This window comes from Martes martes, assembly GCF_963455335.1.
Source record: "Martes martes genome assembly, chromosome: 4".
Taxonomy (NCBI): Eukaryota; Metazoa; Chordata; class Mammalia; order Carnivora; family Mustelidae; genus Martes; species Martes martes.
The window spans coordinates 97,580,772-97,652,860 of NC_137891.1; the positions used below are offsets into that span (position 1 = coordinate 97,580,772).

A 72,089-nucleotide genomic window follows, 5' to 3' on the forward strand; every position below is an offset into this window, starting at 1 on the left:
CTCTTTCTTTTTCTTCTGGAATCCCAATTATTCTAATATTGTTTTGTCTTATGGTATCACTTAGCTCTCAAATTCTCCCCTCATGGTCCAGTAGTTAGCTGTTTATCTCTCTTTTTCTCAGCTTCTTTATTCTCCATCATTTGGTCTTCTATGCCACTAAATCTCTCTTTTGCTTCATTTATCCTAGCAGTAAGAACCTCTATTTTTTTATTGTGCCTCATTAATTGCTCTTATGACTTCAACTTGGTTATATTTTAGTTCTTTTATTTCTCCAGAAAGGGATTTTATTTCTCCAGAAAGGGATTTTCTACTATCTTCCATGCCTTTTTTGGGCCCAGCTAGCACCTTGATAATCATCATTCTGAACTCTAGTTCTGACATTTTATGAATGTCTGTATTGATTAGGTCCCTAGCTGTCAGTACTACCTTTTATTCTTTTTTTTTTTTAATCTTGAGTTTTTCCACCTTGTCATTTTATCCAGATAAGAAATGATGAATGAGAGAACAAGATACTAAAAGTGTAGCAACAATCACAGAAAAATAAACACTAACCAAATTGGAAGAGACATGAAACTGGGGGAGAAGAAAGGAGGAAAGAAAATATTTATTAGACTGGTGAATAGAACAGAGCCAGACCCTTGATTTTGGGTGTATTTGGTCTGTTAGAAGAAAGTACCTCCCAAAATTTTAAAGAAAGAATAACTTTGGAACCCACACACACACACAAATAAAATTAAATTAAATTTTAAAAAAGAAAGAATAACTTATCTATATATAAAAATAAGGGTAGGGATGCCTTGGTGGCTCAGTCAGTTAAGCCACTGCCTTTGGCTCAGGTCATGATCCCAGGTTCCTGGGATCAAGTCCCACATTGGGCTCCTTGCTCAGTGGGGAGCCTTCTTCTCTCTCTGCTTCTGCCTGCCACTCTGCCCATTTGTGTGCTCTCTCTCTTCCTCTCTTTCTCTCTCTCTCTCTGACAAATAAATAAATAAATAAATAAAATCTTTTAAAAAATGGTAAACACGATGAAGAGATGGAATATGGCTGTAAAGATGAAAATTTAAAAAGATTCTAAAAAAGGAATTGATAAGATAAGAAGTTGTTTGAAAAAAAGAGAAAAAAAAAAAGGAGGAAAGAATGTGATCAGGCTGGAGACTAGAACAAAGCCATGCACCAGATTTAGGGTATATTTTGATCTGTTAGAAGAACCTGTATCCCAAAGTTTCAAAGAAAGAAAAACCTATATGTATACAAAAAATTAAGTTAAATACAATGAAGGGATGGAATATGACTATAACAATGAAAAATTTAAAAGACTTTTAAAAAAGATATTGATAAGATAAAATAGTTTAAAAAGGTTAAAATAGGAAAGAGGAAAAATTGAAAAAATAGATTAAGAAAAAAATAAACTTAAAAAATTTAACTTTGAATGACTAAGAATCATGGGGAAAAAGGCAGGAATTCTGTGTTACTTTCCTCTAGCTCTGGAATTCTGCAGTTCTCATTGACCTGTGAACTTGGTCTTGGCTGGATATTCTTGCTAATATTCGGGAAGAGGGTCCTGCTGCAGTGATTCTCGAATGCCTTTTCCAGAGGTGGAATTGCACCACCCTTGCTAGGGCAGGCTAAGTAATCTTCGCAGTTTTGGTCTCAGGAGATTTTGTTCCCTGAATGCTTTCCATAGAGCTTCAGAGGAGGGGAATGAAAATGGCGGCCTCCCAATCTCCTGCCTGAAGGAGCTGAGAGGTCAGGGCCCCACTCCTCAGTGTACCCTCAGAAAAAAGCGGTCAATCCCTCCCGACTCCCTGGTCTCCAACCAAGCCCAGAGCTCACCCAGCCTGTGACTGAGCATTTCTATCTCTGGTGCACAGCCCCGTTTGGAGTCTCCAAAACCAGCAGATTCCTGCCTTGCTGCTCCTCCCAGAGGAGGAAGGTGAGTCTCCCCAGATCTGCCACTTGTGGGGTTCCTGCTGGAAGAGCAGTGGCCCAAGCACACTGTCCCTGTGAGGGCTCCACCCTCTGCTTGGCCTCTAGAGCGACAACCCTCTACGGAACTGACTTCTAAAAGATCTGATTCTGTGCTCTGCTGCTCTATCGCTTGCCAAGAACCAACCCGTCCCCCTGCGGTCTCTCTTCCCATATATTGCCTCGGATTCACTTCTCTGCATGTCCTACCTTCTGGAAAGTGGTCAATTTTCTGTTCCTAGAATTGCTGCCCTTCTTCTCTTTGATCTCCTATTCAGTTTGTAGCTGTTCAGAATGGTTTGATATCGATCTAGCTGAACTCCTGGGATCTGTTGAAATTTAAGCCTCCTACTCCTCTGCCATCTTGCTCCTCCTCTTGTTTTTGTTTTTTCAGGTGTGACTGTTCTGCTACAGGGACACCTGGGTCATGAATAATATCAATCTTCCTGAAACTTACTCCTTTTTCCTTCCCTTTCTTCCAACTCAGCTGCACTCACTTCTCCTTCCATCATGAAGTCAGGACTAGAACCACAAGCCACCAGTCATTTTGCTGGATTCCAGAATATCAGAGCTGGCAGAGAACAAAGCCCATCAAATCCAAAATGCCTAACTGATAGATGAAAAAACTAAGACACAGAGAGGGGAAGTGACTTTTCTTTCATTACTCAGTATCAGGACTTATCCATATGTTCTGATGTCAACACTGGTGCAATTTCTATCACTAGCAGTCTATACTTGTTTTGGTGTTGTCTTTTCTCCCCTCAAACCTCACCTTCTTCATGATTCCTAGGTGTTGGTCTATGGGTATGGGACAAAACTAAGGTCCAGACTGGGGGACTCAGGAGAGGAGAGTGAGGAGTGCATGAGCTTTGGAGTAAGACTGCCTGGGAATAGTACATGCACAGTAAATATTTGGGTAAATATTTGGGGATGAGTAAATGGTATTAAATTTTAATTTTTCAGTTTTGATAAGTTTTTCCAAGCCTCATATAAAAATGAGATAATATTTCCCTCATAGAACCATTGTAGGAATTAAATTTTAAGCAAAAGAATGTGTAAAGCCTTTACACAAAACACCAATGCCATCATATGCCATCTACAAAAGGTTTTATTGATAATGAACTTGAACAGTCTGTGAAGTTATTTATACAAGAAACATAATTATCCTGGCTACTTACTTCTGTGACAGCAAATTGATTTTATTCTATGTGTTGTTTCTCGTTGATTTTTAAAGCTCTTTGAGTCATAAAAGGTGCTTAGGCCTTGCTCAGATTCTGTTGGAAAAAAAAAGTGTCATGACTGTTTAACAAGTTGTCCCATTGGCATGGGATAGGAACATAGTAGTAACTCCTGGGATCATGCCAAGCTAGCTCTGACATAGCCCTTCCCCTTGCAGAGGTCATTAGCAAGTGATGCTGACAATGGAGACTTACACTACAGTGGCAGCTGCTTTCTTCTTGCAGGCCCAGCCTATAAGCCAGTGTGCTACTTTGTCGACTGGCCCCAGTATCCACTGGAACCAGCCAAGTTCTTCCCTACAGATGCAGATTCACATCTGTGCACACCCCCGAGATATGCCCTCACTGGCATAAATGACTTAAATGACAAGACTTCTCCCTATGAATGTAATGATGGTTATGTCCTGTGTCCTCAGTTCTGAGACCTGAAAGAATGGCCTGGGAAACTGAATCCATAGTGAGTGGGAGACAGAAGTAGAATGGAGATCCCAAGTTCGGTCCCCTAATTCATTCTCAAGTATCATAAGATTCTGGCAGACAAAGCCCTTTGCAGATAGTTTCTTCCTGAAAAGGAGTCATAGATGTCTGACACACATGGTAAGCTATGGTGTAAACGTTAATGTGGGCAGACGGGGAAGAGAACTTGTCATGTGGGACTTTAGAGATCTTACCTGGGAGCTGCCCATTTCCAGTGGAGAATGAGGGAAGAATGGTCACTTTCCACAATGTCTGTATCCTGCAGACTCACAGAGATGTCACTTAAATGTGGCCCTTTGTTTCTTTCTGCAGCCATGGACATCTGGTTGACTTGAATAAGACAACTTGAACAAGACAAGTAAGAGTCCTTTCATGGCTAGGGGATGAGGATGAAGACAAGAGAAAAAGTTCATAGGGCTGGGGTGGGAAACAATGGTGCCAGAGGGGAGCTGGAAATGGATATTGCAGAGGGGAAAGAGGCTGGTGTCTGGGAGAAACTGACGTCTGCTGGTGGGAAGTACTGGTGGCAGCAGGTGTGGAGAAAGGGCATTGGTAAATGGAGAGTGGGCCTTCAAACACTCAAAGGATTATGGAAAACAACCAATGGGAGAGAAGGGGCTTGCTCATGGAGAGGCACCCTGGCTAATGAGAATGCAGATCCCTGGGCTTGTCTTCTTGGAAGCAATCAGAAAGGATTAGGAGTCTCACGGGCATTTAGGCTTGGAGTTGGACAAGGGAGATTGTGAGATTAGATCTGACTTGCATGTACAGAGTTGCCCAAGTCTGTGGTAAATCACTGTTTAATTATGAAAATGGTGCATTCCCACAATTATTTTAAAAATTAGGCAGCACAAAATTATTTGACATAAGTGGTTACTTGCCCCTGTCTCTTCTTCTCTTCCTGGGTTCTCCAGAGACAGCCATTCTGAAACTGCAGTGTTGGAATGAATTGCAGTGACTGCTTTCCTTCTCGATCTAACACCTAAGTAAACTTTCTGGCAGTTTTCCTTATTTTGCCCACAAATCACTCAAATTCTGGTAGGTTAATCCCCCCAAACTTCAACATCTCTCCCCACCACCTTCTCTTAAGTTACCCAATTTGTACTAGTTTACTTTCATTAAAAGAAAACAAACAAACAACTTTCTAGCTATTATATACCTGAACTAGAAAAAAATAGATAAATTAGGGAGGTTGTGATTAGGTTTACAATGGGTTCATCACAGGCTTAGTATAATCAGGAACAAACCTGGTGTTTAAACACATGTTAATAGGCTATAAACTTGCTGACTATGGCAGAGGAATGAAATATCCTAAGATATTACATGCACTTTCAAATAGAGGACTCAGAATATATTTAATAGTACATTCTTTGGGCATTAGAAGGGCATCATTAGGGGCACCTGGGTGGCTCAGTGGGTTAAGCCTCTGCCTTCGGCTCGGGTCATGATCCCAGGGTCCTGGGATCGAGTCCCGTATCGGGCTCTCTGCTCAGCAGAGAGCCTGTTCCTCCTCTCTCTCTCTCTCTGTCTGCCTCTCTGCCTACTTGTGATCTCTCTCTGTCAAATAAATAAGTAAAATCTTTAAAAAAAAAAAAAGAAGGGCATCATTAAATGTATTCACAGGTTGTAAATTACACCTTAATTTTGGAAACAGTTAATATAAAACAATGAACATCTTAGAATCAAAGATATACAGTATCTGCACCACTGTCCCTAATAAAGAAAATGTATGTGTATCTTTGATTATACAAATACAAAAACACTCTTCAAAGGGTATACTGAAGAAAAAAAGTTTATGTTAAAAACACTTATCCATTGAGTAAATTACTATTTTTTAGGTCATCTTAACTGTAAAAATCCAATAGGGGTTATTACGAAGTGCATAATAAAAGCTGGTATCAGAGATGGTGTGGGAGGATTGCTAGGGTCTGCTGTTGTTAATATAGACCAGCTCTCTGCCTAGATTCACCACCATCCACAACCATGAACCACAAAATATTCATCTGTTCTGTCACTGACTTCCTTTGTCACAATGAATTTGATGGCATTGACTGAATATTCAATGCAATCTACCCTCTTTATTAAGGTGAGAATGGAGCACTCCTTCTGTGTCTTCTTGTAGAGGGGATGGCGACTTCATGGATTTTCTATAAGGGTTGATTTCCTGGGGATAGCAAAGGGTGCTGTCCTCAGTACACTGGTTAAGGTATTTGGGATTGCAAGCAACAGAAACACTCTTTGGTTAGCATAAGCCAAAAAAAGAATTTATTGGAAGGATATAAGTTGCTGCAAGAACCCAAAGAATAAACTCTTGGGTTGAGAGAGTAGAACAATTTCTTATATCTTTCATCAGTAAGTATTTTATCGAACACCTATAATCCATGAACTATGCATCTCTTTGGAGATAGAGCAGTGAACAAGACAAACATGATCCAGCTCTTGTGGGGCTTACAGTGTAGTGGAGGAATTAGAGCAAAAGAAAGAAAAGAAAAGAAATAGAAAAGAAAAAAGAAAAAGAAATAGGGTAGTCAAGGGAGTCTTCTCAGAGGAAGTCACCTGCCTTTGAGTTGTGAAGAATGAAAAGGAATCAGGAATACAAAGGAGAAGAAGAAGAATTTTCTCAGGAAATGGCAACCTGGCAACAGCATCAGCAAAGACCTTGAGGTGGTAAAGAGCTTAGCAGGCCACACAAAACAAGGAGATGAGAACTTTAAAAGAAAGGGTCAAGTTACAGCAGGCATGAGAGTTCCTGGACCCTCTGGACCCTCGAGGACCCAGGAGTTCCTGGGCCTTCTCCCTAGAATTGTCATTAAATGTAACTCAGATTCAAGGATTTTAGAGTCTGTTTCTCCTTGTTTCAAGTTATACCTCACTAAAATCTACTTCTGTATTTTAGGAGTTATTTCCAGAAATGGGGAGTTGCTATGAACTGGAAAGTAGTCCATGAGGCACTTAGTATAGAAAATAGAGGGACGCCTGGGTGGCTCAGTTGGTTAAGCAGCTGCCTTCGGCTCAGGTCATGATCCCAGCGTCCTGGGATCGAGTCCCACATCGGGCTCCTTGCTCCGCAGGGAGCCTGCTTCTCCCTCTGCCTCTGCCTACCACTCTGTCTGCCTGTGCTCGCTCGCTCTCTCTCTAACAAATAAATAAATTAAAAAAAAAAAAATTTAAGAAAATAGACAATGAAAGTAGCCACCAAAATCCCCTTCTCTTCTGTCCCCTGGAAATCCCAGAGGCTTTTGAAGATGAGGCTAAAGAAACAGGATATCTAGGGGTGCCTGAGTGGCTCAGTGGGTTAAGGCCTCTGCCTTCAGCTCAGGTCATGATCTCAGGGTTCTGGGATGGAGCCCTGCATAGGGCTCTCTGCTCAGCACAGAGCCTGCTTCTCTCTCTCTCTGCCTACTTGTGATCTCTGTCTGTCAAATGAATAAATAAAATCTTAAAAAAAAAAAAAGAAAAAAAGAAACAGGATATCCAGACTGCTTATCACAGCAGCTGTGATAGTAAAGGGACCATTGATGCAGGATATGAAATTACAGAGATTGGGAAGTGAGTGCACTGGGTCTCTCAGGGCCCCCCAATCCTGGAGAAGAGATTCCTAAGCTTCTTGACGGATAGTATCCCAAGTGATCATGTAAACGTTGTAAAAGAAGATTTCAAAATGGAGCAAGCAAGCCTAGCTAAGAGAGTCTCTTTGAAAATTGGGCTGGGAGGCCATAAGGGAGGAGGAATTTATGCAAACCCTCATTAGAGGAACCATGAACTTCTGGCCAGCTACAAGCCCTCGGCTTGGACTCAACTTCCTCTTCACCATGACACCTGAATGGGTCACATTCTTCCCTTGGACAGGAGCCAATGCAGTTTAAGAATTTCAATCCCTCATTTACACACTAACACAACCAATCCCAGTTAACCTAGATTCAATCCCTGTTTTGCATGGAGGACTTAAATGAGATCTGCTCTCATAAACTTTCACCTTTACAGCTCTGCCTCCTCTTTGTCTTCCTCAGAAGTCAAGTTTCTACTTGAATCTGTGTCTCCCAAATTACAATTCTAATTGCCCAAATAAATGCCTGTTTGCTTAAATTGTCAGTGAATTTTTTCTTGGTCAACAACATGATCTGAAGAAGATTTGTACCTTTAGTTGCCAAAGAGATTTGGGAACTTAGTGACTCTGAAATACGGCAGTGGCCCCTTTAAATTGTCAATGTGGTGGACTTCAGGGAGAAGAGGAACAAGACTCAAGACCATGGCAAATCCTCATACTAGCAATCCTCATTAGTAATTTCTTTCGGAAAAAGCTGTATAATCAAGAAAGCTATGATCAACAAAGCAATAAGAGAGTGACTCAGCTGTGATTCCCATGGCCCTAGAGACATGTTTCTGAGACACATGTTCTAACACCCACATTTCCTAACCTTGTGCTTTGAGTTTGCCCTGTTTCTTTCAAGCAGGTAGAGGAAACATCCTGTTTAGCTCTATGGGGGTCACAGAAGATATGTTCCCTGGAGGCTGTCAGGAAACCACAATGGTGGGACCATTTGGATATCTGCTTGACATCATGAGCTTCCCACTGCTACCATTTCCTGCTCCTGAATTGTCTATAAGAAAATGCTGCTAGATCCTGATGGCTCAAAACATCTTGTTCCAGACTCCTTGATTTAATCAGTGTGATGACCTATGACTTCCGCGATAGCTGGAACAGATGTCCAAGACATAACATTCCTCTTGTAGGATCCAAGGATCAAAGTGGCATGCATTATTTGAACTGTGTAACAAAGAAAAGTCTCAAATTGTATGCAGAGGGATATAGGGAGGGGATTGGGGAGAGCTATTGTGGGGAAAGAGGCTTTCTCTTGGGGATTTTGTTAATTGAAAGGGACAATGACTGGCAAGGAAATAATGCCTGTGTTGCCTCCTTCAGGAATATGTCTAAAGTACAGAAGAAACTATGGGTTCCCTGCAGAGAAGCTCATCATAGTGTTCTCTATGGGTGGAATTTCTGGCACAGCACTTCTAATCCTCACTCTGCGTCCCAGTTTCTGGTCCTTACATGTGGGAAACTAGCTTCTAGGCTTACTCTGACATAACTGGCATGGCTAATGGAGGCTTAAAATACATTGAGGAAAATTCTGTCATTCTCTTAAGTCATCTTGCTACCCTTCTCTTGAGATCCCATATCTTGGCTCCTTGTGGCTCTGAACATAAGCAGCCTGGGAAAAATAGTTGTGGAACACTTTTCACTAAAAAAATAAAAATAAAAAACAAAAATCAATCTGAATTTCTTTTTTGGATTTTGATGTGTATGACCATCATCTTTCCCACAACCCCAAAGCAAATACTGAATTCTTATTGCATCCATGTAAATAGCTAGAGAAGGATTTCAGTATTCTACCCCAGGAATGGCAAATGATTTGATTTTCCTTCCAACCTAAATTGATTACATTCACTCAAATTCTGGGCCATCAATCCAGAGAATATTGTAATACTAATATTAACGCTTTTCTGTAGTCACTGGCAGCTTCTCAGTCTTTGGTATTGAGACATATACAGACTTGCCACCTTTCTGCTAATGACTAAGTGGGCACAAAAGACCTTCCAATTAAAAGATAGATAGACCACACTTAGTGACCATTCTGAAGGAATTATACTGAATTATTTCAGTTAGTGTTGGAAGGAAAGGGTCTACCTCTCAGGCCAGGGTGTCTGATAAGTACTTTGAAGGTGGCTTCTGTGCATTCTGACCTTTGTACCTTTGGAAGGCTTCTGGGGACCATTCAGATTGGAGATCAGATCCAGTCCATTAGACTTCTGGGGAGAAATCTGCATACTTCAGGCCAGTCTAAGGAGCAAGTTGAAGGAGCTAGATTTGATTCTGGCTATATCCCCAGCCCTTGCCACTCTTCCTGACAAATGATAGGATCTCAGTTTATATGATGATTGACAAATGAAACAGATTGTATAATGAGAAATTGGGAATTTTGGGTTCTGTGAATTTTATATTAATCTGGGAAAGGCAAAGAAATCAGGACCCTCCTTCCCACTGCACACCAGGACCTCAGACACTTAGAAGAACTTTTTTTTTCAAGATTTTATTTATTTATTTCAGAGAGAGAGAAAGCAAGAGCATGTGAGACAGAGAGCATGAGTCAGACAGTATGAGAGAGACAGAATGAGCAGGGCGGAGGAAGACAGAGAGACAGAAGCAGACTGCCTGGAAAGCCCTGGCCCAGATCTTCACAGGCTGGCTCAGTCTCGTCATTCAGACTTCAAGTCTCATTTCCCCTAAAGACCTTTCTGGACATTCTTGCCAAAGTAGTGCCATCCATCCCATCACTACCACCTTGTTCACTGTCTTCACAGTGCATCACCAGGTCACCACACTGTGACAGTCCTAGCTCATGGCTACTGTCTCGCCATAATTAGTAAGCTCACTCTCAGAAGGGTCACTGACTACTAAATTATATGGTAACTGTCCTTATTATCACCAATTTTTTTTTTAGTGTATTTTCTTCTCATCTGTCCAGATTTGCCAGTGTAATTTGCAAGGAAAGAGGAAACTTGTGCAGTGGGTTTAATACAAAACCTCTGGATCCCTTGGAAGTGCCTGGCACATTGATAACTATTGATTGACTGAACCACTAGGATTTAGAATTCTATAATGCCAGAGATCTGGAAGGTCAGAGGTTGGCTCTTAAAAGATGGATAGGTTGTTTCTTATTCAGCTGGCATGGTTTGGATGGAACCCCTCCTTTGTGCATCCTTTCCTATTGCTGTTTGATGAAATGTTCCAGAAGAGAGGAGACATACCCAGGGTAAGAATTGTCCTTTGAGTATGTCTTAAATCAGAGGCAACAAGGCATTGAATGGAGCAAAATTTTGTTTGTGTATTTGCTCCTGAGGATGTGCAGCCTGGTACATGCCTGGGTAAAGCATTTCCTATTTCCTATTTCCTATTTCCATGAAATAAGTCAACAAATAAGTTAGAGGGTGATTTTATATATATGATATATATATACACACACACACACACACACACATATATATATGTATATATGTATATATTCTAAGTAGAGGGGTGCCTGGGTGGCTCAGTGGGTTAAGCATCTGCCTTCGGCTCAGGTCATGATCTCAGGGTCCTGGGATCGAGCCCCGAATCTCTGTTCAGCAGGGAGCCTGCTTCCCCCCGGCCCCCCTCCACTTGACTCTCTGACTACTTGTGATCTCTGTCAAATAAATAAATAAAATCTTAATAAAAAAGTTCTAAGTAGATAAAACAGAATCGTCCTCTTTGGGCTGTTGGGAAGGGACAATTTTTTCTCTAGCATTCAAAGTCTCCCATCTGCTAAGAATTAAATTTACATGAAACAAATTAACAGGAATAAAATACTCAACGTTTTATTAAGACGCAGGGAGGCCCCAAAATGAGATTAAGACCTAAAGAAATGATCAAAGCAGGCACTGTTCAGACAATGAGAAAATAAATTTGTGAGGAATTGATTGGGTAAAGAAAAAAGGTGTTCAGAAGCCTGAATTAGGGAGTTCTAAGTAGAATTTAGGCTGAGGTAGTAGATTAGAAAACATAACAAGGTTTGTTTTTACAGCTTTCAAGTCTTTATCTCTGGTGATAAGGATTTTTTTTTTTTAACTTCCTAGTACAGAGAGAGCATTTTCATATGGGAGATTGGTTTCTTGCATTTAGGGGGATGGAGGAGGGTCTGAGTGTCCTTGTACCAGCCATTTCTTAATTAACTTTTATTTAAAATAATCAGCATGTCAAAGTGGCACATTTGGGGACAACCTGCCCTTTGCCCCCACACTGTTCCTGTATCAACTATGAGTTCACTACGCCAGCTATAGAAATAAGCCTACCGTAAGGAGAAAACCAGGACGAGAGTGGAATTCAGCAATCTCAAGACACATTTGCTAAGGGTGTAGAAAGAGACCTACAGGAGATAAAGAACCAAGGGGACTTGTTGCACCTGCTGCCCCCATAATTCCACCCAGAGATATTTTATAGCCAGTATCCCTGTCTTTGAGCTCAAGTGTCAGAAAATGTCCAACAAGAGATTAGGATCCTATACTGAAGACTTTGAGACCCAAATCCAATCACACAAAATGGGGAAAAGGCAGGAATGTGTGTGTGTGTGTGTGTGTGTGTGTGTGTGTGTGTTTTAAGATTTTATTTATTTATTTGACAGAGAGAGATCACAAGTAGGCAGAGCAGCAGGCAGAGAGAAAGGGGGAAGCAGGCTCCCTACTGAGCAGGGAGCCTAATGCGGGGCTCGTTCCCAGGACCCTGAGACCGTGACCTGAGCCAAAGACAGAGGCTTAACCCACTGAGCCACCCAGGTGCCCCAGGAATTTGTTTTTAAGTGACAAGATAATAGGATGCATATAAATAAAGCTTCAGTACTTAACGTTAGTTTTATCAGTCCTGAATCCTGCCTTGGTACCATTTCTTTTGAGAATTATTTCCCACTCTCGGTAGATAATTCCGAGTGATGATTCTTGGTGGAAGGCACTGTGCTCGGCACAGTGGGTGATATTTCAGAACCCAGGCTTCTACAAGACTTTAAACCCAGTGGGAGAGAGAAGACAAGTAGTCCATGATTTGTTTCTGAAGAAACGAGTGGTTGCTCTATGCTTCACAGGCATGGCATCTCATGCTGAGGAAGCAGACTCAGAGAGCTCATGTACTAATGTCTTGCTGCAGAGAAGACTTGGTAAGTGCAGTAAGAGAGCCTGCAGTGTTAAGGGATTGACAAGAGATCAGAGGTACAGATGTGTGCTGGACAAGTCCCAGGAATGGTTGGCAGATTGTAGGTGGGTGGACAAGGGGGCAGGACACAGGCTCAGTGGGCGTGGCTAATGAGCAGGCACCAGTCGCCTCCACACAGGAAAGTCAGCTGTGGACCTGATGTTAGGAGCTTTCGTCACTTTCTCATTAGACTTTTGAAGAGTACCTTGAAAGGTTTGTTTCTGTTTCTGTGAAGTTAGGAATGTTGCCACCAGGAGGCAGCAGCATGCAAGGTTACATTTTCTAGGCAGACAGTGGACAACTAGGAGTGGAAGAACATCAGTTAGAATCCCTTTCTACAGAAAACGAAGTCACATATAAATCTCTGTCATTATCGTTAAAGCTGATATTTTTGTGCACATTGAGGCAGAGAGAGCGTGAGCACCCCAGGCTTACAGGAGGAGGCTGTGCTGAGATACGGGTTGAGTTGAGGCAAACGGGACTTGAAGTCCCAGCTCTGCCTTTGGTTAACTATGGGATCACGGGGAAGTTAAATCAGCTTCTTGGGTTGTTACAATGGTTAAATGAAATATGTGTCTGGTCCAAGGTCGATAAATGGGAGTTGTGGATATCAGCATATCTTCTGTAGATCTTCTAGTTTCCCTCTAATAATTTCTTTCTATAAAGAAATATTAGATCATGCATGTGAAATTGGAAACTCTTTGGGTTTGTGTATAGCTCAAAGGCTTCAAGGTAGATTCGTGACAAAGTTCCAGTAACTTCTCTCATGCCCACTACAACTTTATGTAGGGAGTCATTTTGTATACTGGCTTCTTTCACCACATGCTTCTAGAAGGCTACAATCTAGAAATTAGTAAAGGATATATAAAAAGCATTAAGTGTTTCATTTCCTTGATTAAAACAAATTAATGGCTCTTTACTGCTTAAGGAATAAAGTCAATGTTACTTAACATGGCATACGAGGTGCACCTCGCCATCGAATCATGCCAGTGTAGACACCTACCACTGTGCTCCAAGAGTTTGATCCAGATGCTCCATGGTGTGCTTCATCAGTATGAGGCTTAACAATAAATAGTTTGATGGAACAGAAGTTAAATACTGTGGATACTGAGCACATGCTGCTTTAATATAGTTTTGTAGACTCAAGAGTATTCCTATTTTAGCATTTAGCATTTTAGCATTATAGTCCTTTCCTTTGCAATGGAAGCCTGAGTAGAAAATAATTTCCAGAGCTGAGTGGCATGATGAGGACTGTGCAGACCCAGCGCAGGTCTTTTGGATAGGTCTTGGCTTGTGAAGAGCCATGTTGAGAAGTGCTCTTGTGGCCACATTGGTCACAGTGTTCCATGACACCAACTGCACTTCTGGGTGCCATTGCTCAGGCTTTTCTTCTGCCTCCAGTGGCTTTTCCACTTTCCTTACTTTCTCATCTACCAACCAGAAAGATCCTAACTCAAGTTACCTCTTCTCTGAAGACTTTTCCATGCCCCCACAGGAGCTATCACTTCCTGTCTCCGCTTGCTTTATGAATACTGTTCTTATCATTATCATTCATTCAACACACGTTTGGATGCTAGAATGATCACATCATCTCATAATTAGACTCTATGTCAGTCATTAGTCAGGATGCTGACTTTGCATAGGAGGAACATTTCTGAATTTCCTTTGTACTCCCAGAGCTTAGTGCAGAGGTAAGCGCAGAGTTGACAATCCATATATGTTGGCTAATTGTGAACTAAGAAATTGAAAATAAAGATCAGAGTGTCATGGACCATGAGAATCACATCAGAAGACTACAGAGGAGTCTGATGAGAGGAACAGGAAGGAAAAGGAGAAGAAGTGGAGAATCTACTGCAAATCTCCAAAAGCACATGGACTTTGGAGCCAAAGAACAAATTATTCCATTGTTCTGGCAGAAGGTGCCAGCACCCATTTTCCAGTAGATGTGGGACCAGGATCCTTTGTCTCCAGTGCATTTCCCTTTTGCTATCACATCCTAATCTTTGGATTCCATCAGCAAAGTCACTAATCACTTCTTAAGTTAACTACAGAGTGGATATTAAAGGCCATAATTCTTTCCAGGAGGAAAAACAAACAGAATCCATAGATGTGTAGGGGCACAGGTTGGTACAAGGCTAAGAAGACCATGTGCCTACAGGTGAAAAGTGCAGGGAGATCAGAGTATAAAAGAGAGACCCGGTCTCACTCTGTGTATCCTACACATTGAGTGTGCCACTGTGTCTTATTGTGTGTGTGGGCCACCAAAATCAGCACCATGAAGATCCTGGTCTTGGTCTTGATTTGTCTACACCTCTCAGAGGGTATGGAAAGGTATGTATGAGGATTCAGCTGCAGATCTTTTGGAAAGGCAATCATATTGGATCTTGGTACCATTAACTGAAAACCCAGGGAACCACGACTTAAAATGGATGTATGGATGGATAGATGGATGGATGGATGGATGGATGGATGGATGGATGGATGGATGAATGTGGTGAGTGAGTGAGTGTGTGTGTGTGTGTGTGTGTGTGTAAAAGTGGATTGATGTTGTGTTGGCTAAGAAAGAGGGAAACAGGATTCATGTCCCAAGTTTATTGGCAGGACTTCAGATAAACAGAAATTTATTCTGTGGAAACAATATGTAAGTAGAAAAACCCAAATATATGTTGCAGTGGATTTTCAGAGTACTAAGGAGATTTGAAAACTCCAGACCAGATCATTGAAGGAATTGCTTTAATGGAGAACGTGAAGCTCACTCCTTTTGTTTGCCCTAATATCTGCAGAATCATTCTGAAGAAAGGCAAGTCCATCCGCCAGATGATGAAAGAGCGGGGTGTACTAGACACATTCCTGAAGAACCACCCAAAGGTCGACCCAGGTGCCAAGTATCTTTACAATAATGATGCTGTTGCTTATGAGCCCTTCACCAATTACCTGGATGTAAGTGAAGGGGGAGGTGGTGTCCATAACCCTTGGCAAAGAACAATTTTTGGATACTTATTTAGACTTCTCATTAGCTCTGATTTTGGACTTCTTACTAAACCTAAGTCTCACCTTCCTATGGAAAGTATCTGGATAAGTAATGAGTTGGAACCACTTAACACTACAGTATTCCCTTTCCTTCCTTTTTTCTTCCCATTACTGGCTCACTCTCTAAAGCTCCATTTATATGGTTATGAGATTCACAGTGACCATACTGAAGTCAACTGAGAGAGCCAAAGGACATCCCAGTGATGGGCTGCAGGGGAAAAAAGAAAGCACATGCAAAGCTGCCAGGCAAATCTCCAGTGGCTCCAGATGCCATATATCTCCCCATTTGGACACATACACTGGTAGTACTCAGAGCAAGTATTTGAGTGTTCTTCAAGGCTGCAGTGTCTTCTCAGGGTGTCTCAACACACTGGTGTCCTATGGACCACCCTTAGTGATGTCACATGAGTGTCAGATCTGAAGCCACCCTAGGGATCTCCTATTTCGACTTTCACTTCCTATACATGGTGTAAGAAGAGGCAGGTAAGTGACATGACTGGCCTGCATTTACTTAGAACTTAAACCATGTCTCAGTGAAGTTCTCTTCTTTCTTTCCATGCTACCTCTCATTCTAGACTTTCTGGTGCCTTAGCTACTGTGTGACCAGAGTGAGGAGAATGGTGGAGAAATATTTAACACTGGAAGAGAAAGAAGTGTGTTTGTGTGTGTGTGTGTGTGTGATGTAGGGAGAGGGGATGGACACTGGAAATGGAAAAAAAGTGATTAGCTCTCCAACTTTGCATGTTCTGGCATAGAATGGTAAATCCATAGAGATATCACCTGATAAAAAGTCAAAATGCTCTGGAAGATGAGATTGTCTTGCTACTCAGCTAGTCACAGGCTTGTAATTAGGGACAAAAATAGGGAATATTGAGAGGATACTGGCTGCAGATGGGAAGAAGAACTTTTTGAGGGAGAAGGTACTTAACTCCCCGGGGAAATGATTTCAGCAAAATGTGGTTTCTAGTGAGTCAACTTCTTCCCCATCCTTACGACAAAACTTGGCTGCTTAATGAGAGTGAAAAACTTTTCTTTGCAGAACTACTACTTTGGAGAGATCAGCATTGGGACACCACCACAAAATTTCCTGATCCTCTTTGACACAGGCTCCTCCAACCTGTGGGTGCCCTCCACCTACTGCCAGAGCCGGGCCTGCTGTGAGTATACTACCATTATCACCCACCCATGGAGAGGAGCAGAGGGCAGGGCAGAGTCAGGATTGAGCACAATCTCAGATCTCAGCATCCAAGTCCAGAGTTCTTGGTGCATACCCATGATCTCATCCTCCTTAAATTCAGACCATCTGGAAATCTTGACCTTGGTCTACATTTCACTGGTGCTACAGTTCTGGAGAGAGACAGCAGAAATAGACTGAGGCTTCCATTCTTCTCTACATTGTTTCCCTTCCTCAGCTCTCTCCTGTGGGCCCCAATTCCTGGCACTTTGAGTTGAGCCGTCCCTCAGGAAAAGGAAGGAAGGGGCAACATCTTTTTCCTAAGGGGACAGACTTTTCTGTGGCTACAGATTGTCTTTAGCACAAAGGATCTGAGACTGAGACCCAGTCCCAGGCTTGGTCTGATGGTCTCAGGCCATCAAGGATAAGTATCCTCCAAGTATGTTGGAGAGCCATGAATGCTGCTAATATTTCCTTCTGTCTATCTGCAGCCAATCACAACAGGTTCAATCCCAGCAGTTCCTCCACCTACAGAAGCAGTGAGCAAACCTATACACTGGCCTATGGTTTTGGCAGCCTGACTGTGCTCCTGGGATATGACACTGTGGCTGTAAGTGCTGTTCTGTCTTTCTATGGGTCTGCTCTTTGGATCCCTTTCTTTGGAGCTTAAAGCTCTCAGAGAGACCCATGATTACTAAATAGGTACAAATTCCTGGAAACTGATGTTTGGAAAGGACGCTAAAGGCCATTTAATCAAAACATTTCTCCCAAGACAGGAATTGCTTCCCCAGCAGTCCTGACTGCAGGGAGCTCTTTACATCGTGCCTCCCCTTACTTTGCTCCCTGGTCTTAAGCTGCCCTCTGCAGCCACATGGAGCACATCTGCTTCCTTGTCCACATGATTTTACTGTAGGCATTTGAAGATCTTCCTTTCACTATTTTCTTTTCTTTACATCAAGCACCCACAGTTCCTATGTCACTTGTGCACATGGATTGTTCAAAATAAAATCAGCCACTGTCCTTTCACTGTCCATGGAAGTGGAAACTCTAACTCCAGAACACAATGGCCTCTGCTTCCCCAACTCCCACACTCTTCTTTCCAAGACATATATGGTTGGGTGATGCTGAGTCCCTTCATCTTCCAGACCCCACCCATGGTTGAACTAAGCATGAAATAAACTAACTTCCTCTCCCCACAAAAGGGTCTAGATTCAATTCCCTGGGCACCTAAGTCTGGGAAGACTTTGTCCACCTGAGTTATTAATCTTTTCTTTCTGGTTGTCCCAGGTTCAGAACATCGTCATCAACAACCAACTCTTTGGCATGAGTGAGAATGAGCCCAACTACCCCTTCTACTATTCATACTTTGATGGTATCCTGGGAATGGCCTACTCTGACCTGGCTGTGGACAATGGCCCAACAGTTCTTCAGAACATGATGCAGCAGGGCCAGCTCACCCAGCCTATCTTCAGCTTCTACTTCTCTCGGTGAGCACCCCTGCCATGGGTAGGTCTCAGGAAATGAGGCTATGGGGGCTTTCAGCAAGTCAACATAAGACAGGGCCAAGGTCTTAAAATTTCCTGATACAATGAGTATAACTAGCTAAATGCAATTCATGCATCTCTGAAAATTTATTATTTCATTTTGGAGGGAATTTTATTTTAAATGCACTGGAAGTATTTTTTTAAAGATTTTATTTATTTATTTGAGACAGACAGAGAGACAGAGACAGAGCATGAGCAATGGGGAGGAGGGAGAAGGGGAGGAAGAAGCAGGCTCCCTGGTTGAGTCTGAAGAGCAGACCAGAGCACAAGACCCCTTGTCTTCTGGTTCCTCTGTGTCTGAAAAGAGAGGGATGGTGAGAGAGGAGGAAGGAGATGTCTGATCATGTGTATTGTGAGAATTCATGCTCTTCACCTTTTTTCCATAGCCAACCAACCTATGAGTATGGTGGGGAGCTCATCCTGGGAGGTTCAAACTCCCAATTTTATTCTGGTGAGATCGTCTGGGCTCCTGTCACCCGGGAAATGTACTGGCAGATTGCTATAGATGAGTAAGTACTAGAGGAAAATTCCTATGGATCATGGACACCCCTAGGATGTTCCTCCAATGTGACAATATTTCCTGTTCTTGCATTGGCACACACTTCTGGAAGAATCAGCAAACCCTCAGGCTGATTGTTCCTGGAGCTCAGTAGACTCTGGCATCTTGCTCTTGAATGAACTTTCTGACTTGGTCACTGAACCTTGTCATGTCAGCACGTTGGTCATTCCTAGGATTCTGTGAATGGATGTCTTTGTTCCTGGAAGCTTCATTATCCCATGTAGCACAATCTTTACCAAGTCCTTCATCAGTGGAAGTAACAGCTGTCATTGATGTTTTCTATGTGCCAGATACTGTGCTAAATATTTCATATGTATTATTGCATGTATATTCCGCTAAACACTGTAAAGTGCTCAGTAGTGTATTTCATTGCGTAGATAAAGGAATCAAGGCTCAGAGGTTCAGTAACTTATCCAAAGTCACACATTTCACAAATTTCAAAATTTGAGCCCAAGCATATCTGCTCCTAGAGCTCAGGATCGTGAATCAGTTACTTCTATACTCCAAGCCTTCAGGAAATTTCCATCACTACCAATTCAAGATGCATTTCTTTGGCCTTTACTCAAGACCATACAACAGCTGGGCACTACCTGTCGGTATGGCCTTCCCACTGCTTCCTGATATGCAGCGCGGACTTCAACACGTCCTTGCACCTTGCCATGATTTTCTTGCTTCTTCTCTTTTGACTATATCACCTGAAGCCCCTCATGTCCTGTGTGCATCCTTTGGAGCCCAGATGAGCTCCTACGCCCCCTCCCCAAAGGCCTCTCCAGGACCCAGTCTCTCTTCCAGTCCCCTAGTATTACTGGCTTGTGTCCCAACATCTAGCTCCTCATCTGCAGGTAGACACAGGGTAATAAGCCCAACATGCATGAGTAGAGAGAGAGGTAAGCAGTTGAATGTCTGACAAGTAGATTTTTGTGCCTGCAAAAGAGGGGTCTTTTCATTTGGACCGATTGCACTCACCCCTTAAGCATCTCTTCTCAGAATAATCCTTGTCTGACTGACTTACTTTCACCACCAGAGTAGATCAAGTCCCCTCCTCTATGGCCTATTGCATTTCTTTCATGGCACTCCCCAGAGATGCAATTAAACACCATTTACGTGTTTCTGTTATGTATGTGGTGTCTGTCTTGTTCACCATTACGTCCAAGTGCCTTGATTCACCAACTGTACCCAAAATACAAATGGACTCCAGAGGAAGAGTAGAGCTGCAGAAAAAGCTGGATGAGTGATCGGGGACTGAATCACATAGGACTACATTATGGAGATCAGCAGCCATTGGCTTATGGTGTTGTCTCATGTCCATTAGAATGGACTATTTAAAAATAGCAAATACAATTTAGTCCTCTTTATATCACTATAATTCTTGTAAGAGTGTAGGAGTGTCTTCTACATGGAAGGTGTCCAATGTGTATTTACGATGTGACTACCAGCTCTAGCTGTTTGACACTATGTTCTGGGCCTCATGTAGGCAGATTAAAGAGGATAAGACATAGTCCCTATGCCCCAGAGCGCTCAGTCAGAGCTGGGGTAGTCACCAGATCAAGACTGAGGATATTACTCCAATGGTAATTATTATTATCATTATTAATTTTTATTACATTATTACATGGATTGTAGTGTCAAGGTATGGCCTGGCTTTTTGGAGGAGGCATATTTTCAGAGCTGCGGGGTTGGGAGATTAGGGTGGATGTGGCACTTATTTATGGCAGATATGTCTGACTCTCTCTCTCTCTCTCTCTTTTTAAAGATTTATTTATTTATTTGAAAGAAAGAAAGAGAGGGAAAGAGAGAATGGGGAGGAGGGAGAGTCAGAGGGAGAGAGAATCCCAAACAGATTCCAAGCTGAGCATGGAGCCCGATGCTGGGTTTGGTCTCACAACCTTGAGATCATGAATCCAACTAAAAGCAAGAGTCAGACGCTCAACTGACTGGGCCACCCAGCTACCCCGAGAAATGCCTGACTCTTTGTATTGGTGTTCCCCTCAGGTTTCTCATCGGTAACAAGGCCACTGGCTTGTGCTCCCAGGGCTGCCAGGGGATTGTGGATACGGGAACCTTCCCCCTGACTGTTCCCCAGCAGTACTTGGAATCCTTTGTGAAGGCAACAGGAGCCCAGCAAGATCAGAATGGTGATGTGAGTAACCAGAAGCCAGGGCTCCTCTGCACATCCAGGCAGTCTCAGCACAGGAATCTGAGTGCAATGCGTTCATGAGAGATAGGAGAAGGGATTGGAGGAGAACTGAGCTCCTGGTGGGACAGAACAGGTGGGGACACATCATGGCCTTTAGGCATGAACCCTGAATTCAAGGAGGCATAAGGGGAGGGAATAGCACCAACTCCAACAGTGAGTATGGGCTGAATGGTTGTCAGGAGGGGTGGCTGTTCCATTTCAGGCTCTAGGAACACATCTCACCTTGGCGTGGCCACTGTCATTTGACTGTACGCAACAGAGTCAGGCATATTGTACTTCTCCAGTCCTCTTGGGTTTCCTTCTTCCCTAGGAATACTCCTTTGGCTTTTACTCTGAGCAGCCTCCTGTGCCCAAACCTGTTCCCCTTAAATGTGCTTCTGTAGTTTGCTCCTCCTGCATGCAAGAGTCTAGTTAATCAGACGAAATCTTGGTCCTCAGGGTGTGTGTGTGTGTGTGTGTGTGTGTGTGTGTCTATGTGTGTGTGTGTGTGAGATTTGAGTACATGGATAGGTGCACACTTGTGTGGATATAAATTGTGTGGGAGCATGTTTCACATCGAATGTCTCCATGCTTCTTCTCTGTACGTGGGACTTTCTGGCAATAGAAATCTGTGTTCTGGAATGAGCCTGACTCCTATGGCCATATCAGTACAACCAAAATCTCAGAGCTGAGATGTGTCCAAGGAGGCCCAGGAAAGCAAAGGTTTCTGGTCAGTGTTGTGCCTGGGAATCAGGCTGTGCCTTCCATGCTCTCAACCAGCCTCTGCTGGAAGGTCAGGAAGAGAGTCTCACAGGGAATGGGAGACTCGGGCCCTTTGTCTGGGCCCCCAGCCCCCTGGCACTCTACAGCTCTGCTTCTCCTCTCTCTCAGTTTGTGGTCAACTGCAACTCCATACAGAGCTTGCCCACCATCACTTTCGTCATCAGTGGGACCCCATTACCTCTGCCTCCTTCTACTTATGTCCTCAACGTACGTATGCACCCCAGGCTCCAGGGAAATGGGATTGGATGGGTCCAAACATCTGTTCCATGTCCCAGCTCACATCTGAGCACCTATGAGGAGTCACCATTGGCAGGGCTGAGGGTGAACAAGAAGCCAGGGACCCCACAGGTGTCATGGAATATAGGGTGGGACATACCTGTGGGGAAAGGCCCCTCATGCACCTGGTTATATCTTCATGTCCTTTGTCTCTGCAGAACAATGGCTACTGCACCCTTGGGATTGAAGTCACTTACCTGCCCTCCCCCAATGGACAGCCCCTGTGGATTCTGGGAGATGTCTTCCTCAGGGAATATTATACTGTCTATGACTTGGCTGTCAACAGGGTGGGTTTCGCTCTTTCTAAGTAGACTAGCAAGAGGCAGCTGTCTCCTCCCTCCCAGCAAGACTCTGGGATTGCCCTATTGTTTCTCTGGGCTGACAGCAGCATTTTAGACTAATCTGATCCCTCTTTGCACTAGAATCTTACTCCCTCAAGTAATAAACTAAGAATCTCTAAACATCCTTACTGATCCTTCTAGATGTCTTCTTTGTATTCTGCTTGTATTAAATAATCCAGTCAAAAAATGGGCAGAAGACATGAGCTGACACTTCTCCAAAAAAGACATACAAAGGGCTAACAGACACCTGAAAAAACTGTTCAACATCACTAACCACCAGGGAAATACAAATCAAAACCACAATGAGATACCACCTTATACCAGTTAGATAGAATGGCAAAAATTAACAAGGCACAACAAATGTTGGCGAGTATGTGGAGAAAGGGGAACCCTTGTACACTGTTGGTGGGAAAGCAAACTGGTGTAGCCACTCTGGAAAACAGTGTGGATGTTCCTCAAGATGTTAAAAAATAGAGCTACCCTATGACCCAGCAATTGAACTACTGGGTATTTGCCCCAAAGGTACAGATGTAGTGAAAAGAAGGGGCACATGCACCCTAATATTCATAGCAGCAAATATCCACAATAGCCAAACTGTGGAACTAGCCGCGATGCCCTTCAACAGACGAACGGATAAAGAAGATATGGTTCATATATACAATGGAATATTCCTCAGCCGTCAGAAAGGATGAATACCCACCACTTGCATCAGTGTGGATGGAACTGGAGGGGATTATACTAAGGGAAATGCATCAATCAGAGAAAGACAATTGCCATATGGTTTCACTTATATGTGGAATATTAGAAGTAGCATGGAAGATCATAGGGGAAGGGAGGGAAAACTGAAAGGGGAGAAATCAGAGAGGGAGACAAACCATGAGACTATGCACTTGGGGAAACAGACTGATGGCTTCAGAGGTGGGGGTGAAAGGATGGGATAGCTGGGTGATGGGCATTAAGGAGGGCATGTGTTGTGATGAACACTGGGTGTTATATGCAAATAATTAATCATTGAACACTACATAAAAACTAATGATGTGGCTAAATGAACATAAAAAAATGTTTCTTCTAAACTGAAAGTTAGCAACAATTCTTTGGGGGATCTGTGAATTGACCAATGGGCCAGAACACAGAGCAGAGCTCTCTGAGTGAGGACCCACAGCACAGACTTTAAGGACACAGTAGCACCTACATGAGGTATTCTGGTGAAGGTGACCAGTCCTCCCAGCACGCTCCCTTCCAACACATTCTTCTCTCCATTCTTGAAAGTTAGAGAAGAAAAAGAAACCTTAGAGAATATTCCAAACTGGTGCTCAGAGGCCAGACCTGATCAGACAACACAGTGGGTTTTTTGGATGTTGTTTTGTTTCTAGTTTTGTAGGTTAGCAAAACAATTTTAATGCATGTTGAGATTATCTTATGTTTTCACAGACCCCTTTCCTCTCTACTCACTATAGGTGCTCTCAGGCTGCTCACAAATGCAGTGTATCTGCCTGGGCCTGAAAGCTTTTGAGTTTTGAAACCCAATCTCATTTTACAGTGGAAGAAAGTGAGGTGTGCATGGGTAATCATACAGTTAGTGTTAAAATCTGATCCAGATCAATGTATTAAATATTTTACCGTGTTGCTCTATGATAAAGTCTGCTCTGTGCAAGTCCCGGAGGCATGTGATTTCAAATGAGACGTGGCGTTGGCTCACTAGGAATTTTCTATCAGCCTATTGCTTGTGAGCATGTTTCCTGTCTGAAGCAAGCCCAGTGCCTGAACTTGCAATCCACAGTAGGTTATGAACAAATACATCAGCAGTGGGTTCTTCTAATGCAGTAATGCCACCTCTAGGGAGGTTAAAACTGGTACTGCTCTGGGACCCAAAATTCTTGCAAGAAATGTAATTAGAAGGATGTACCTGGGAAGAAAGATGCAAAGAATTCTCCATCTAGATGTGTGGGAGTGATAGTGGTGAATGGAGGAGTACGTTTCCTACATCATTGCATCATTCCCCTCCACCAACACACAATGGAATTGATCTTATGGAGTTGGGTAATGTCTGAACTCTGGCCATTCCTTTCTCTTTCTGTTGTGTTTCTCTCATGGGAAACACAGCCTTTTCTGTCAAAGGGGAGGGAGCTCAGCTCAGCCCCAATTCACCTGCATCCTCATCCCTACCCCTTCAGCCACGGTTCCTGCCTCGGTATCACCTCTATTCATGCTCTGGTGGTTGGCCTCAAGTACACAGAGCAAAATCTTGAGATGGAGATATAATTGCTAGAAAGTTCTCAGCACCGAGATACACCAAATTCAGGTTATCATGAGTAACCTGAAATTCATCAGCAGGGACTAAACGCAGCCATGGGAACAACATATGGTATTGGTAAGGCCAGAGCTAGCAATTCTGTCTGCTCCTGGATTCTAGAAAATAACACCCAATAGAAGCTGTCCACAGCTTATGGTCTGTTCTGCCTTGTCTATCGTTGTAGGACAGGGACAAGATTTATTAATATGGGAGTGTTCCCCACCTTGCAATATGTTACTCTGTCCCCACCACACTAATAAAGATCTTGCCTGTCTGATTCTTGTATCTTATGTGGTCGAAACTGAAGGTCTGTGGACAGAAAAACAGAGAGAGAGAGAGAAAGAGAGAGAGAGCAAGAGAGAGAGAGAGAGAGAGAGAGAGAGAGAGAAAGGAAGAAGATGCTAGGGAGTCAAAAAATGTAAAAGGAACGAGGAGCGAACGAGATTTTAAAAAAGCTGGAAGGTAACAGGGAAGAGAGAAGGGGAAGAAACTATGGAAGAAACTATGGATGGGAGAGGTGAAAGTAGAGATTTGGAATTTGAAGTTTCTTGGCGGAAATGTTCCACAGCAACATCTTGGAGGGGAACGTGGGGTGAAGATTTTGAGAAATGTTGCCTATGCTTACAAATCAGAGACTTTTTAATGTTCTGTAAGCGATATAAAGATTGGAATTTCTCTCTGTTTTGGGCAGCTGTAACGTGGTTTTTAAATGTGAATTCAAGTCAAACAGAGAAAGTCAAGTATCATATGGTTTCACTTATTGGTGGAGCATAACAAATAATAGAGAGGACAAGGGTAGATGGAGAGGAGAAGGGAGTTGAGGGAAATTGGAAGGGGAGGTGAACCATGAGAGACTATGGACTCTGAAAAACAACCTGAGGGTTTTGAAGGGGCGGGGTGGGAGGGTGGGGGAACCAGGTGGTGGGTATTAGGGAGGGCACAGATTGCATGGAGCACTGGGTGTGGTGAAAAAACAAAGAATACTGTTACGCTGAAAATAAATAAAAAATTAAAAAAAAATAAATGTGAATTCATGCAGAAAGTGGCCACATGGAACCCAGCCTATATTTGTGTTTTACTTGCAAAACATGTTCTGAGTTTTCTTTCCATTTACTACTTGTGCCATCATCACTAATGAAATATCATTAATTTATTCATAAAGTATTTATTGAAATCTCTTTGTGTAGGTAAATTCTTCCCTGATCCCTGACACCTTTCTACATGTCCTCTGCCTACCCTCCCACCCGCTATGAGAAGTCATTACTCCTCCTTCCCTCCCCCCACAGCACTTTCTATGTCTGACGTTTCACTACACATCGCACTGTACGTACCCATGGCACTTCTGTCTCCCCAACTCATTATGATCAAGAGAAAGAGATTGTTCATTTTTCTCTTTAAGTCCCCAGATCTGACATGTCTTGTGATAACAAGTCCTTAGCAATGCCTGCTATACAACCAAATTCACGGTAATACAAGTGACATAGAGACTGTTACAGGAAAAGGTGCCTGAGAGCGGCAGGCAAGAGGAAGGTATCACAAAGGAAACCCTGTTAGATTTCACCCTGAAGCATGTGTAGGAACTCACTGAGTAGAGAAAGTCAGAAAAGGGATCTCATGCAGAAACTGGCCTAAGGACAAGCACTGAGGCTGGAGAGAGTTTGTGTAATTGTAGAGCAGCAGGAAATGCCAGCAGGTGGACACAAGGTACCTGGAGGGGATAGCAGGAGAGGAGGCAGCCAAGGTGGGCTGCGGTCAGATGGGCAGGACCTTGTGAAATGTCCGGACTTGATTCTCCCGCCAAGGGGACCCATATGGGTTTTTGTGGAGGAGAGACCGATGATCAGATATTTGAGGAAGAGGACTCCTGCTGACAGGGCTCCTCTGCTGTTCCCTAGCCTTCAGCTGGGGTCCCCCACGTTCTAGCTTCCGTGGAGACTCAACTTCAGATAGAGGCATATCCTTTGTTCCTGGTAGAGCTTCTGCTCTAGAAGTCTGTCCATTTTCCCAGGCTCATAGTCATGGCTGAAAGACCTAAACAGAATGAAAGACCCCTTTGTATCTCACCCCTAAATCTAGAATTTAGAGCCAACCAGTAGTGGTGAGGTCTTGGCTTCCCCCTTTCTTAGTTCCACTTTGATCCAACTCTTACTATGCAAATGTCACCAGAAATCTCAAAATCTGCTTTTTGTGCCATGATGGTAGGAGTTTTGATTAAGGCCTGCTCCCACGTGCCATTCACCATCAAAGCCATGTGCAGAAGAATACTATCTTGTTGAGAAGATTTGGTGTGTAATGGGTTCTCTGAACTTGGCCACAGCAAGTGGGGGCTCTGCCAAGAAAATAGGCTGGGCAGTTGGTGGGGAGTGGGGCTCAGGAATGGACAAATGTAGACCCATAAGCAGGCTTTAGGCTGGATTTCTGGTACTCTGCCTTCTGCAGCTGTTCCCCTTCCACAGAGACACGGAGGCCCCTCTAGGCTCAGACCTTATGTAGAGGGCCTGGGGCCCCAGGCTTTGCGCTGGACGGCAGCCGAGATGGGATAGTGCTGCTTTGAGCTGCTAAGTCACACAGACCCTAGCTGTTTTGTCTCTCCAGCAAGGAGCAGGGAGCAGAGATCCAGGCCCCAGCTTCAATGGGCCAAGGCTCAGTTTGGATTTTTCCATGCCATTTCTCTCTTGTCCTGGCTTGTCCCCCCACCCCACCCCCCTGCAGGCCCTTAGACTTCTGCTTTTTCACACTGTTGCTTTCTCTCCCATTTCCATGTGCTCAAGGTCCAGAATATAAAACTGAGGCTCCCTGTGGGTTGCTAGAAAGTGCTAAAGGAACCACGTAAAACATTTCCAAGTCCTAGAGGGCGTGTTCCAGCAAGTCAGGCATTCCCAGAATGTGTCTACAGCAGGACATTGCTTCTGTGGCTTCCAGACCAGGAAATGAGGTTATTTTGATTCCTGCTGTATTCCCAGTCCTTGCCACTCTTCCTGACAGATGGTAGGAAATCAATTTACATGATGACTGACAAATGACATAGGTAAGGTAATGGGAAGTGGGGAATTTCTGATCCAGTGAGTTTAATATCAGTCTGGGAAAGGGAACAAATTCTTGACCTGCCCATTGCATGCCAGAAACTTGGAAACTCAGAAATCTGGACAGTCTTCTTAAAGCTTTCTTAAGAAAAAGTTTTCTTAAAAATAAATGTTTACCCTGCCTGTCAGTACCCTCTGAGTGTAGCATGCCCATGAATAAGTCCAAGGTGGTCATCCAATCCAATCCAAATTGGCCATGCAGTCAATGGAGAGGCCAACAGCCCCTGTCCCCAGGGCTCGTGGTAGAACACATAAGACTGGGAATTAGAGCGTGCGGACAGAGACCCATGAGTATTTCAGTAAAATGGAGCCACCGCACTGAACATTGGGCAGGACCCCCCAGGCCCATCTACATATGTACGTGACAAACCAGCACATGGACACAGAACACTCTGATGTAGTCTTTCTGTTCTCACATAGGAGTTAGGAGCCCCTTCCCTCCCTGGGTCCCATGCTGGCAGACAAGCAAGCACAGCAGTGCAGGGGGGGAAGAGCAGCCCTGTCCTCAGTCCTAGATCCGTGGTCAGGAGGGGTGCGTGAAGGTAGTCACAGCACCTCAATTGTAAAACAGGCTTAGGTAGGCCACACGGTTCCGGTGCTTTCTGAAGTCCTTGTCGGTGGACAACTGCAATGAAGGAATATTGTCTGGGTCAATATTCTGATGCGAACTCTCTGCCTCTGGTATTCCTGACTTGCAAAACAGAGGTGCACATTAGAGCTGAAGCCCACCCCATAGGTACTTAGTCTTAGGATTCTGTCAACGTACAGCTGCTCTCTGTCATCTCCCTGTGCGGTCATGCTAGGACTTGGTAAGTCTCCAAAGTATTCCTGGTAAGCTTCTCAAAAACAAAGATTATGCATTTGATTCCTGAATGTTACTCAGAGGTCTAGCGTGATGATGTTGATACGTTAGGCATTTAACAAATAGTTGTGGAATTAACCCAAATTTCCTCTTGAAAAACAGCACCTCTGGAATTATGATAGCTCACGTGGGTTGAACATTTATTACATTATAAGTACTATATTAAATGCTTTTCTACATTAGCTTGATCTTTAAAACCTTATCAAATTCATTCTATTATAATATCCATTTTTAAAAAAGGAAAACTGCAGCTTAGAAAACTTGCCTGAGATCACCCAGCCAGCAATATGGCAGCTAGTATTTGAACCCAGGCAGTCTGTCCCCTGAATCCATCTTCTTACCAGAATGCTCTACAGCCCCCTCATGATCTGATACTCTAGTGGTATATGGAAAGAACACTGGCTTAGGAGTCACAAGATCTAGATTCAAGTTGTCAGCTTGCACAGGTCACTTAATCCATCAGAGTCTGATTTCTCTCCTCTGTCACCAGGGTATAATTGTCCTGTTTTTGCACCAGAAGGTTATTTGCGGATTAAGTAAGAAAATGTGACTTTCGTTGGTCATAGCCACCTTTAAAAATCTAATGAAACTGGGCAACTCTCCAAAAGGATTCTCATATGCATATCTGCACAAAACTGCACATACATATTCTGTCAAGGGAGCAAGGACTTCCTGAAGCTCTTTCTGGATAAGAAGCTTGATACAAATGAAAGTACCAGAGAGAGGGCTCTACATAAATTCAAGTCTTCTTACCTCAGCTTTTAGGGTTCTTTTCTGTAGACATGGAACCTGAGCCCAGTCTGGAGATCCAAATTTCATTGGCCAAGTGATTTTAGGGGGTGGCTTCATCTCCGGGTTGTATGTGCCAGGGCTAGAAATAAAAATTTAAAGCATCATGTGTAATGACTTAGTGACCATATACGAACTCCATCCGTACCACAGCTATCCCTGAACTTGGCCTAATTCTTTTTTTTTTTTTAATTTCTTTTCAGCATAACAGTATTCATTGTTTTTGCACCACACCCAGTGCTCCATGCAATCCGTGCCCTCCCTAATACCCACCACCTGGTTCCCCCAACCTCCCACCCCCCACCCCTTCAAAACCCTCAGGTTGTTTTTCAGAGTCTGTGGTCTCTCATGGTTCACCTCCCCTTCCAATTTCCCTCAACTCCCTTCTCCTCTCCATCTCCCCTTGTCCTCCATGTTATTTGTTATGCTCCACAAATAAGTGAAACCATATGATATTTGACTCTCTCTGCTTGACTTATTTCACTCAGCATAATCTCTTCCAGTCCCGTCCATGTTGCTACAAAAGTTGGGTATTCGTCCTTTCTGATGGAGGCATAATACTCCATAGTGTATATGGACCACATCTTCCTTATCCATTCGTCCGTTGAAGGGCATCTTGGTTCTTTCCACAGTTTGGCGACCGTGGCCATTGCTGCTATAAACATTGGGGTACAGATGGCCCTTCTTTTCACTACATCTGTATCTTTGGGGTAAATACCCAGTAGTGCGATTGCAGGGCCATAGGGAAGCTCTATTTTTAATTTCCTGAGGAATCTCCACACTGTTCTCCAAAGTGGCTGCACCAGTTTGCATTCCCACCAACAGTGTAAGAGGGTTCCCCTTTCTCCACATCCTCTCCAACACATGTTGTTTCCTGTCTTGCTAATTTTGGCCATTCTAACTGGTTGAACTTGGCCTAATTCTTTGAGAAAAGTCAACTGGGCATGAGAAAGCCCAATTAGCTTTCTAATGTGGGGCAACTGTGGGGTTTCCTTGCCTCTTAATGTATTTCTGATTAGCTGTGAGTGTTACAGATATTTAGTCTTGGGATGCCTGGGTGGCTCAGTCAGTTAAGCTCTGCCTTTGGCTCACGTCATGACCCCAGGGTCCTGGGACTGAGCTCCACACTGGATTCCTTGCTTAGTGGGGAACCTACTTCTCCTTCTTCCTCTCCCACTCTCCCTCTCCCACTCCCACTCCCCTCCCCTTATCTCTCTCAAATAAATAAAACTTAAAAAATAAATATATCCAGTCTTGACATCCCAGTTAAGATTAAAATTGATTCTAGTTTGAAAAATATTTCTGCAATCCAGTATCCTTGGCTGAGATCCCAGGAGGGGTGGGTGAGAAAAGAGTCTACCACCATCGTGAGTAAGTACTGCCCGTGATTTGAAACTGGGGGTAAGAGAGTGATGATCATTCCATCAGCAATCTCAGGATAAGGAGGCAGAACCAGTTAAAGTTTGACTGAGGTGGCATTATATTATAATTGCCTTTGTTCATAACACTTGGTCTTTGGTGTAGACTCTTTGCTGTGTTAGAAACAGTACTTAGGGGCGCCTAGGTGGCTCAGTTGGTTAAGTGACTGCCTTCGGCTCAGGTCATGATCCCAGGGTCCTGGGATCGAGCCCTGCATTGGGCTCCCTGCTCAGTGGGGAGCCTGGCTTCTCCCTCTCCCTCTGCTGCTCTGCCTGCTTGTGTCTCTCGCTCTCTCTGTCAAATAAATAAATCTTAAAAAAAAAAAAAAGAAAGAAAGAAATAGTACTTAGAATCAACACGGGGGCCAAGATTCAACACTTCCACTTCCTTAATGCAGCCTGGAGAAAGTTACACTCATTCACTGATCCCTGCATTTCTCATGAACAAAAAAAGACCTTGACTCTCTGCCCCGCAGTTCCACCCATGCTGAGTGGCTTCCTGAAACACTGGGTCTACAAGGGCCACGTGCTCAGCCCCGGCCCTCCTGCTCTGTCTTCAGTTCCTCTCTGCTCACCACACTCTAGCCACACCAGCCTCCCCCTTATTCCTCCCACACGTTCCTCCCCAGCCTACAGCCTTTGCACTTGTAGCTCCTCCTTCCTAGGAAGCCCAGGCCCAGATCTTCACAGGCTGGCTCAGTCTCGTCATTCAGACTTCAGGTCAAGTGTCATTTCCCCTAAAGACCTTTCTGGATATCCTTGCCAAAGTGGCACCATCCATCCCATCACCACCAACTTATTCACTGTCTTCACAGTGCATCACCGGGTCACCACACTGCCCAGTATGCCTGTGACAGTCCTAGCTCACGGCTACTGTCTTGCCATAATTAGTAAGCTCAGTCTCAAAAGGGTCACTGTCTGACTGCTAAATTATATGGTAACTGTCCTTATTACACTGATATTTTTTTAGTGTATTTGCTTCTCATCTGTCCAGATTTGCCGGTGTAATTTGCAAGGAAAGAGGAACCTTGTGCGATGGGTTTAATACAAAACCTCTGGATCCCTTGGAAGTGCCTGGCACATTGATAACTATTGGTTGACTGAACCACTAGGATTTAGAATTCTATAATGCCAGAGATCTGGAAGGTCAGAGGTTGGCTCTTAAAAGATGGATAGGTTGTTGCTTATTCAGCTGGCATGGTTTGGATGGAACCCCTCCTTTGTGCATCCTTTCCTATTGCTGTTTGATGAAATGCTCCAGAAGAGAGGAGACATACCCAGGGTAAGAATTGTCCTTTGAGTATGTCTTAAATCGAGGCAACAAGGCATTGAATGGAGCAAAATTTTGTTTGTGTATTTGCTCCTGAGGATGTGCAGCCTGGTACACGCCTGGGTAAAGCATCGTTTCCTGTTTGTCAGAAAAAGATAAACATGTTAGAGGGTGAGATATATACATATAAAGGCTTTAATTAAAGAAAACCGACTCATCCTCTTTCTGTTCATGTATCAGCTATAGTTTTACCACCCCAGCTATAGATATAAGGCTACAGTAAGGAGAAAACCAAGATAAACATGGGATTCAGCTATTGAAACACACATACACTGAGGCTGTAGAAAGAGATCAGCAGGAGGTAAAGGACCAAAGTGACTTGATGCACCTGCTGCCCCCACCATCTCACTCGGAGTCTTTTTAGAGCCAATACCCCTCTCTTGGAGCTCCAGGGTCAGAAAAATATCCAATAACTGATTAGGATCCTGTACTCAAGACTTTTAGACTTGAAATCCAATCCCACCAAAGGGTTCAAAAGTAGCAATTTGTTTTTTAAGTGGCAAAATAAAAGGATACATAGAAACAAAGCTTTGGTACTTAAACATAAGCTGTGTCGGCCCCAAAGAAATGGTCTTGATACCATTTCTTTCAAGAACTGTTTTCCATGGGGTGCCTGGGTGGCTCAGTGGGTTAAAGCCTCTGCCTTCGGCTCAGGTCATGATCCCAGGGTCCTGGGATCGAGTCCCACATTGGGTTCTCTGCTCTGCAGGGAACCTGTTTCCTCCTCTCTCCCTGCCTTCCTTTCTGCCTACTTGTGATCTCTGTCTGTCAAATAAATAAATAAAATCTTAGAAAAAAAAAAAGAACTGTTTTCCATGCTTCCAGGACTTTCATACACGTTTGAGATGCTAACCCCCAAACGTTCCAGATAGACTTCTTCATAGTGTTCATCTAAATATTTTTCTTGAATTTCAGGGCACATTTTTGGTAACTTCACACTCTCCCCACTTTGTTTCCCAATGCAAATACATGTAGCAACATGGATCACACGAAAATCTAAGCACATTCAAGCCATTTCTAACCTTGTTGATCGCCTTAAACCTCTCAGCTGTTCTGGCACCAAAAGTATATCCTTTTCTACTGGTCGGGATCTTAGAGAGGTTGTATGTCAATCCATATACCTTCAGGTAGTATATTTAAAAAAACAGAGAAAGAAAGAAAGGAAACACACAGAAAATATTACAGTCATCAAAACAGAGTGAACTCAAAATGTTCTTATCTGACTCTTTTGCAGAAGTTGCTCTTTCTTTTTTGACTCCTCTGTGTGAAGACCATAGCAACAATTCTGTAAGGAAGGCCGGTATACCCGTCTGCAAAGAAATGTGGCTGCCTAGGCTGAGTAAATGACATTCCTGTGCACTCCAGTGAATCCCGTCCTGTAAGCCCCACAGAGCTGAATTTGCCATAATCCCACCCTCAGTCTGATGACCTTTCACAAACTGATCTAGCAGGACAGCAACATTCCCAGTTTGGACTAATGGGAGGCATTGGTTCAGAGGCTTCGGAAGGTGGGGATTGAGTGGAGACTATATAGAGGACTATATGAAGAAAGGCTACAAAGGCTTGCATTTGGAGGGTGTTGGAAGTGGGGAGCAAGGGTCTTTTAATTTACTACATTGGCCCTGACAACTGGTTGCAGAGGACCAGGGCACCTTCTCATGTTGCCAGCCCAAAGATCACAAATCCCATCGAATTTTTCTTCCACGGAACCTGGGTATTCGCAGACAGGACGCTGAGACCCACCCAGGGGAAGGTGTATACTCACATCTTCTGCTATGTAACATCCAGGCCCTCTGTGGGGCGCTCCTCGAAGAGGGAGAAACTTGTTCCCCAACAAGTTTTGGGGGTGGTAGTGAGGAAAGAGCTTCCTCTGTTGACGTGTACCAAAGGGGTAGTTAACCAGCGACTCTGAAGATCAAGAAAGAGCAGAAACTCCACGTGAGGAAGTCCCCGGGGTCTAAGTGAGCGCCCTGGGGGCACGTAGGTTGTGGGGAGGCAGAGACAGGACTGTGCCCGATCGAGAACAAAAACCGGACCGAACCCCGTGGAAGGTACGGACTGCGTCCCCTCCGCCCTCCAGCCTCTCCACTCTTCCTCCTCCCTCTACCCTTGATTCCTCCACCCCAGCCCCGCGCACCCGCTTTGCCGAAACACATCGCGCGCGTGGCCGGGCTAGCAATTGTGTACCGCGTTGCTAAGGGAACGCAGGGGAACGGAAGGGGAGTGGCTCCGCGCGCGCCTGCGTAGTGGGAGGGGTCTCCGGCCCTGCTGAGTCCGCGGCGGAGAGCCTTGTGGCCTGTGGCTGGGCGCAGGTGGAGGGTTTGCAGGACCCGCGGCTACGGCGGCTTCGCCAGTGAGGGATTGAGCAGAAGGGCTTTGGAAGCTGGGCCACCGGGAATGCGCTGCTGAAGCGGGACACTGGGTTCAGAATGCCCCGAAATCTGGACTGCCAGGATCAGGGACTAGGAAAACAGAGCCCCTGCAGTGGTGGCGGGTGGGGTGGGCTCCCAGGACAACGCCTGCAGCCGGGGAACTGGGGACTAAGTGAGCTTAGCCCAGACACTTCCCCTATTAGGCCCCTCTTAGACCCGTTTTTTCCGCAGGTTGCCCCCTTCTACCTCCAAACGTGGCACGCACGAGGCTTTTTATTTATTTATTTTAATATTGTATTTATTTATCTGACACAGAGGGAGGGCAAAAGGCGGGGAGCAGCAGGGAGAGGGAGAAGCAGGCTCATCGAGGAGCCCGATGGGGGGCTCAATCCCAGGACTCTGGGATCATGACCTGAGCCAACACCTAAGGACTGAGCCACCCAGACGCCCCAGGCACGAGGTTTTAAAAGGGTTGGAAGCCTTGAGTAGAGCAGGGACTGCAGAGGAATCACAGAAGTGCTTAATAGTTGTAAAAATCTTGGGCAGGCACTTAAATGTTTAAGTCCCAGTTTCCTCATCTCCAAATTGGGAATAATAATAATTCCTCTTTATTGGGTAAGGGCAGGATTGAGAGAACAGGATGAAAGCAATCAGGAAGATGACAATTGCAAGGTTTTTTTTTGTTTTGTTTTGTTTTTGTTTTTTTTAGTGTGTGTGTCTACATGGGTTTTTATTGGTCTATTTAAAAAAATTTTATTAATATATAATGTATTATTAGCCCCAGGAGGCAAGTGGTTATTATTAAGATGGTACTCAGCCTCCTCAGGAGCACTCCCATCCTAACCCAAAAAGAAAGGTCACGGTGTATGTTGACTTCTTTACCTTCTTTACATTGACCTGTCCTGGATATTAACACCATCCTGTTTTCTCTTGAGTTTTGGATGGCTTTAGGAGTTATCAGAGGTGGGAGGCAGCAGACCTACAGTGTGACTGTAGTCCATGTTACCCTTTGGCCTCTAAAGATGACCTTGGGATCCGCACACACCCTGGCTTAGAACTGTCCACAGTGATGATTTCATACATTTAATGTAGAGTTTCCAAAAGAGGTGATACTGAGTCCTACAGGATATTTTGGAAACTTGAGGAAACCTTTTGCTTGTTAAAAATTAATAAGTGGGGGACGCCTGGGTGGTTCATTGGGTTAAGCCTCTGCCTTCGGCTTAGGTCATGATCTCGGGGTCCTGGGATTGAGCCCCCGCATCGGACTCTCTGCTCAGCAGGAAGCCTGCTTTCCCCCTCCTCCACTTGTGATCTCTCTCTGTCAAATAAATAAATAAAATCTTTAAAAAAATTACCAAGTGAACACTCCTGGTGACTACACCAGGGAGGCCGGACACCTGCAGCTCATTGTCCCATCACACGGTGCATTGTCATGTGTCCTACATACCATTCAAATGTCCTGCTGGACTTTACAAAAATAATTTGTTGTACCTGACTTATAGGTAATAACACCGAGAAAATTTTTTTATAAGAAATAATGCATACTGTTGGTGGGAATGCAAATTGGTGCAGCCACTTTGGAGAACAGTGTGGAGATTCCTCAGGAAATTAAAAATAGAGCTTCCCTATGACCCTGCAATTGCACTACTGGGTATTTACCCCAAAGATACAGATGTAGTGAAAAGAAGGGCCATCTGTACCCCAATGTTTATAGCAGCAATGGCCACGGTCGCCAAACTGTGGAAAGAACCAAGATGCCCTTCAACGGATGAATGGATAAGGAAGATGTGGTCCATATACACTATGGAGTATTATGCCTCCATCAGAAAGGACGAATACCCAACTTTTGTAGCAACATGGACGGGACTGGAAGAGATTATGCTGCGTGAAATAAGTCAAGCAGAGAGAGTCAAGTATCATATGGTTTCACTTATTTGTGGAGCATAACAAATAATATAGAGGACAAGGGGAGATGGAGAGGAGAAGGGAGTTGAGGGAAATTGGAAGGGGAGGTGAACCATGAGAGACTACAGACTCTGAAAAACAACCTGAGGGTTTTGAAGGGGCGGGGGGTGGGAGGTTGGGGGAACCAGGTGGTGGGTATTAGGGAGGGCACGGATTGCATGGAGCACTGGGTGTGGTGAAAAAACAATGAATACTGTTATGCTGAAAATTAAATAAATAAATAAATAAATAAAAAGAAATAATGCATAAAGCCTAGTAACGTAGGAGAAGATTGTGTGAGAAACAAAGCTTATAAATGGAATAAGGATATGGTCTCAAAAGTATTGTATAATTTGCTCTAAACATTCTGTCTACTCAAAATACTCAAAATATAATTGCAGTAAAACTGATAATAAAGAAAATATTAAAATACTGGTATTGATTTGACAATTTTCTCTTTCATTAATATTTCAGGTAATAGTAATATTTCTAGATACCCACTGTGCGTTTTGAAATTACTGTTTACATTATCAGTGACATGAAACACGCCTTGCAAAATACTTTGATATGATGGCGCCTAATTTCCTCATTGATAGGCTAGATTGCTTCAGACTAATCCTCCAGCTGAGAAGAGCTAGAAAAGCTGGACAAAATAAAATACGTATGTTTGGAGACCTCAGAGATTTACCACGGAAGAAAGAATAGACAGGGCCAAGAATGCAGAGAGAGGGGAAGCCCAAAATTGTGAGCCCAAAATTGTGAGCCCAAAATTGGGTGCTCTTTGAACATCTGCTAATCAAAGAGTGGCTGAGAAGCAGAGAATTTGCATGGAACTTTGGACATGTGTGTCTCTGAAATCTGGGGACCAAAAATTAGGTTGGCCGTGGAGGATGGGAGACTGGAAAACACCCTGGGTTTTTAATTGGGACCCTAAAGGGATAAACTCTAGGAATAAGGGTAAATAAGAAATAAACTGACTCTCAAAAAAGAAATAAAAAATCCCGAAATCCACCTTTGTATCTACAAAGTCTCCAACTGTATTAAGGTGATCTGCTTCTACCCTTACTATACACCAGAAAAAAAAAAAAAAGTAAATAGTCTCTGAATATAACATCATCCAAAGCTTCAACTAATTTTTACAGTTTTTCATGAAAAATGTTTGGCATTTAATATAAAACAGCACTCACACCAAAAAAAAAAAAAAAGGAATAGAAATAAACCCAAAGGAAATCTAGAGATTAGAGTTATTAAACATGGACTTTAAAGTAACTGTACTTGGCTCCGATTTTGGAGGAAGCTTCCAGACTGCAGGGTAAACATGGGAAGCAAGAGAAAGCAAGGAATTTGTGGCCATCAAGCAAATCCTTGGCTTCTGAGGTAAGAAGCTAAAAGAAAAGGTGATCACACCCTAAAGACAAAGTCAGTAAAGGTCCCAGTGTATTAAAGAAAGAGAAATTTTCCCCATCAGTCTTCCTGTTCATGTTACTAATATAACACACCACTGGGCCCACCAACATCCCGATTGATGCAAATTATCAACTTGTCATTAAAGCCAATCCAAACATACTACAAAGATGGACTGTCCATATGCTACATGTATCTCTGGTATAAGCATTGTGTAATGGTGAAATTGAGGAGTTAAGGCAGAACCTTAGGCAGCTCTAAGGATTATCAAGGATTCGATGTCTGAATGATGCTCACACACAAAGGAAACTATGCAGGTGATGGTCTAGTACCAGAGAATATTTAGACAAAGTTTTATATTGGGGCCACTATTGATGAAGACCTGAAGAATTTTGCAGTTCCCATCATGCACACTTCTAATCATAGTTGTAACATCAAAAAGATGCCTGATATTTATGGAGATTGTTTTAGTTTTATGAGACAGTTTATCAGCTCTCCTCATTTGACTACATATGGGGCCATTATAAGAATTATTTTTCTGGGGTCCCCTGGGTGGATCAGTTGGTTAAATGTCTGTCTTTGGCTCAGGTCAAGATCCCAGGGTCTGGCTGCCTGTTCAGTGAGGAGTCTGCTTCTCCCTCTCCCTCTGCACACCCCCCCCCACCTGTCTTGTACTCTCTTCCTCATGCTGCCTCTCAAATAAATAAATAAAATCTTACAAAAATAAAAAGAATTATTCTGGGAAACCACCCGCTCTGTTGTAGCGGTCTAATGGAATAGGATAAATAGATTTTATTTTTGACATCATGTTTTATATAGATTTTTGTCCCATTTAAAAATTTATTGAATTAAGTAATAAATCATTTCAGCAAAGGGGATAATGCTGGTAATTCAAGAAATTAAATGATAAGTTGGAAAACTTCAGAAACAATAAAAAGGAACCAAATAAAAATTGTGCAAATAAAAAGTGCCATCTCTGAAAGTAAGAATGCAAGGCTTGAGTATACCAGCAGGATGTAAAAGCTGAAAAAAAAAGAAGGAATTGGGAATTGAATCAGAAGAAAATATTCAGACTTGAATCTTGGAGATGCAAAAAGACAGAGGATACAGGGTAAAAAGCATGAGAGACAGATGAGAAACAATGAAAAGTTCCAATTACGTGCAGATTTTTTATAGTGCAGCATTGTAAATATATTTTCTCTTATGATTTTTCTTAATAACATTTTATTTTCTCTAGCGTACCTTATGGTAAGAATATGTTGTATAACGCATATAACATACAAAATACATGTTAATCAGCACTTTGGGTTATTTGTAGGGCTTCTTATCGATAGCAGACTATTAAGCTTTGGGGGAATCAAAAGTTATAGGTAGATTTTTGACCATGCAGGGAGTGAGCAACCTAACCCTAACCCTAACCCTAACCCTAACCCTAACCCTAACTTCATGTGTTCAAAGGTCAACTGGATGTGTGTGTGTGTGTGTGTGTGTGTATGTGGAGAGAGAGAGAGAGAGAGAGAGAGAGGAGAGAGAGAGAAGTAACATCTAACAAACAATTAGGGTAAATAGGTAAGAGAATTCTTTGTACCGCCTTTACAACTTTTCTTTAGGCTTGAAAATATTTCAAAGTAATAATTATAAAAATAGATACCATTAGAAAAGTGAGAAAGTAAGCCAAGATGTTGAGGAAGACATAAGCATAAAAGCATCAAGACTTGCAGTGTCCATCCAAAGCATAAGCCACTACCCATATTAACTCTTGGACACTTGAAATGTGGTTAATCTATTATTTATTTATTTATTTATTTATTTATTTATTTGACAGAGAGGGAGAGAGCACAAGCAAGGGCAGCAGTAGTCAGAGGGAAAAGCAGGCTCCCCAGTGAGCATGGAGCCTGATGTGGGACTCCATCCCAGGGGCCCGGGATCATTCCCTGAGCTGATTAATCGCTTAATCGACTGAGCCACCCAGGCGCCCAGAAATGTGGTTAATTTAAATTGAGATTTGTATGAATGTAATATACACGTCAGAATTTAAAGACTTAGAATGAAAAAAAAAACAAAATATTGCACTAATAAATTTTATATTGGTTACATGTTGAAATGATAATATTTTGGATATATCAGGTTAAATAAAACAGTAGTAAAATTAACTTCACATTTTTCTTTTTACCTTTTTAATGTGGTTATTAGAAATTTAAAATTAAACACATTGCTCACATTTTATTGTTATTGGATAGTTGTTGATCTAGGATATATAAAGCAACAATTACATATCAATAAGAAAAAAACAACTTAATAAAAAATGGTAAAATACTTGAATGAGAAACTCAAAAAGAAGAATATACAAATAACCAGTAAGCGTATAACAAGTGCTGAACTTCGGTAGTCATAAAGGAGTTAGAAATTTAAATTACAACGAGCTACCCACAAGACGGTTAAAATAATAAAGACAGTTAACACTTGGTGCTGCTAGTGCTAGTGCGAAACAGCTGGAAATCTTGAATGCGCTCCTAGTGTAAATAGAAACTGATAGATTCACCTTGGGGAACTGTTTGGCAGTATTTACCAAAGCTGAAGTAGGCATCTCTAGGATCTAATAATTCCAGCTCCTTGGTATTTAGTCAGCAGGAACGCATACAACTGTGCACAAAAAGGCATACATAAGAACATTAAATACAACGTGATCCATAACTGTCCCAAACTGGAACAACCAGATGCCCATTAATGGTAGAATGGAAAAACAAGTTGTGGAATACTCATATGAAGGAATACTATATAGCAATGAATAGGGAAAAATCCTGCACATGTAACAATTTAGCTTAATCTCACAGTATTGAATGAAATAATTTAGACATTTACATACTGCATGAGTACATTTACATATATCCAAAAATGGGCAAAATTAATTTGTGTATTAGAAGCTGAGTGGGGATACTTTTTAAGGAGGGGGGAAACAATAAAAGGGAAGGGACATGAGAAGGGCTTTTGGAGAGATAGTGGTGTTCCATTTCTTGGACTGGGTATACTGCTTACCCTGAGGAGTTCACTTTGCATATTTCCTTAACCTGTTCAGTTATGATTTGGGCCTTTTTTGGTATGCATGATAGACCAATAAAATATTTTTAAAAATCTGACAATCCTAGAGGAAGCACATTAACATTTGAAAAATAACATAGGCATACTCCTTTCCCCTTTTTTTTTTTACTTCACTGGTTTATAATTAGTTGTGTATTATCCCTACTTTACCTAAAGCTATTCACCTCTTTTTGTTATCAGGAAACAGTAAGTCTGGAGTGTTATTAATTTTCTGAAACTGGTCTTTGTTCTGATGTCCACTTATAAGTCTGCTTTTTTTATTTTCCTAAACCGCTTGTATGAGATGACATTTAGTCTTCTTAATGCTAGACTTATTCATTGTTTATTATATGGTGCAAAAGCCTGACTACTTCGTTGTCTTATAAAGTAGTCACATCTGGGCATTTATATGTTGAAATACATATTATTTTATTAGAAATTACTTTTCTCTTTTACAATTATGGCATTATTTATGAAATTATGCATGGCAGGTTATGTTATCCATGAATTTAATTAGGATAATAAAAGGGACATTACCAAATAATGTGTTACTCAAAGTAGGACTTGGTTTTGGATTATTTTAGGATTCAGAACCTCTGATCTAGAGAACAGCGGTTCTGCTGGAGAATGTGTGTCTTCAGAAGGTGGAAGAAGGAGAGGAACATAGACTTTCTAAATCCCACTTTCCAGACTTAAGTACCAGCCTCTCTCATCTGGTCATATAGGAATGAACACGGGCTTTGAAGGCCCTCAGAACTGGTTTCCAACAGATACTGGTGTGTCATTTACTAGCTACATGACTTTGTGGAAGCTACTTATCCTTGATTTATCTATAGAAAGGCACTAATTATTTCCTGCCTCCTTAGGGCTGCCATGGGAATTGAAAGAGGTAACACCAGACAAATCTTACACAGCAAATGACGAGCCTATATTGGCATTTAACAAAAGTTAATGCACTTCTGGTCTACCACCTCCATGCCCAGAGCCACAGGTAACTCCCAGAGCACCTCTGTGCAAAAAAAAAAAAAAAAAAAGCCCTTTCATCTGAATGGGTGCTGTGCCACCCCTTATCAAGGCTCAGGATTTGGTGAGAAGAGCACTTCCCCCTGCCCTGCCTGGATCAGGGCTTTTATGAAATCCTGAGCATACTCCCTCTCTTTCCAGTTAGACTCCCATGCCAAAGGAATGCGTTTTCATAGATGTACTAGAGTTTAAGAACATGATTACCTTCAACAAGCTTCCAAAGAACTGGATGGGTGATCCATGGCAGGATTTTGTCATTCATGTACTCAAATGGATCAGATGGCTTGGACTTTGAAGATCTCCAAGAAGCTTTGTACCCAATGTCCCCATTGGAGGGCCTTTGAACCGAGTTGTTTCCCTCATTTAACAATGGCTCCATGAGTCACCACTCTCATAAACAGACTTTAACCAAGAAGTTGAAGGGTGTAACTCAGACTGGCTGCTAAGCAGTAGCCCCACCCTTGAAGTCCTCCAGGTCATTGTGACATTGCTCTCTGAAGGGCAGCATTATGGTGAGAAGGAAGCCAGAAAGCTCCCTCTTTGAAAATCATTGACTGCATAATTTAGGGCTAAGTTTTCGCACAAGATCTCAATTCCCTCACCTATAATGTGGGGACAATAGTCACCACGCAGGAGATGGCCTATATAAAATACCTAGTCTCACGCTTGGAATAGTCTCCTTGTTAGTTCCTGTCTCCCTTCCTGCCCTCACCGATTTATTTACTCAACAAGTACGTATGAAACTCTTGTAATATGCCGGGCACCACTCTAGGCAACGGGAACATAGCAGTAAACGGAGATCCTTATCTTCACAGAGGTTAATTCTACTGAAGGAGGCAGACAATAAAAATGGTAAACATATAAATTGTATGATATGGCAGGTACCAAGAGAAAAGAAGCACAGGAAGGGCAGAAAGAATAAGGTTTCGATTTTAGGCTGTGCAGCCAGGAATGGCTTCACTGAGAAGTTGGCTTTGAGGAAGGGCCTGAAGAAAGTGAGGTCAAAAGTCAAATGGAAATCTGAGGAGAGTGTTGTAGCTTGTACAAAGGCCCTGAGGCAGTTACACGCCTGGACTCTTTGATAAACAGAAAAGAGGCTAACATAGTTGAAGTGGAGGGAATGGGAAGAGTCAAAGGAGGTGACAAGAGAGCCTTCATGGATCTAGAGCTGGATTGTGCCTGTCCACTTCTTGCATGTAGTAGATATGTAGTCAGCATTCATTTGATTGTCTCATTAATATGGAAAAGTAGCTGGAAAGATGAGGGACACCATTTTTTAGGCTACAGTAATTTCTGTATTCTAGAAATGGTGACAGAATCAATTTTTATGGGAAAATAGTGACAACAGAAGAAGGTGTTAGTCTGGGGAACCACTTTGATTTAGCAGCTGGCCACTGTGTTGTTCAAAGACGCTTTTCTTCAGAGTCAATGGCCTCTTTCATGGCCTTCACCAAATCCAGTTCCCCGCATCCTCATGTCCCCTCCTCAGTGTGGGTGACCTAAACAGAAACTTCTTCCAAAAAGTCTGCCCAAATTTCTATGCTCTAACTTACTCTAGGCTTTCTTGTTCCTTGGTTAGAAATGTAATTACATTAATAATAATACCCAATTTTAATGACTTTTGCTTTTACCTGCTTATTGAGGACACTCCCATATCTATTTTTGATGTCCAAGATATGTCATGTAAGCTCTCAAAAGTCAGTATATCAGCTACAATCACGAGTGCAATTTTCCCCACGTTCTGTAACCCAATTCCAGCCCTGTCTTCTCCATGGTGAATTTAGATCATGTCACCACCTCTCCATCCCTGCTATAAACTTCTAATGGCTCCACAGCTCACTTGCAATAAAATCCAAACTTGTAACCATGTTTCAAGACCTTGCGTGATATGACCCCTGCCTATTTCTTTCCTGTGTCCACTACCTCAGCGCAGCCCTGCTCTTCTTTGTTCTAATCTGCCATGTTCATTTCCAGCTCAAGGACTCTGTAGTTGCTGTACCTGTGCCCGAAATGCCCTCTTCCCAGATCTCAAAATGTCTGGTTCTTCTTGAGTGTCACGGCTCATCTCATTTGGGACCTCCCCACAGAGGACTTCCTTTTTTTTAAATTATTTATTTGCCGGGGGGTGGGACACGAAGAGGGGCAGGGGGAGAGGTTAAGGGGATCTCAAGCAGACTCCAAGCCTGACACAGGGCTTGATCTCACGGCCTGAGCGCCAGAACTAAGAGTCGGACACTCGCCTGCCTGCACAGAGGCCTTCCTGGACCGCCCAAACTAAAGTACATTCATCTCCTTGTCACTTGCTATCACTGTTACACTTTTTTTCATTCCTTTGTTTGCCTAACACTCTCACCATCAAAATATAACTGGCAGAAAGGTGGAGTCTTTATCTTATCTACCACTATGCCTTTAGTACCTAGAATATTATCTGGCACATAATAATCACTAAGTGCTGTGAATTCATGAATATGTCACCATTACCCAGAAAGTGGCCTGTGTCTCATCATTATCCCTAAAGTGGCCATCTGCTGTGTGAACAAGGACATCTGTATCAAGGGAGGTGGCGAAGCATCATAGTTAGGACTGTGAGCTCTGGAGCCAGGCTGCCTGGCTTAGGATCTGGCTCTGCAACTTATTAGCTGGGTGATCTTGGGCAGGTGACCTAATTCCTCTGTGCCTCAGTTTCCTGGAATCAATGTTATCTTCCTTACAAGGTGGCCAGGAGAATTAAATAATAAAATACATGTAAAACACCTAGAACAGAGTTTGACATACACTAAGCCTGCCAGTTTTTAGGAGCCATTATATTAGTTAGGATTCTGCTAGTTGCAATTAAAGCAATCTTAAGCCAGCTGAAGCACCAAAGAGGAATGTATTATATAGGTATAGGTGTGTTTCACAGAGCCCAAAGGCAGAAATGCATCTGGGTCTCAGGAAGGAGCTAGAATCTAATGGTGGACAGCTGTCAGTAAGTGTCCTCCATCTCTCATAGTGGCTTTTCTCTGTAGCTCCCCTTTGGTCTTCTTGCTCTGGATCCAGAGCAACTGCCCTTCTCCACAGTATCACTACAGCTCTTGAGTTTAAATATCCCAGGGCAAGCCACTCTGGGGCATGACAGCCACTCCGTATTGTCTGTTGCAGATTTCACTGCTTGATGATCTGATTAGCACTCTTGCAACAGACGTTCATCCTAGTCAATCAGCCAAGCCAGGGGAGGAGAAGGTGCAGTAAAGCACAGCAGCCAGGGACCAAGGTCATGGCTTCAAAGAAGGGAACAATCTCCTGATAGAGGAACACTGCTGGTCCCCAGGCTGGGCAGACATCCCCAAAGGAGTCCACGGTACAGATCTTCACAGCACCTGGTCTAGGAGGCGCCGGACCAGCTTTGGGATCTCAGCAGATAGGGACAGAATGCCCTGGGCTGCTTCTTTTTGAGGAAGCCACACAGGCCTGTACCCATGCATGCCACAGAATCACTCTGGCTCTTTCCTGAGGACAGTCACCAAGCTACAGACCTATCTTCTTTATGTCTTCATCCCATCCCAGCATCAAACATTCAAGCATCTCCTCCTGACAACCTCCAACCCTCATGCAGAAGGAAAACGGATGCAACCTAGGCAAACAGAAGACAGCGGGCTTGCTAGCTCCCCGACTTCCTCACACACTTCCTTTGGCCACCCTCTGCCCCTGGGCAGCTTGTATTTTCACATCTAGAAAGCTTCCCCCCCAATCACTTACAACCAAAAAGACTCATGTTTAGACTGACGGCTTTTATTGTAGAACTCTAGGTAGGAGCAAGATGTACTAAGGGAGGAGACTCGGGAATGGAGACAGGTCAGGTTTACCCCCAGTTGCAGCAATCACAACTGGTGTCAAAGATGAGCCCGGCCTCGAAGTTCTGCTGGTATGTGACTCCATTCAGGCAGCGCCAGAAGGCATTTTTGTTGTTCGCCACAGGGTAGAGGCAGTTGGCCTTTCTGGCACAGAATCCACTGCCCCCAGACCTGCCCCCAGAGCTGCTGCTCCCACTCCCACTTCCGCTCCTGGGAGGAGTTATGGGCTCCACGGGCTGAGCAGGGGCAGGGCAACCTGAAACAGCACAGAACAGCAGAACAGACTCGTGGACCTGGAAGAGGTTCCCACCGTCGCCTAGAGGTGAGGAGACTAGTGGCCCTGAGAACGTCTGGAGGTGGGGTGCTGTTAGCACTGGGTCCCTACACGTGAGGAGATACAAGATTACTCCATACTCAGGAAAAGCTACAATTTCAAGCCATTCTAGTTTTAAATCTGAAAAGTTCTCTCTTCCCTTAAGATGTTAACATCATTAAAAAAAAATTACTGAGCACTGGTATGTGCAAAATACTTGCCTAGGATCTGGGTATAAGTGACAAGCCAATAAGCTTAGAGATTATTCCAGAGAAAAATCTGGAAAAAAATTAGGGATGTGGTATTTCCCCTGAATTATAGATTGGAAACATGTGAGCAGTCCTGAGGGTTTCTTGTTCAGTCTCCAGGTTGGCCCAAAAAAGACTTTTAATGAGGGAGGAGTTCATAGAAAAGTAAATGCTTATATATTGAAGGTCAACTAAATTTCTTGGGGCTTTTCCACAGACTTTGAGACATAGCTGACATGGAAAACTCACCCAGGTAGGCCTGGTTTCTCATAAGCTCATAACATTCCTGACCTGGAAGTTCAAGGGTAGAAGAAGAATGGAGCCCATGTGTCTCAGCTGGGCAAGAGCAGGGAGGTGAAATGGGAAGTGATTCCCTGGCCAGTGGGGGTGGACAGATGTTAGATCTGCCTTTTAAGCTGGAGAAGCAACAATTGTATACCCCTGGCATCCTTTTCTTTCACTTACCTGCTCTCTGCAGCCCAAGTGCTTTCTTCAGGGTATTGACCAGGGGGAACTTGCCCTAGTTACAGAATGTGTCTGTGAAGTCATCCAGGTCAATGGCCCAGACCATGGCACCTCCAAAATTGTTCTCCTTAAGCCACTGAGCCTGTTCAAAGATAGAGGACACCAGAGGTCATTTTACTTCCCCACACTCACAGCTGGGCCTGCAGCAGGTCAGAGGGGCTGATCTTACCTTGACACTGAAGTCTTGACGTCATCATAGCCAACCCACTCATTGCCCTGATAGGCATAGGGTACAGCCTGAGGGGCATCCCATACCTCAGTAGTTCCATTTTTCAGGAAGGTACAGATTTTTAAAAAGTCAAGAGATTCAGATCTTTTAAATAAGGTTCCCATGAAAGGAGAAACAAACATTTGCCTCTTTTGTTTTATTTTTTCTTTTATGTCTCCAATTGGAATTTTCCTGTTTTCTAATTATGGGTTGTTATTTGAAGTAAATAATATGAAGTTGCTTTTGAAATATTCCTGTTATCCTTATCCTTAATGCTTGGTTTTGGGAGATTACATTAATTTGAGAGATATTGTTCTTTTATTTCCTTACACGCTCATATAAATGACCTTAAATATGTAGTCTGTTGCTTGAAGGGATATGACACATTATAGGTGGCCTTCCTACTGGATTAGATAAATGAATAGGTTTCTTAAACTCTTGAAATATTTAGAACGATAGCCGTATTTTAAGTAGATAAATAGTGGACAGGATGAGCATTCATTCTGTTCAGCACAGGACATGGAATTCACAGATTTGTCCAGCCTCATCTCCCTACCTCATAGTAGGCCCAGAACCCAGCCTGCCTGGTGTAGGGCCCAGCAGGACCAGCGCCAGAGGTGGGGACACCGATGCCAGTGTTGGAGGAGTCACTCAGGATGAAGGTGTCGCCATAGGTGGGGAAGCCAACGATGAGCTTCTCAGCTAGGGCCCCATTGTCCTTCCCATAGTTCATGATGTAATCCTGCAATGGCTGCTTGTTAGCTAGGGGCTCCACCCCGCTGATGACCCCGTGCTTAGTTGTGTTAGTCCATTGTTCTAACAGACACAATTGTATGATGTTAATGACAGATAGATAGTAGTTTTTCAAAGCATTTTGGCAAAATTATAGTTAATGAGATATGCCCAGCCACTAGAAAGGATAGTTATCCAAATGAGACATTTGCAGAATTTTCATTCGTTTTGTCCATGAGTTTCCATGTGATGTATAGCCTTATCTCTGGTCTGCATCTGCATGTGTCCAGGGACTCACCACATTGAGGTCGGCATTGCTGCCCATGTCAGTCGGGTATTTGTACAGGGGGCTGTTCTCTCCAGTGTAGCCTTCCCAGGAGCCGTGAAGGTCATAGGTCATGACATGGATGTAGTCCAGGTACCTGAGTTGGGGTAAGAGATTTAAAAAGATTTGTGATAGTCATTTCCCACACCTATGTAGGTGAAAGTTACCACTTCCAAAACCTCCTAAAGGTGGTCCCTGAATAGCAAGACAGACTGAGGACAAGTCTACCTTGCAAAAGTGATAACTACAGGAGTTCGAGGATAGGGTGAATCACTCACTGGGCCAGGTGAGGGATCTCATAGTCGGACTGGATGTTGGAGACGCCAGCTGCTACCGCAGCAGTGATCATCAGCCTGGGCTTGGTGATCTGCTTGGCCTCCTGCTCAAAAGCTTCACGCATTTCCTATAGAATAATCAAGTACTGTAGGCCATCTGTGCCTCTGATTTCAGCTCCTTAAATAAGTAGGTTTGTTTCATCCTTTTCTTTTTCAAAATGCTTTCACATATTTCATCTTACTTCAGTCTCTCAATATCACTATAAAGTAGATAGGACTGATGGTATCAGCCAATGTTATAGCTATCTAATATGAACAGAAGCTAGACAATTTCACCGAAGTCCCACAGCAAGTTATTAGCCAGGTCATGCCCAGAATGCAGGTCCCAGATGACCTGTCAGAGCTCCAATTATATCCTTATACTCTGAACTTAGAATTGCTGTAGTAATCTATATCCAGGTTTTGACAATATACATGTTGCTTCCCTTCATCCAGTAAGTGAATTATTTTACAGGACTGACATCTCATCAAATGAAATACTGGTTTGGTCAATAAGGGAAGTGGTTACAGCCAGGGTATGGGTTCCCATTCAGCACTGGCACCTTTATTCTGGGTGACTCTAATCCCATTTGGAGGACTGGGTTCAGGGTTCAGGGTGTGCCAGGATGTGTTCCAGTGAAGGGTCTGAAAATTGTCACATGACACTGGCCAAAGGAACTAGGGTGTTTAAACTGGAAGAAAAGGAATTATAGGCAGGATGTTATAACAGTCTGCAAATATTGAATGATAGATTACAAAAGGTGTTTTGTCCTTTGTTATTTTGGTGAGCAGAGCTAGCCCCCATGACTGGAAGTTATAAATTATGACTGGAGGCATGTTTCAGCTAAGGATAGAGATGTTCTTTCTTTTTTAAAAAATTTTTTATTTATTTATTTTTAATTTCTTTTAAGTGTTCCAGAATTCATTGTTTATGCACCACACCCAGTGCTCCATGCAATACAAGATGTTCTTTCTGATCTCTAGAGCTGTTCAATAAGTAGATTGACTTTCAACTGATTAGTTACTTAATATTGAAACCATTTGGAGGCTGGCTGATGATCTGGTATATGGGATGGTGGAGAAAGAGTCTCTGTCTTGGGAGAGGGTAAATCTAAAAACCATCCTTGGCTTTTCTTACTCCATTCACTTTTCCTTGATGATCTCTTAATTATCAGCCTTTGCTGATGACTTCAATATGTCTTGAACTCTAGATTGGTACTCATTCAGGGACTACTGGCCATTCCTATAGGAGGTCCTACAGATTCCTCTCACTCTTGATTGATGTTCAAAGGCACATTAATGAGCCCTTCTTATTTCAAACCTACACTTCTTCTTGTGTGTATATTTTAGTTATAGGACCACTACCAAACCAATCCTCAAAGTCAGAAAACTGGAAGTCCTGTAGTTTCCACTTCCATTTGGTGTCCAAATCCTATTGATTGTATCCCCCCAATGTCCCTTGCTTACTTGCCCTTTCTGTCCTCACTGTTAGGATGTTTGTTTGGACCATCAGCTCTTTATCCCTGCCTTCCTACCTCCTTGTAATTCATCCTCTATGGTTAAGCCAGAGTTATCTTTCTAAAGCGCAAGTTTTGTCATATCTCTCCATTACTTTCAAAGTTGTCCATCGCCTTGAGAGGAAAAATCCAAATTCCTTAACATCATCTACAAGTCCCACATGATCTGATTTTTGCCACGTATGCAGACTCACAATCATCCACATGGCTTCATTTGTGTGGTTCCTATCTTCATTGCTAACACCAGTTGCTTTCAAGACTGAGCTCAAGTGTCACTTTCTCTAGAAAGCTCTTCTAGATCCTTCCCCAGAGTAGAATTAGGTACCCTCTGCACCCACTACAACATGCTCAAAGCATATTTTAAATGTCAGTTATTTTCCAACCTGCCACCTCATATTGTATTCCCTAGAGCCAAGGATCATCTTATTCTTATCTTCAACCTGACACCTAACCCAGCGACTGGGACAGAGTAAGTGTTCAGTAATAATAGGCAGCCTAGTGTAATGGTTAGAAGCAGTGGGCTCTTTAGCCAGACTTTAGCATAGGTAGTTCTGACATCTACTAGTTGTGTAACATTAAGCAAGTTACTTAAACCTTACTTTCTTCTGTAAAATAAAGATTATGATTCATATAGTACCTAGATCATAGAATAGGTGTATAGGTGAAATGAGTTACAGTTTTAAAATACAATAGTAGAATAAGGTAGAATAGTGCCTGGCACATAGAGCACATGTGAGCACATGTGTTCTTGTCGTTCTGTTATGAAATGCTGTTGAATGAAGGCATGAATCTTTGTGATGGGAAGATTCCATAATTCTAAATTCCAGTTTAGTTGAGCTTGGGAAACACCAGATTCTCCTTGGAAAGAATAGGCTTTGGATTTTCTTGGGTTAGAGATTGCCACACCCTTCCTCACCTGCAGTAGGACAGTGAAGAGATGCTTGTCCTGAGGAGGGCTCCCACAAGAGCCAGCGTACTCCCACTCAAAGTCCAGCCCATCAAACTCATACTGGTGCAGGAATTTGATGACTGAGGCAATGAAAGTCTGGTGGTTTTCAGGAGTGAAAACCATGGCAGTGAAGCTGAAGGAGACCCAAAGAAGGAAATGTGAGGGAACGCCTTGGTGGTCCCAACACCCTGTGGTAAAATCAAACTTTTATATTTCTGCCTCAGAGCTCTTCATGGGGACCCACAACCCAGAAATAAGTATGGTTCTGGTTTTCTCTAGTCCTTACTTTGTAATCAGTAAGTACTTAGCCAGCCATGGGATTTCAGTGTTCCCTTTGTTTTGTTATCCACCCAGCTCTGATTTTTTCCCCCCTAGGTTGCACTTGTTGCTTTGAACACTACCCCACCTCACAATTCTCTCTCCAAATAGCCCCCAAAGTTCATATGCCCTTAAAGAAGTTGTCTTGTTTATTTGCATGACTTTGTCTTCTCTTCCCCCAGAAGGTATATAGAAGTGCTATGTAGCACTCTCCACAGGGACTGTGCTTGTGAAATACTTTAAGAAGAGGTTGTTTTGCAATCTCAGTAACTAAACCTCTGTGAATGGAATCCCAGAATATCCATCTACATGCAAACATGTAAAATAAATTGTATTCTGCTTTAATATTGAGGTCTTGGTCAAGTAATTTATTCCACTACCCTATTTGTTTAATGTGCATCCTTCATAGCCTGTCTTAGATTGTGAAGTGTAAAGGAACATAACTTGTTTTCAGTTGCAAATGAACACCAGGCTCTCCCACAGAGGACAGTTCCAAAGTTCCAGCCTCCAATGGCCAGGAGAATTTTAAGCTGGCTGTTCCTATAAAGCAAAGAAAGAAAAGAGAAACTTCAAAATCCATGAGTCCTTTTATTTAAAATAACATTGCTTTGGTATTGAGCCTGGTCATATACTTTGATGTTGCCTTGATAAGACATTCTGTAGGATAATTTTCCTTCACTACTGAAGACTTTCTTTTTTTAAAAGATTTTATTTATTTGACAGAGAGAGACACAGTGAGAGAAGGAACACAAGCAGGGGGAGTGGGAGGTGGAGAAGCAGGCTTCCAGCCAAGCAGGGAGCCCAGTGCGGGGCTTGATCCCAGGACCCTGGGATCATGACCCGAGTCGAAGGCAGACACCTAACAACTGAGCCACCCAGGTGCCCCTGAAGACTTTCTTTATAAAAATTGTGTTGTTAGCCAATACTTAGTATAATACTAAGTAAAATAAGTCAGTCTGAGAAAGACAAATGCCATATGACTTCAATCAGATGTGGAATTTAATAAACAAACAAGGAAAAAAGACAAACAAAAAACAAGACTCTTAAATATAGAGAACAAACTGGTAGTTGTCAGAGAGGAAGTAGGTGGGGGGATGAGGTGATTTATTGAGATGAAAGAGATTAACAGTACACTTATCATGATGAACACTGATTAATGTATAGAATTGTTGAATCATTATATTGTATACCTGAAACTAATATAATGTTTTATGTTAATTATACTTCAACAACAACAAAAAATTGTGTTGTTATCATAAATGCATTTAAAGTTCTTTGAGGAAATCCAAATTATGGGACCAGATTTTGTAAAAATAGGTATATATTGGCAATAAGATATATAAAACTTAAAAACATAATTAAATCATATTCTGCTATAATCAGATGAAATGATAAATGTTGCTTGAGCATAATTACTTTCTCAGGCTCCGAGATAATGAATAGAAATCAATTGCTTAAAATTATGCACATTTTTCTTAAATAGTGGTTCTCAAGAATGGAGTGCAAGGGTCAGAGTGAGAAAACATTAAAATTCTGGGTTTATAGCCCCTTTCTCAGAAATTCTGATTTGGCTGGACTGTGGGAAGGATTGACATTTTTAATCAGGTGCCCCCATGTGGTTTTGATGCATAGTCAATGGATCACACTTTAAGAAATACCACTCTGCAGGAGTTTACTTCCTCTATTTATCATAACTTAAATTCTAATAGTTACATTCAGGATAGTACCACTACTGATGGTAGCGATGGTCTGTAGCCTTATTTCTCCTAGAAATAGTTTGACTGAGTAAATCAGGAATTAAAAGATACCAAGGTTGTTGTTTCTTTGTTATGCTTCTTTTTTACACAACTAGAACTCTTAAAACACAGCAGACATTTCTGATTTGGGGGGCCTCAGTGGTGTCTAATCTTCATTATCTTCCACCTGCTGCTCTCTGATGTAAGCAGCTAAGATGACTTGCAGTTTCTTGGGTCATAAAAAAAAGAAATTGACAGGGAAAAGGAGAAATAGTACTGATATATTTTCAATACTTGCTAGAGCAGACAATGTGCTATGTTGTCCATATCTTTGCTACTTAAAGTATAGCTTCCTGGACCAGAAGCATCAACATCAGCGGGGAGCTTGTTGGAAATGTAGAATATTGGTCTTCACCTCAGACTCACTGAACCTGAACTCATTTTAAGAAGATCCCAGGTGATCTGTTTGCACACTAATATTTGGAGAGCACCACCCTAGGAGATACCAAATGAGGTATATCCTCCATCTCTTACTTGTTTTTCAGGCCATTGAAAGCTTGGTAGAAAGCCACATCATCCCATTCAATGGTGGTGATCTCATTGTTCCGCATCCCAGCAAAGGCATAGATCAGGTGAGTACATAGGCAGGGGTCAATGTCATCAGGCTTGAAGTGCCCCAGGCCTGGTCAGTACTGGGCCCAGTTAGTGAAGTAACATGTCAGCTGGTAAGCGGAACCTGAGAGCAGTAAGAAGTGAGAATAATGACCTGATTAAGGTGCTACTGAAATGTGCTGTGGGTTTTGGCTCTGCCTGTTTCCCTCCCTTTGCCTCAATGCATGATCTCTGTGTGGGGGTGTTTAATATAAATATTCTTGCAGATGAGTTCAAAGATCTAACTTGGGAACTAGTCACTGACTTGGAGTTATCTTTGGCTCCAGCAGACTCATTTGTGATGTTAAGCCTAAGAACCACTTAAGAAAAGATGTCCAGTAGTCCTGTGAAGCCCAGTGAATACCAATTTATAAATCCCAGCGGTCATGCTAAAGAGGTTAGTAGTGAGAGCCAATCCAAAATAATAGGTTCTCTCAATGTCAAACCTGTCTGTGAAGTAGACAGTAGCTCTCTTTCCCTCAGATGGCTTATCTCTTGATATATTTTTTAAAAATACACTAATCAGATAATTGCATGGTGAGTAATTTATAGAGATAAGTGGTTTATGGTAGGAAAAGATTGTATCAAAGATAAAAGACAGAGTTCATGACTTACCTAGATGAGCATTCAGCAGAAGGGCTAGACCTGGAGGGAAAGAAAACACATGTATCCTGAATCAATTATCTATACCCTGTGGAATTTGATTCTGAGAGCTTGAGCACCATCCTATTTGTCATATGTTGTTCCAGCCCAGTGGCATGTAGGGATTATGCCCAAGATTAGGCTTGCCAGTGAAGGGACCAAGAGATCTACACTTTCCTCCTCTTAGTAAAAAATGGCCATGGCACTCTCTTCTTCCACCTTTCATGTCAGTAATAAATGTTACTGAATGCAGAGTTCACAGGCTACTATTTTGGAAGATCTACTGAATTTCTACTGAAATTACCCAGAATGTACTCTACTTAATTGAGTACACATCCATCAGTGCTTCACCTCCCTGAACGGGGATGAGTAGAGCCTTCCACAGACAAGGCATCCTCCAAAAACAGTGAATTCAATATCTTCTGGAGCCTGAGAATTTTCTTGGAGCCACTGTTTTGGAGCTCTTACAGTAGAAGAGAAGTACCAGGAGCTGTGAGGCAAGACTTCAGATGCCTCTCCCTTGTTCTACCAGAGCACATCTGACTTGAGTGTTTTATAAATTGAGCTAGAGGTTTCATTTAGAAAATGTTCTGAAACTATAAAAGCTTTATAAATAACAGCTCTAGAACAACTAATAAACTGAGGATATAGCTTGGTTATAAATAATTTACTGACTTAACCCCTTCAAATTATTGAATTTCTAGCTGAGATTTTTATGATATATCAGCAACTCTGTAAGACAGAAGGAGATAAAAAAGGAGTAATGCTGAAAACAGTAGAACCAAGATAACTCACATCATTCTCTCTCAGTTCCTACTGATTTTCATCCCTGGGAAAGCTAGACCAAGGATTCAAGCATAAATAAAAATGATACCGATTAAAATAAGGTGGTGCAGGAAGATGGATGCAGAACAAGAAACAATTGTTAAGGGATTAGAGAATAAGACAAGCATTGGAAGAAAATAAGCCTTTCTTTTAGCACCATGCCCATGGGATCAATGAAGGTAGAAATGTTATTAGAGTAAGGCTGAAAGTAGAGGAATAAGAGACAGACTGATCTGTATATGTCAAGATTCTCTTGGAAATTTGATATGATGGAAGAAAAGTGGAAGACCCGGGAGGTATAATGTGAAGACTGCTTCATAGCTCTCAGATCCAGAGAGAAAAAGGAGTCAGGTAAGAGTAAGGCTCTATCTCTGACTGCAGACTCACCTGCAAGGAGAGTAAGCTCTTCCATGGCTGTCATTGGTACTGGATTTGCTTTTTTTTCTTTTTAAAGAGTTTATTTATTTATTTGACAGACAGAGATCACAAGTAGGCAGAGAGGCAGGCAGAGAGGGGGGGTGGGAAGCAGGCTCCCTGCTGAGCAGAGAGCCCAACACAGGGCTCAATCGCAGGACCCTGAGATCATGACCTGAGCCGAAGGCAGAGGCTTAACCCACTGAGCCACCCAAGCGCCCCTGGATTTGCTTTTTATACCATCTGAATCCCAGGTTATTGTAAGGGCTTCCAAGTGGAGAACAATGAATTCAGATGTGTATGTAGCTAATCAATAAATCAACAGATCTGCTCCCCTACAAACACCTCGTCTTAGACCTGCAACCTATAGTCTCCCACCACCACCACTTTCTCTGCTCAATAAGAACAAAGCAATGCTATGACCCCTAACAAGGTGGTAGAGACCATCACAATGGAAACCACCAGCTTAATAGCTTTTATGGCAGTTCCCAGGATTGGTAAGCATCTGTTTAAACATTCTGGTTAGGTTTTTATGTTGTGGACATTTTGTCCCTGACATCAAAGCATGTCTTTATGGGAAAGCAAATAATAAAAACCCTTAGAAGTTATTAGATGTTTTTAAACCCTTTTTCTTTATGGAATTCTTCATGTATAATTTGTACAATCAGTACAAACTTTCCATCTTTAGGTGCTACTTTCTGAACATTTTACCCACACCTGCTCTTTGGAATGATCTTAAGTCATGATTATATGATAATTTTTTCTAAGAATGTATGGTTTCCAAAATGTCCCCTCTGAAGGTCAGCAAGAACTCTCTAGTGTCCCATAGTCCCAAATTACATTCAGTTGATACTTTTGTGTTGCTGCTGGGTAGAGATGATGGTGATGATATTGAAAGGACTCTCTTTTAATAGAAATATTTGCAACTTGACTATGTCTAGAATTTTATATTTAAAGTTAATTCCAATCTACCTTTCTAAATATTATCCACTACCATTATCCTATAATAAATTTCTGCTTTGGCCAAATGGTCCATTTGTTGTCCGCAAACATGTATTTCATACCTTTGCTTACACTATCTCTCCACCCTTTGCCTGTAACATCTTCTCCTTCTCCTCAGTCCTTATTTGCTCTCTCTTCACTGCCAATGTTACAGTTCTTCAAAGCACAGCTTAGACCCTCTCTTTGAAGCTCACTGATCTCTTCTTCCTCTGAAATACCTTATATACTCTAGTACCTATTGTCCGTACTGCTTATGTGTTACTCCTGTACAATACCTGAAAGGTAGTTGGTGGGTAGATGGGCACCCCTCGTGGAACATCAGCACCTTTTCCAACTTCTTTGGATGCAGACTGACTTCTCTATCACATTTAGAAACTAAATTATATCCATTCATCCCATGATAATTAGGTCCTGAGTGTTTACTTCTCACTCGCAGGACCAGAGAGTCTGGTAGAAATGCTGCCAGGGAGGATTTCAGTTGTGAAAATAGTAATATCAACAAACACTATGACAAATACTATGTGCCAGAGATTGTTCTTGGGTTTTATATCACTAAGAACTTATTTTTGCAAGTGACTAATACCAACTATTTTGGTATTTTGGAAAAATACCAAAGATTTGTATTGGTATTTTGGAAAAATATGAGGACGTTCACAGGATCAAAGATAAGATAGTACTGTCTGTGATAAGACAGAAATCAAGCATTTTAGGGGATAGTGCAGTGGGATGAGGTCTTAGAATAAACCTTAATTTAATTTAATTTTATTTTTTTTAAAGATTTTATTTATTTATTTGACAGACAGAGATTACAAGTAGGCAAGAGAGGCAGGCAGTGAGAGAGAGGAGGAAGCAGGCTCCCTAGTGAGCAGAGAGCCTGAGGCGGGGCTCAATCCCAGGACCCTGGGATCATGACCTGAGCCGAAAGCAGAGGCTTTAACCCACTGAGCCACCCAGGTGCCCTTAATTTTATCTTTTAACCAAGCTTCATTCCACATAAGAATCGAAACCCCAGGAGAAATAGTCTGAGCTTTTCATCAGACACTTGATTAGGGACAAAAACAGGGCACTTGGATTCAAATTTCCATCAGGACTGATCACAAAATGAAATTCCAGGAGAGTGGAGGGCGAATACTGAGTGACTGAAAAACAATGAATGTTCATCTGAGGGTCTATTAATTATTTCATTTAACCTATAAGAACCATTATTACTGTTAACCCAATTTTGCAGATGAGAAACTTGATCAAACAAATATTAAGCACCAGATCCAGGATTCAGTGCCAGGATAGCTGCCTCCAGAATGGAATTCTCTTCATCTTTACACAGCACTGCCTCTTATGTTCAGTTGGTGGTCCAAGTTGAACTGGGAAAGGCATTTTCCTGAGGCATCCAGGAGAATATGGTTGGGACAAATAGCCAGAATTGTGTCAAATCAAGGTTAAGTCAAGGATTCGCAAAAATAGCAAAGAAAGTAGTCTCAGAGTTATTCTCTTTGGCACTATTATGTCTAGCTGGTGTTTAGATTTAGTGAGATATTTTCTCTTGAATTTGGTGTCTCTTACTCTATATGAATGACCTGCAGGTAAACTATCCTTTCTTAATAGTTCCTTAAGGGCATTGGGTGTGTCCCTATCAAGCCTGTGTCCCATATGAGCACTTAAGTATTGAAAAGAATTATCAGCATAAATTTATAGAATAATGAATGTTTAAAAGTGTGGCATTGTATATCCTTTGATATTTTCAATAAGCCTTCATTATTTTTAGATTCTCAAATTTATGGTACAATGTACCACACACATGAGTTTAGATATGCATTTAAAGAAAAATGTTAAAATGAAAACCCCCGTTCTACTACCAGCTTAAACATGATAATACTATCTTTGAGTATTATTCTGTGTGTCCCTACCCAGCTCAATGTTTCTCATTCCCCTGGAATAAGCAGCTATATGAATTTTGTGGTAATCATTTCTTTGCTTTATTTATAATTTTATCACATATGCCTGTATCTCTAAATAATATATTCATTAGTTTCATAATTGTTTATTATAATAATAATATCTTTATCAGTTTTAATATGTTCCTTAATTTTAACTTTGTTTAAGTGAGATAATGTCAAATGTATTCTCCTATTTCTTCCTTTTTTAGCTCAGCATTAAGTCTTTGGGTTCACTCTGGATTCATCCAAGTTGTTACAGGTAGCAACTGTTCACGCATTTTCTTTTTTTTAAAGATTTTATTTATTTATTTATTTATTTATTTATTTGGTGGAGGGGAGAACAAGAGTTAGGTGGGAGGGGCAGAGGGAGAGGGAGAAGCAGACTCCCCACTGAGCAGGTAACCCAGGACCCTGGGATCATTACCTGAGCTGAAGACAGACACCTAACTGACTGAGCCACCCATTTGCCCCTGTTCACTCATTTTCGTATCTGTATGGTATTCTATTATATGAGTATGCTATAATTTACTTATCCTTTCTACATAGAGCAACAAGTGGGTTGTTTCCAGCTTTTACCCCATATGCTGTTATAAGAATTTCTTTTTTTTTTTTTAAAGTTGAGGAGTTTATTAGGGAAATATGAGAGGCAAAGATACCCCAAGAGACAGAAAGAAAATTCTGAAAATGTCCCTTCAAGCCAAGTGGAAGCCTGGCCTTTACCTCCCCAAAAGAACAAGAAACTGGTGGGTTAGCAACAACATTCTCTGGCGGCCACCTTGCCAGGGCATAAGTGTCTCAGCTAGGACTGCCTCCCAACCCCCACCAAAGGTGAAAAGGAGACGAAGACAGTTTCTAGAATCAATGCAGATGCAATGAGAGCTGTAAGGAAAGTCTGAGAGAAAGAGAGGTGGGGAGGACCTTGATAAAGAGTCCCAGGCATCTGGCTCTGAGCACCTCGTACACTGACGGATAGTTCTACAAAATGTTACTTAAAAGATAAAATGCCTAATGTTGGTTCCAAGACGTTGGTTCCTGGACGTCTTCCCACATGCCACATCACACACCGACGTACATGGCAGAACCCAAAGGCCATGCTTTTGAAACAAAAACAAAAACAAAAACAAGAATAAGCCCTGTTGCTCTTTAAGGAGAGAGGAGGGAGCTGAGGCTGCTGGGGCCTTTCCCTCATCAGCCTGTGTTCCATGAAACAACTTCCCAGGAGCAGCATGAGGTAGCTCCAGGTGAGGGTCTCACCTTTTGTCACCCGTGCTTCAATGTACTCTATTCTCCCCTCGAGAGCTGTCAGTTTCTCGTTTAGTGTTGCAAGTCTTGAACGACAAGACATATTGAACGAGTTGAGAAAGTCCGCGATTTTCTTGATGCTGCTGGTGATGACCTCAATGTATTCTCGGTTTGCCCAGTCCTGGTGAATCTCCCGCTGCACCGGATCCTCTTGACCTGCCATGGCTGCCGCCTTGTTATAAGCATTTCTTAACAGGTCTCTGAAGGCAAGGGAAACAAAAGCAAAAATGAACATTTGGGACTTTATCAAGATAAAATGCTTCTGCACAGCAAAGGAAACTGTCAACAAGACAAAGAGACAACCCACAGAATGGGAGAAGATATTTGAAAATGACACTACAGATAAAGGGCTGTTAATCTAAGATCTATAAAGAATTTCTCAAACTCAACACCTGAAAAACAAATAATCAAGTCAAAAAATGGTCAGAAGACATGAACAGACACTTCTCCAAAGAAGATATACAAATAGCTAACAGACACATGAAAAAATGTTCAACATTATTAGCCATCAGGGAAATTCAAATCAAAACCACAATGAGATACCACCTTATACCAGTTAGAATGGCAAAAATTGACAAGGCAATGCCTCTCTGCCTACTTGTGATCTCTGTCTGTGAAATAAATAAATAAAAATCTTTAAAAAAAAAAATTGACAAGGCAAGAAACAAAAATTGGAGAGGTTGTGGAAAAAGGGGAACCCTCTTACACTGTTGGTGAGAATGCAAGTTGGTACAGTCACTTCAGAAAACAGTGTGGAGGTTTCTCAAAAAGTTAAAAATAGAGCTATCCTATGGCTCAGAAATTGCCCCCAACTACTGGATATTTACCCCAGAGATACAGAGGTAGTAAAAAGAAGGGGGTACATGCACCCCAATGTTCATAGCAGCAATATCCACAAAAGCCAAACTGTGGAAGGAGCCAAGATGCCCTTCAATAGATGAATGGATAAAGAAGATGTGGTCCATATACACAATGAAATATTACTCAGCCATCAGAAAGGATGAAAACCCAACTTTGCATCAACATGGATGTAAGTGGAGGAGATTATGCTAAGTGAAATAAGTCAAACAGAGAAAGACAACTATTATATGGTTTCATTTATTTGTGAAACATAAGGAATAGCATGGAGAACATTAGGAGAAGGAAGGGCAAAATGAAGGGGGACAATCAGAGGGGGAGATGAACCATGAGAGACTGTGGACTCCAGGAATCAAAATGAGGGTTTTAGAGGGTAGGTGGATAGGTGAGCCCAGTGATGGGTATTAAGGAGGGCACGTATTGCATGGAGCACTGGGTGTTATATGCAAACACTGAATCATGGAACACTACCTCAAAAACTGATGATGTACTGTATGGTGACTAACATAATAAAAAATTATATATAAAAAAAGACTCTTCTAACCCATTTGATTCTTTATTGTCCCCCAAGAGGGAGGCAAGCTAGACTTTATTGTTCATATATACAGATGAGGAAATGGAGAACAAGAATTTGATGAAATTACACAATCAGATGTATAGCCTGAACTGAAACGCAGAGCTGCTGACTTCTAGTCCAGTGTTTATTTATCTTTATTTTTGCTGAATTCTATATTTCTACTAATACAGCCTAAGATTGTATTATCTATTACAACAATTTTATCATGTTGTTGCTTCATATGGAGTTTCTTACATGAAATAGACTCAACTCTCACTCATCACATGTGCTTGAGAAATTGATTTTTTATAACCTTATGCATATTTTCATTATATACACCATTGTGTTTTGTGTCACTTGTTTACAGTCCATGTCTCCTACGAATAAGTAAATTCCTTGGAGGCAGGTACTATTTTTTATGCATCTTCAAATCTCTAGTGAATTGGATAGTTCTTGGCATTTCAAAGATGAGATTACAATGAAGTTGAGGAGTGCTATGAATCCTACCCCACAGCAAGATGACTTCTTTGTATCCAGAATAAATGATGGGCACAGAGTCCTGGAAGGGAGTACTGGAAAGCTAAAAATGGCTGGATGAAACTGCAGGGTGCAGGTCTCATTTGCTTGAGGCTGACCAAGGGAGATGCTCATTCATAAGGGAGAAGACCCCCTCATTGGCACAGTATACAGACCAGAAAGTATCATGTATAACCAGGGTCAACCAGTCATTGATTGTTCTCCTTACTGATGAACATAAGCATTCTGTGGAGTTGAACAAGGCCATTATTGGGAGATGCAATACAAAGGCCAAGATGTAACTGAGTAATGACTACAACATTGGTCCCAAGTCAGCTCAAATGGCTATGAAGCCAGTAACATCCCAGAGGGAAGGAAATCTCTCCTGCATGGACTACTAGGCCTTGGACCTACGATCTTTCATTGGCAGTGAGTTACACTGGCAGATACTGGGTGGTATAACTCAATAGAATATTCTAAAAGGGCAATGACATTACAAGACACCAAAATGACCTCTTGGTTCTCCCTAGCTGCACCTACTTCTGGACTATAGATTTAATCAGAAAGACAAATACCGTATGATTTCACTCATATGTGGATTTAAAAAACAAATGAACATGGGGTGGGAAGAAAGAGGCAAATCAAGAAACAGACTCTTGACCATAGAGAACAAAGGGGAGGTGGGTGAGGAGATGGGTGAAATAGGTGATGGGTATTAAAGAGGGCACTTGTTGTGATGAGCACCAGGTGTTGTATGTAAGGGTTGAGTCACTAAATTCTACACTTGAAACTAATATTATACTGTATGCTAACTTGGGGGAAGAAATGGAATCAGTAGCATGAAGATTAACAGAAGAGTCCACCACCTGTGAGAGTTGCATCAAAGAACTTGGGACAACCTGATTGAGAGTTCTCCTAGGAGGATCAAATGCAGGGCAGTCAGAATGCATCACTATCCCATATCCTGTGATTTCAGAGGTTTCCTTCTTACCTAGCAAAGGACTTCTTCTACTTCCATAAATATCCATGGCATTTTGCCCATACCTGGGACCATCACCTTGGTGGGAATCCCACACCAATGTTTTCCCATTCCTGTGGTCATGCAATAATTGGGCCAATTCATTTGCAACAGCACCAGAATAAGAATGGCTTCTCAGTGCCCACATGGCAGAGTATTGGGACCATAGCAGGTGTTCAGTCAAAGGTAATAGGCAAAGCTGCAATTGGGGAAACCATCAACAACCAGGTAGAGACAGCAGTGACCCAGAGTATTCTCCACCTGTTCTTTAGTGCAGCAGTCCCGATTTCACAGTTGCTAAGACAGGGTTGGGGGAATAAAAAGAAAAAGGTGTGGGAAGGGATATCTGGATTGGGTTCCCAAATCACAGTTGTTCAGTACCAGAAAACTTCCTGTCCTCAGACTCCTGGGTTTGTAACAGATGGCTAAGAACAGATGGACTGTTGCTAGGAATGGCTCTGTTTAGGGTATTTATAGCATTGGGCAAGCAATCCAGTTAACATACCAGTTTGGGTGCATCGTCTTTGTGCACTCTCCTGCTTTCATCCTCTGTGGGTAATAAGAAACATGAAATAGCCATCAGATTAGGTTTGGACATTGTCTTAGCTTGCTCTGGCTGCCATAACAAAATACCATAGATTGGGTGACTTAAACAACAGATATTTATTTTCTCATAGTTCTGGAGGTTGGAAAGTCCAAGATCAAGGCTCCGGCAAGATTCAGTCTCTGGTGAGAGCTCCCTTCCTGGCTTGCAGACAGTCACCTTCTGTCTATGTTCTCACATGGGAGAGAGATCGAGACAGAGACAGAGAAAGATCTAGTGTCTCTTTTTTATAAGGGCACAGTTTCTTTGGATCAGGGCTCCATCCTTGCAACCTCATTTAACCTTAGTTACCTCCTTAAAGGCATAATATCTCTAGTGCATGTGAATGATCCTTTCATGAACATCTTATTCTCAGGAAGTCTACAACAATCTAGCAGACAGTGAATCTAGGTCTGAGAGAGAGATCCTGGACCCTAGATGTTGGAGTCTTTAAACTGCTTAATTATTAAAGAACCAAACCTTTCCTAGTGAAATTAGGACATAGGCTCTAACAGCAGAACCTTGGCTTTCAGTTCCACCCACTATCTCAGCATTCATCAACTGGGAGAACTCTTGGCTTTCCCCAGGTGTGGTCTTAACCCTTGTGATTACAGCACTACTACTAGATGGGAACTTGGCTGAGGTCTTGATCCACATGTCAGCTCTCTGCCAGGATGGATTGCATTAAACCCTAGGTGGCTATCACTGGTGTCCAGAGGCAGTGAGACAACTTCCTCTCTAGGAGGCCAGCCTAAAAGGCATCAGTGAAGTTAATCATCACCTCTCAGCTATCTTCCATGAAAAATTGATAAAGAACCATCAAATCCAAGACATAGCTTAGTTAAGTTATTGAGTTCTTCAGGCACCAGGAAAAAAATTATGAAATAACTTAAAATATATGGGTTGATGAAGGGATAGTGGGTACCCACTGGCCTCAAATATCCCCACAACAATATTCAATGCTGGAGCACAATGAAGCAATGTCTACTATCTAAGGTTAAGTTCTCCTGGAAGTAGTTTATGTGAGAGTAATTCATTTGGGAGTAGAATCTGGGAAGCAAGAATAAAAGATAAAAGAATGAAATGGGAAAAAGGGAAGACCAATACAAAAATATATTATTAAGTTGGTCATTGTTAGGGGCAACTGGATGCCCAGTCCCTTGGGACTATCTTAGAAGTCTTATGAAAAGTGTTTCTAGACCATCCAGAGAAGAAAAGTGGAAAGAACATGGTCCCTTGACCTCCCAGGGATGACATTAACTCCTCTACGTGGGTAGGTTGTCCATGCTTTAGTGGAAGCCTCTATCTAAGAAGCCTCACATGAGAAGCCAGACACATGCCTGAAACAAAGGACAACAACTAATGAAGGTGGTTGAAACTTATGCAGAGCTGGTTGCTGCAGTTGTGGCTGAAGTTAAAAGTTAAGGCCAACATGCCCTTCAATGGACGAATGGATAAGGAAGATGTGATCCATATACACTATGGAGTATTATGCCTCCATCAGAAAGGATGAATACCCAACTTTTGTAGCAACATGGACAGGACTGGAAAAGATTATGCTGAGTGAAATAAGTCAAGCAGAGAGAGTCAAGTATCATATGGTTTCACTTATTTGTGGAGCATAAGAAATAACACGGAGGACATGGGGAGATGGAGAGGAGAAGGGAGTTGAGGGAAATTGGAAGGGGAGATGAACCATGAGAGACTATGGACTCTGAAAAACAATCTGAGGGTTTTGAAGGGGCGGGGGGTGGGAGGTTGGGTGAGCCCAGTGGTGGGTATTATGGAGGGCACATATTGCATGGAGCACTGGGTGTGGTGCATAAATAATGAATTATGGTACACTGAAAAGAAATTTAAAAAATTAAAAATTAAAAAAAAGTTAAGGCAGTGAGAATTTGAAATGGTGCTAAGAGGTTTTGTCTACACCTATAGAGTTCTGATGAAAACAAAGTATTAGCCTGTCATATAATACTCCACCAAGGAATTTTGCAAGTATCAAAGGAACAGGCAGACATTCTCACTTGTGAAGGTACTCAAGGTCTGCAGCAGCCACAACACTACTTTAAAAAACTGTTCAGCTGCAAAATCAGCCGACGACAGCAATAACAAAAAGTAAATGAAAAGCCACAGGAACAGAAGTAGCTCAATACGCAATGCCAGAAAAAAAGGACTAATACGAAATTTTGAGAAAAAGAAAGAGCCAAGAATTTTATGTTTAACAAGCTATTAATCAAGTATAAAGGCAACAGTCAGGCATTTTCATGACTGTGAGAAAATGGAAGAGCACAACTTCAGGCCCTTCCTGTCAAACAAAAACAAAACAAAGGAGGAAATGACCTGGAGAATCCAGTATTAGAGAAGCTGTAGTAAAAGCACTGATCATGAACATTGCATTAATTTAAATATAAGAGTTTAGTTCTATTATAAAATGAAGTGATATTAAAATTTTTGAGTCAATGAAAATTTTAAGAACACAAAATCTGGAGGTGACAAGTACTGGAAGAGTGTTAAATGCTTTTCATACCTCTAGCATTGAAGCTTGAGTTTAAACATACAAGTCCAGCTCCTAGTTTCCATTGTTTTTTGGTTCTCAACCTATTTCTTTGCTTTCCTTTGAGGCACATCAGATAGGTTTGTGTATTCTGTTCTCAATTCTTTTCCTTCCATTCTTTCTTAAACCCTGTCCACTCAGGCTTTTGTCACGAAGTGGAGTTCCACTGCTGCCCTTGGTGATGACCCACATGTTGAACCTAATGGTCAGCTCATAGACCACACCTTACTTGACCTATTGGACACAGTATTGGACACAGTTGATCACTTTCTCCTCTTTCCAGACTCTTGACTCTCTTGGTGTTCTCCCTTGATGCATCCCTCCTTCTTTGATCTTCATTACCCATTGCTAGTCTTCTGAACTACTCATTGCAGCTTCTGGAAATTGGAATGCCCAGGGTTTAGTCCTTGGACTCCTTTCTCTTTCCACATTCATTCCCTTAAAGATTTCACCAAATCTATTGACTTTTTTTTTAAATTAATTTTTTTATTTATTTTCAGCGTAAAAGTATACATTGTTTTTTCACCACACCCAGTGCTCCATGCAATTTGTGCCCTCCCTAATACCCATCACCTGGTTCCCCCAACCTCCCACCCCCCGCCCCTTCAAAACCTTCAGGTTGTTTTTCAGAGTCCATAGTCTCTCATGGTTCACCTCCCCTTCCAATTTCCCTCAACTCCCTTCTCCTCTCCATCTCCCTATGTCCTCTATATTATTTGTTATGCTCCACAAATAAGTGAAACCATATGATACTTGACTCTCTCTGTTTGACTTATTTCACTCAGCATAATCTCTTCCAGTCCTGTCCATGTTGCTACAAACGTTGGGTATTCGTCCTTTCTGATGGAGGCATAATACTCCATAGTGTATATGGACCACATCTTCCTTATCCATTCATCCGTTGACTTTGAGTACCAACTACATTCCAACCTCCAAAACTTTCTTTTTTTTTATTTTTTTTATTTCTTTTCAGTGTAACAGAATTCATTGTTTATGCAGCACACCCAGTGCTCCATGCAATATGTGCCCTCCATAATACCCACAACCTGGCTCCCCCAACCTCCCACCCCCCGTCCCTTCAAAACCCTCAGATTGTTTTTCAGAGTCCATAGTCTCTCATGGTTCATCTCCCCTTCCAATTTCCCTCAACTCCCTTCTCCTCTCCATCTCCCCTTGTCCTCCATGTTATTTGTTATGCTCCACAAATAAGTGAAACCATATGATAATTGACTCTCTCTGCTTGACTTATTTCACTCAGCATAATCTCTTCCAGTCCCATCCATGTTGATACAAAAGTTGGGTATTCATCCTTTCTGATGGAGGCATAATACTCCATAGTGTATATGGACCACATCTTCCTTATCCATTCGTCCGTTGAAGGGCATCTTGGTTCTTTCCACAGTTTAGCGACCGCGGCCATTGCTGCTATAAACATTGGGGTACAGATGACCCTTCTTTTCACTACATCTGTATCTTTGGGTTAAATACCCACCAACCTCCAAAACTTTCATGTCCAATTGCCTTCTCAACATTTCCCACTAGAAATCCAATAGGAATCTTAATTCAACAAGTCCAAACTGAATTCATGACCTTCCTCCAGAGCTCTCTCTAACTTCAGCCTTTCTCATTCCAGTCAATGGCAGCTCCACATTTGCAGTTTTTCAGGTCAAAATGCTGGGATCGGGAACCTGGGTGGCTCAGTGGGTTAAAGCCTCTGCTTTCGGCTCGGGTCATGATCCCAGGGTCCTGGGATAGAGCCCTGCATCGGGTTCTCTGCTCGGCAGGGAGCCTGCTTCCTCCTCTCTCTCTGCCTGCCTCTCTGCCTACTTGTGGTCTCTGTCTGTCAAATGAATAAATAAAATCTTTAAAAAAAAAAAAACAAAAAACCAAAATGCTGGGATCATCCTTGAAACCTTTCCTCCCCCAGCCATACTCTACATATAATCCAAAAGAAATCTGTTTAGGGGCGCCTGGATGGCTAAGTGGGTTAAAGTCTCTGCCTTCGGCTCAGGTCATGATCCCAGGGTCCTGGGATAGAGCCCTGCATCGGGTTCTCTGCTCAGCAGGGAGCCTGCTTCCTCCTCTCTCTGCTTGCCTCTCTGCCTACTTGTGACCTCTGTCTGTCAAATAAAAGAGAAGGATCTTAAAAAAATCTGTTTAGCTAAAAAAAGCTTTAAAACACAGCCTAAATTTAATCACTTCTGACCACCCTCTACTGCTGCTACCCTGTTCTGAGCCATCATCTACTGGATCACTGCAGTAGCCTCCAAACTACATTCTCAGCAAAGCAGCCAAATTATTTTAAAATAGAAGTCAAATGATTTGTCCACTTAAAAGCCTTCGAAGATCCTCATTGCTTCAGAGTAAAGGCAGAAGTCTTTATAATGTTCTATAAAGCCTTAAATGGGTCTGAAAGCTATTGTGTAAGGGCCAAATGTGACCTATTGCTTATTTCTGTACAATAGCCTGGGCACTAAGAATGATTTTTACATTTTTAAATGGGTGAAAAAACCAAAAAGGACATTCAGTGACACATGAAAATTATACAAAATTCAAATTTCAGCATCCATAAATAACATTTTATTGGAATACAGCCATGCATATTCCTTTATGCATTATCTCTGGCTGCTTTCACCACTACTACAACAGCAGGGTTGAGTGGTTGCAGTGAGACCATATGGCCCACAAAGCCTAAAATATTTACTAACTGGCCCTTTACAGAAAAAGTTTGCCAACTGCTGCTTCAAACAATCTGCTCTCTCCTGACCACATCTCTTACAACTTCCCCCACAACTCTATGTCTTTGCTCCCTTTTCTCCAACCAAACCAGTCTCCTTCATTTAATATGTCAGGAATTTTTCCTTAGGGCCTTTGTACCGATCTTTCCCTCCACAACACTGTCCCCAAGTTAGCCACAAGACTAACATCTTCATTCCTTTACATACTTGTTCAGGTGATTTGTGAGCCCCATATAATTAGAAACAGAGGACACCATGTTAAAAAAATGATTAAGAATCCAACATGTTAACAACAGAGCATTAAAGCAAGCACATAGTTCACATGCCTAAGAAATTGGCTAAACACCCCATTTCAAACAGCAACCCCTCCCCTGGAAGCCTCCAGCTCCTCTCCTCTCCATTTTTTATAACATGCTTCAGCATCCAACATACTATATGGTTTATGTATTTATTATATTTATTATTTAACATCTGTCTTCCTGGCTAAAACATAAGCTGTATACAGACAGGGATCTTTCTCCCTTTCCTTCATTTATGTATTCAATGCATAGAATTGTGACTGGACTATAGTAGGTACTCAGTAAGTAAGCACAATAAATTTTATTGAAAAAATTGTATGAAATTCAGCAATTATCAGGTTCTTATTTTGTTCTTATTTTAAACTCAAATAAAATAAAATGTGCTATTTTGTTAAAAAGAACATTTCTACCTATGATTTACAAAATTATTCCTTCTGGCCATCTCTTCTCTCATATGTGCAAATAATGACCACTGGGTACATAATATTAATAGGTACTAAGAAGTGGAGTGGATGGAACTAACCTTCTAGGGAACTGCTATTTTTGTTTTGTAATAGTGTGGTATTTTCAACTGATTTACTTATATGTATTATTTGACAAAAATGAAAAGTTAGATTTAAAAAAAAAAGATGAAATCTGAGAATCAAAAGAAGTAGTGTGAGTCCTTAGATTGAAAGTGAGCATTCAGGGAGGAGCAAGATGGCAGAGGAGTAGGAGACCTAAATTTCATCGGTCTCAGGAATTCCTCTAGATAGTTATCAAGCCATTCTGAACACCTACAAACCCAACAGGACATCAAAGAGAAGAAGAGCAGCAATTCTACGAACAGAAAAGCAACCACATTCTGGAAGGTAGGATGTGTGGAGAAGTGAATCCGAGGCGGGAGGATAGACTGTGGTGGGGGAGGGGCTGGATCCCAGCAAGCAGTGGAGCAGCGGAGGACAAAATCCAAACTTACGGAAGTCTGTTCCACTGAGTGAGGTCTCTCCAGAGGTTAAGCAGGGGATGGAGCCCTCACAGGGACAGTATAGTCTCAGGACCCACAGGGTCACAAAAAGACCAGGGGTGTCTGAGGGTGGCAGAGCTCCTAGGTATTGGAGCAGGGAAGCTGGCTCCACAGATGGGGCTGAGGAGTTGGTTCTCAGCTCGAGCTTACCTTAAACCATGATCCCAGACACAGTCAGGCCACTCGTCTTCAAGCAGGGTCCCCACAAGTGGCAGATCCAGGGAGACCCCCTCCTTCCTCTTCCAGGAGGAGTGGCGTGGGAGGTGTGGCAGGAATCTGCTGGGTTTGAAGACTCTAGGCGGGGCTGTGTGCCACAAATAGAGACACTTGATCACAGGCTGGGTGAGCTTGGAGTGTGGCCAGAGACCAGGGAGATGGGAGGGATTGACTGCTTTTCTCTGAGGGCACACTGAGGAGTGGGGCCCCAAGCTCTTGGCTCCTATGGGGCCAGAGATTGGGAGGCCACCATTTTCATTCCCATTCTCCAAAGCTGTACGGAAAGTGATCAGGGAACAAAAGCTCCCGACATCAATCACTGCGCAGATTACTTAGCCTGGCCCCTGGCAAAGGCAGTGCAATTCTGCCTCTCAAACACGTTTGAGAATCACATCAACAGGTCCCTCCCACAGAAGATCAGCAAGAACATCTGGGCAAGACCAAGTTCACCAACCAATGGGAATTGCAGAACTCCAAAACTAGGGGAATGCAACACATGGAATTCCTGGCTTTTTCTCCATGATTCCTTAGTTGTTCAAAGTTAAATTTTTTAAACGTTATTTTTTCTTATTCTACTTTAAAAATTTTTCCTCTTTCTTATTTTAACCTTTTTAAATAATTTTATCTTTTCAATACCTTTTAAAAAATCTTTTAAAAATTTCATTGTTAGTCATATTGTATCCCTTCATTGTATTTAACCTTATTTTTTGTATACATATAGGTTTTACTTTCTTTAAAACTTTGGGATACAGATTCCTCTAACAGATCAAAATATACCCAAAATCTAGTGTGTGGCTTTGTTCTAGTCTCCAGCCTGATCACATTCTTTACTCCTTTTTTTTCTTTTTTCAACCAACTTCATTTTTTTTAAGATTTTTACTTATTTATTTGACAGACAGAGATCACAAGTAGTCAGAGAGGCAGGCAGAGAGAGAGGAGGAAGCAGGCTGCCCACTGAGCAGAGAGCTTGATGCGGGGCTCAAACCCAGGACCCTGGGACCATGACCTGAGCCAAAGGCAGAGGCTTTAACCCACCCAGCCACCCAGATGCCCCTCAACCAACTTCTTATCTTACAAATTCCTTTTTCAGAATCTTTTAAAATTTTCACCTTTATAGCCATATTCCATCCCTTCACTGTGTTTACTCTTATTTTTGTATATATATAATTTTTCTTTCTTTTAAAAATTTGGGAGGCAGTTTCTTCTAACAGAACAAAATAAACCCCAAATCAGGTGTGTAGTTCTGTTCTATTCATATATATATATATATATATATATATATATATATATATACTGGTGTGTATATATATATATATATACACATATATATATACTGGTGAATATATATATATATATATATATAGAGAGAGAGAGAGAGAGTTTTTTCCCTCTCCTTTCTTCTCCTCTGAGTTTCAGGGCTCTTCTGGTTTGGTTAGTGTTTATTTTTCTGGGATCATTGCTACCCTTTTGGTGTTTTGTTCTCTCATTCATCTATTCTTATCTGGTTAAAATGACCTGGCAGAAAACTCACCTAAAAAAAAGAATAAGAGGCGGCATCAATGGCTAGGGACCTATTCAATACAGACATTAGTAAGATGTCAAAACTAGAGTTCAGAATGGCAATTATCGAGGTGCTAGCTGGGCTCAAAAATAAGCATGGAAGTTACTACAGAATCCCTCTCTAGAGAAATAAAAGAACTAAAATCTAAAATCAAGTTGAAATCCTAAAAGCTATTAATGAGTGCAATAAAAAATAGAGGCTCTTATTACTAGGATGCATGAGGCAGAAGAGAGAATTAGTGATATAGAAGACCAAATGATGGAGCATAAAGAATCTGAGAAAAAGAGAGATAAACAACTGGACCACGAGGAGAGAATTCAAGAGATAATTGATACTATAAGACAAAGCAATATTAGAATAATTATTATCCCAGAAGAAGAAGAAAGAGAGAGGGGAGCAGAAGGTATATTGGAGCAAATTATAGTAGAGAATTTCCCTAATATGTCAAAGAAAACAAACATCAAAACCCAGGAGGC

The 72,089-nt window shown here is 42.2% G+C and overlaps 4 protein-coding genes across 4 annotated transcripts; 1 reads left to right on the forward strand and 3 right to left on the reverse strand.

Moving 5' to 3' along the window:
• Positions 1 to 14,716: 14,716 nt before the first annotated feature.
• On the forward strand, positions 14,717 to 22,294 carry LOC308341647 (pepsin B; the record flags this gene model as incomplete). The annotated part of the gene is made up of 9 exons (XM_080801667.1): positions 14,717 to 14,772; positions 15,225 to 15,381; positions 16,511 to 16,628; positions 17,137 to 17,255; positions 17,933 to 18,132; positions 18,576 to 18,698; positions 20,741 to 20,888; positions 21,816 to 21,914; positions 22,142 to 22,294. The coding sequence occupies 9 exons, from the start codon at positions 14,717 to 14,719 to the stop codon at positions 22,292 to 22,294; spliced, it is 1,173 nt and encodes a 390-aa protein (XP_080657793.1).
• Positions 22,295 to 28,256: 5,962 nt separating this feature from the next.
• On the reverse strand, positions 28,257 to 34,255 carry CIMAP3 (ciliary microtubule associated protein 3; the record flags this gene model as incomplete). The annotated part of the gene is made up of 6 exons (XM_080801625.1): positions 28,257 to 28,325; positions 29,316 to 29,433; positions 32,047 to 32,177; positions 33,122 to 33,220; positions 33,865 to 34,007; positions 34,237 to 34,255. The coding sequence occupies 6 exons, from the start codon at positions 34,253 to 34,255 to the stop codon at positions 28,257 to 28,259; spliced, it is 579 nt and encodes a 192-aa protein (XP_080657751.1).
• An 11,506-nt stretch (positions 34,256 to 45,761) lies between these two features.
• CHIA (chitinase acidic) lies at positions 45,762 to 55,477 on the reverse strand (the record flags this gene model as incomplete). Its single annotated transcript, XM_080801670.1, is given in 14 exon segments — positions 45,762 to 46,009; positions 46,780 to 46,834; positions 46,838 to 46,921; positions 47,009 to 47,022; positions 47,025 to 47,127; positions 47,604 to 47,789; positions 48,078 to 48,201; positions 48,383 to 48,507; positions 50,852 to 51,017; positions 51,671 to 51,742; positions 53,473 to 53,624; positions 53,628 to 53,674; positions 54,205 to 54,234; positions 55,444 to 55,477. Coding segments are annotated over 14 exon segments (1,440 nt in total).
• A 1,979-nt stretch (positions 55,478 to 57,456) lies between these two features.
• Positions 57,457 to 59,871, reverse strand: LOC308341650 (putative protein BRICK1; the record flags this gene model as incomplete). Its single annotated transcript, XM_080801671.1, has 2 exons — positions 57,457 to 57,611; positions 59,619 to 59,871. 2 exons carry the CDS (start codon positions 59,869 to 59,871, stop codon positions 57,457 to 57,459), a joined length of 408 nt encoding a protein of 135 aa, XP_080657797.1.
• Between the last annotated feature and the right edge of the window lie 12,218 nt (positions 59,872 to 72,089).